At 43.7% G+C, this 66,139-nt stretch overlaps 2 protein-coding genes and 1 long non-coding RNA gene across 3 annotated transcripts; 1 reads left to right on the top strand and 2 right to left on the bottom strand.

The window, feature by feature from the left end:
* Positions 1 to 8,079: 8,079 nt before the first annotated feature.
* PROSER2 (proline and serine rich 2) lies at positions 8,080 to 32,368 on the bottom strand. The gene is made up of 4 exons (XM_069034809.1): positions 32,260 to 32,368; positions 22,851 to 23,066; positions 12,746 to 12,998; positions 8,080 to 11,856 (listed from the first exon to the last, which is right to left on the bottom strand). The coding sequence occupies exons 2-4, from the start codon at positions 22,983 to 22,985 to the stop codon at positions 10,871 to 10,873; spliced, it is 1,374 nt and encodes a 457-aa protein (XP_068890910.1). The 5' UTR covers positions 22,986 to 23,066; positions 32,260 to 32,368; the 3' UTR covers positions 8,080 to 10,870.
* Positions 32,369 to 32,476: 108 nt separating this feature from the next.
* On the top strand, positions 32,477 to 41,030 carry LOC138104532 (uncharacterized). The gene is made up of 3 exons (XR_011148105.1): positions 32,477 to 32,671; positions 33,661 to 33,804; positions 39,372 to 41,030. It is a non-coding gene; the product is annotated as an uncharacterized lncRNA (long non-coding RNA).
* Positions 41,031 to 51,453: 10,423 nt separating this feature from the next.
* Positions 51,454 to 57,177, bottom strand: ECHDC3 (enoyl-CoA hydratase domain containing 3). Its single transcript, XM_069034795.1, has 5 exons — positions 57,013 to 57,177; positions 56,805 to 56,926; positions 54,513 to 54,610; positions 53,458 to 53,658; positions 51,454 to 51,942 (listed from the first exon to the last, which is right to left on the bottom strand). Exons 1-5 carry the CDS (start codon positions 57,138 to 57,140, stop codon positions 51,616 to 51,618), a joined length of 876 nt encoding a protein of 291 aa, XP_068890896.1. The 5' UTR covers positions 57,141 to 57,177; the 3' UTR covers positions 51,454 to 51,615.
* Positions 57,178 to 66,139: the final 8,962 nt, after the last annotated feature.

The raw sequence follows: 66,139 nt of genomic DNA, 5'->3' as shown, positions 1-66,139 counted from the left end.
CATGTCTTTAGAATCCTTTGCCTTCCCTTAGAGGGTGTTTAATTAAACTTGTTGGGTGGGGAGCCTGGGATTGATACCGGAATGGAGGAATAGCCTCTGTTTTGGTCAGTGTCTGTTACCTATGAATATTGCTGCTTTATCCAGATTACAGAATGTTTATTTTAATTAATGAAATTATGTTTAATGTCATTGCTTCTCTTTCCCTGCAGTGCAGTGACCCACAGGTGTGTCAGGTCACTGGGGAAGTCATCCCAAATTCAACCTGTGGCACTGCTGGATGGGGCAGAGGATGTTCCCTGGGGAGCCTTTCTCATGGGATGCTGTTGAAGGTGCCCTTGCAAAGAGCATTTCTGCAGGAGGAACACTGCCTACAAGAAGGAGTTAAGTCTAGGAAAACATATGTAGATGAAGGAGAAACTGTTTCATATCCTTGATTACGTAAAAGATTTCTGTTATCAATGTTTTGTGGAAAGAATTTGGGCTAAAGTCAGGCCCTGGCATTCAGAGTTGTCATCACTGATGTGAGGCTCCTGGAGCTGACAGACAAAATGTGCTGTAGGTTTGTACTCAACAATTCTGCCTCAGTTTTTGCTGGTAACTTCTCTTCCTACATCTCTCAAGCCTCTAAAGCTTAAGGCAGGGACTTGGGGGAATGAAGTCCTTCCTATCACAGGACACAGGTTTGTGACCACCTGAGGAACCTAAATGTGCCTGAATCCCTGTAACCCAACAAGATGGGTCTGAGGCCATCCCAGGCTCCTGTGAGGGGGCTCTGAGCAACCTGGTCTGGTGGAAGAGGTCCCTGCCCAGGGCAGGGGGTAGAACTGGATGAGCTTTAAGGTCCCTTCCAACCCAAACCATTCAATGATTTATGGTGCATCGCTTGAAAGCCTGTTGGAGCTAAGGTGCTGTGTTGGCCCTTGCTCTGGGATGGAGCCAGGGTGGCTGGGAACCTCCGAAATTGGAATTTGACCCAGGAATATCAGTACTCACAGGCAACACCTTGAACTCCAGCTGGTGCTATCGGGCATCTTTCTCTACCCGCAATGATGAAATGTGATAAAAGAAAATAAGGCATAAATCTTCTTCATGAATTGCTGAGTTTGCAGACTTGCTGTAATCTCAGCTTCCCAGGCCTTCAGCATAAGAAATCTGTTGGGCTGTTTCTGTTATGCAGATACAAATATAAAGCACATCGATGCACATGTGCCACAGCACACACAATCTTACGTTTATTCAGGCTGAGAAAACCACCTCTATCATGGAGTCTGCCTGCTTTCCTCAAGCTCTCAGCATTTTCCCTTTGGCTGTTCCAGCAGAGCAGTCACTGTGTGCTTGGCAGGGCAGCAGGATGAGCTGTGAGGAGCTGCTGTGTCCAGCTGGGGCGCTTTGCTGACACGGTTGTCTCTTTGCTTCACATGGAGCACGTTTGACTCCAGTAAATGCAGAGCGGAGCACAAGTGGGGAACAGCCCTGGGTGGGCATTCCCAGCCCAGCAGATCCATGTGGGATCTGCATTGCTTGGTGGGAGCACGGTGGGTCAGGAGGTGTAAATGAAGGTGGATAAATGAAAAAGTGAGTTAGAAAATTAGTTACTGTTGTCCCCCAAAATGGTGCTGTAGTATTAGGACTGCATTTCCTTGCCAGGTGAGTGAATATTTTCAAAATCAATCCATCAGTTAGGATGCCAGGAGCCTGCTGTTGACCTCTTGAAAAATACATCTGTTTTTTTCTCATTTTTTCCCTTCTTTGAGCTTCTTCACTAGTTTGCTCCACACTGAGGTTTTCCTCAGCCATGCACTGTTCTGCCCTGCTGAAGGTGCTTCTCTGAGGTGACACTTGGCTGTCTGTTCTCAGAACTCCACTATAAATAGGGTTTTTTCCAGCTACTCCTAAGGAAATCCCAGTGTACTGGGAGTAGGAAACTATTTGAGTAGGAATCAAATGAGCAAATGTCAAAATATTTACTTGCATTGTTTGAACTATAAACTTTGCTTTTAAGTTATTATTGTCGGGGTGTAATTTATGATACTTGGTGTTTATGATCCTTGGTAAAAGAGCAAACAGTGTTCTGTAAAAAAGCCTCTTTCTCTCCCTCCTCCCTCCTTCCTTCCTTCCCTTCACTACCTGGATCCAAGCCGTCAGGCACATAAAAAAATGGTTGAGACACTCAAAAAGGAAGAAGACATTTAGCTATTGCTAATGTTATTTGTTCTTTGACATTTACCTGCAGGAAAGTAGTTTCTGTTGTGCAGGGGATAAAGGGGAGTGATGTTTGCTGCTGGGAGCAAGTCATAGTTGACATCCCAAGAGCTTGAAAACTTTGCTGTGTTTACCCCTTGTTTTGGGGGTGTTTTTTCAAATTCTTAATTATTTATATAGATTAGGTACATACTGACACATATCTATCTGTTCAAGGTGAGCTACAAATCAGAAGTTCCTTCCTGGGAAGCAAGATTTGAATGTGTCAGTGAGGCTTTCAGAACCCACTTGGAGAGAGGTTTGGGCTTGCTGCTCTATTAATCCCATAATTAAATTGCTACAAGTTGCTGGAAGTTGCCTCCCTGGAGTGATGGAAGTGAAGATATCCAAGTAGTAGGAGGGAGCTCAGAGGCAGCTTTGGCTGTTCTTACAGCTGTGCTCTGAGCAGCTTTTCAAGTGGTGATGGGAGCTCTGGCTGCCTCCTCGGGCTCAGGGCAGGAAGAGCCTTTTCCTGGGAGGAAGACACAGCTTCAATCCACTTCTCTCCAGGAACTCAGCTGAGCTGTTCCAGGCAGATGCCGGTTCCTCATCCCTCCTGTGGCAGACTTTCTTTTCCAGTAGAAAGATGGACACAGCAGCAGGACTTACACAGTCTAACTCCCCCTTTCCTACTGAAATGCCCAAGAGGGGTAAATAAACCAAGCTTGTTATTCAGGTTGGTCCCAAATCCCACACCCATGAAAACCAGGGGTTTATTACTGGCTGTGAGTCTTAGCTAATGTAAAATCAGAGCAGCTTTTGGGTTCAGAGAAGGCCTCACTGTTGCTGCAGGGTGGCAAACTGCAGAGGCCAGCACAGAGCTGAGGAGTTTGTTACAGGATGCACCAGGAATTGCCCTGCTGGGCACACAGTGCCCATTTCCTGGGCTCAAGCTTGCTGGAAAACTCATGCCATAAATAAAAATTAAACCTGATCAGGCAAACCAAAATCCATTTAGGAGGCAGGAAATGTTCCACGGTAATGAAGTTTGTGTCGTGAAGCCTGAAGACCCTGTGGATCCTCTGCTGTTGTGCAGGGCTGGATAGTGGAAGTAGAAATGTGCTGACAGCTGTTTCCTAATAGATGTTTAAGTATGAAGAAATAATCTCCCCTCCTGCCACAACAGCTTGTAGGAATACTGTTTTCCTTCTGGTGTCATTCCACCCTCTGAGCATCAGTACAATGGGTGGCTTATTTTCATTAATCAGAGTATGAACAACTCCTGGCGCACGTGAGTCTGAGCTTCCAGGCTGCTGGATTTTCTCCTAGGTTGGCAAGGAAATGCTACCAAAGGGGCAGGTGTGGTGGTGGGAGAGGAAGGGTGATTCAGGATTACTCCATAAGCCTGGAAACCAGAAGGTCAAGCTCATCTCTGCTCTTTTTCCTTGGCTTAATGTCATTGCCCTTGTTTCCCAGCTGGGAAATGCAGCCCTTGCCCTTCCTTGTGGGAATGGATAAGCTAGCAGAGAGCAGATAAAAAAATTATACAATTTTCTGATGCTGACAGTAAGCTCAGGGCATTAAGAGCTTGCTTTGAAATTATGGGAAAAAATACATCATGAACATCTGAGGGTGAAGTTGACCTCCCCAGCCCTGTGAGGAAATGAGCAATCCTGTCCTAACAGAGAGCTCCAAGGCTGAATCAGAGAGGGAAGGGACTTGCATGGGAAGCCCCAGCCAGCAGTGAGAGGGGAGTGCTGTGACAGCTGCCCTGGGCACAAGCTGGGCTGTGCCCAGCAAGGAATGGGAGCTCCAGGGCTCTGTGTAGCTCCGTGCTGGCTCTCCAGGCTCAGGGAGGACGCTCACAGGATGCTGACACAGCTGCACTGAGCTGCTGAGCCCTCCTGGGCTGAACTTAAGGACATGGGACCTCTCAAGGGTCTGTGTGGGGCTTTGGCAGGGAACGTGGAGACACTGGGAGGGAGGTGTGCACTTACTGGGAGAGCAGGGATGTGGTTTTGTGCATCACCTCACAAAGAGAAGTGTGATGTTCAGCAGGAACCCCTGAACCAGCCATGCCCCAGCTCTGGCTGGTGTCTGGGTGAAAGATCCCTCGGCAGCCCCAGCCCTGGGCTCTTGGTCTGTCAGTCAGAGGCTTTTCCAGTAACTCCTGTGATCTTCCATTTGCAAAACAGGAAAGGGAGAGGAGGGATGTCCTGGCTCCTCTGCTACAGCAGCGCCCTGGGAAGGCAGACTCACTGTTCAGTGGGATGAAAGGCACTGCTGAGCTGCACTTCCCACCCCCACCTGCTCCAGGTGCCTCTGAACTCCACACGGGGCTGATAGCAAACAAATCAGGAGAACTCTGCAATAGATAAGGTGAGACAACCCTTTCCTTCTGCCCAGTGCAGTGTTCAGTGCTCAGGTGGCTGCTGGGGCACGTGGCAGGGGCTGAGCTGGTGGGAAGGGCGAGTTTAGAGGGTGGACAGGGTGCCGCTGCTGTGGGATCGGTGTGGACGCTGAACTGGGTGCAGCAATCACCAGGGGAGGACTAAAGCCAAAATCTCTGAGGGACCTTGAGCAGCAGCTCAGCAGAGTCCCTGGCTGGCTGGAGCACAGGCTTTGGGAATTGGAGCTGCTCCCTGACTCAGTGGTCAAGCCAAGGATTTTATGTATTTATTTTCTTGTAAATTCAAACCTTTAACATACCTTTTTTAAAAAAAATGATGGGGAAACCCCCCCCAAACCCATAAAACTTTGCCCTTCAGGTGAGGAGACTGTAGCAGCTGCATTTGTTTGTGATATAGAGACGCCCCTCTGAGAAGAAAATAATGTCCTGGGTAAGAGTGCCTCAGCAGCTTTGGAAAACACTCAAAATTAGTTTGTGATTCCTGGGGCTCTGTGAAACATTCATTAAAGCTCAGGGGCAGGTGCAAAGACCCATGAACAAAAGAGAAATTGAAGCTGCACCTTCCAGCCTGCCAGCTGGTTTATCTACCACTCCTCATGCCTGCTCAGTTTAATCCCAAAGTTACTGAAGCCTCTCCTGGTGTTCTTTTTTTCGGTCAGTTGGAAGTAGCAGCAGGTAGTTATGGCCCAATGGAAAATAATCTTTCCTAGCAGCTCCCTCGAGGTAAGAACACAGCTGATCATTTGGTGATGTAGTCAGGGATGCACTGAGGACTTTTCAGGGAAGGCATTTCCTCATCAGGGAGGAGTAACCTCACATGGGAGGAGAAGCCCTGTTCTGGGGGAAGAAAAAATACCAAACAAAAACAAAACACACAAGACAAGGGTGTGTTCCTTTGGAAGGGTTTGGCTCCATCCAGTCTAAGGACCCTCCTTACCTCAGAGGAAAAGATATTTATAGTTTGGGAGTCAACACCAGGATGAAGACTTGTCTCCCTTTGCCTCTCTGGGATGCAGGAATTATCTGAAAGCAAGAGCAGGTGGAGCACTGATGTATTAAAGACCTCCTCTCATTGAAAAAGTTGTCAGAGTCCCTTGGGCAGCAAAACTGAAAGGCAAAGGAGTTCGGGAAGGCTGGATGTGCTTTTAAGAAGGAAATTTTAAAGGCACAGGAGCAGATGATCCCACATGCCAAAAAAAAGTGCCAGCGGGGCAGGAGACGATCCTGGCTGAACAGGGAGCTTTGGCTGGAACTCAGGGGAAAAAGGACCATATGACCTCTGGAAGAAGGGGCAGGTAACTCAGAAGGAATACGAGGGTATCAGGGTTATGGAGGGCTGAAGCTTAACTGGAACTTAATCTGGCTACTGCTGTAAAAGCCAAAAAAATGGCTGGGCCCAGGGAGTGGCAGAGAATGCTGCTGGAGCCAGGTGCCATCCGGTCACTGTGGTGTCCCCCAGGGTTCAGTGCTGGGCCCAGCCCTGGTTAACATCATTATGGATGACTTGGACAGGGGCATCAAGGGAGTTTGCTGGTGCCAGGGAGGGTAGGGAGGCTCTGCAGAGGGATTGGGACAGGCTCAATCAATGGGCCAAGGGAATGAGATTCAACACCACCAAGTGCCAGGTCCTGCCCTTGAACAACCACCCCATGGATCCCTCCAGGCTGGGGGATGAGTGGCTGGAAAAGTGGCCACTGGAAAGGGAGATGGGGGTGCCCAGGATGGGCTACTCTGCTCTCCCTGGGGTGAGCTGTCCCACTGCTGCTGATGCCTGAAGAGGCCACCTAAAAACAAAGACTAGACAAGAATAAGGGAATAAAGGTAGGTATTTATTTGAAAGGCCTTCAAAGGTACACCCTGGGAAGCCAGAGGCTGCTGCCAAGATGGACCCCAAGATGGATGACAGGTCACGAGTTCTTCACACTTTTATAGGTTTGGTTCATTTGCATATCAGGGTTAATTCTCCAATTAAAGGTTCATTAAGGATGTAGTTTCTCCAACCTTGCCCACCCCCCCCTTTTAGAGGCTTTGGTTTACATTTTGGGCCTAGGACGGTCTGAGTGTCCTTGGAGAGCAGGCCTGGAGAGGCTTTGTTACGTCTACCTAGCACAAGAGAGCAGAAGTGAACAGGCTACAAAAACTTCAGAGTTACACACCAGGCAGTACAGGATTTGAATATAAAGGTTAAAACCTAAGGCATCACTGCCTCGCTGCTCCAAGGCCATTTGGTTGTAGCTGCCTCTAGAGCAATCCCACTGGATCCCTGAGCTGTGCTTCCCTGGCTCCCACTCTGCCAGCTAAGGAAGGGCTGCGATTTTTTGGGTTGACCTACACAACACTTTGAGCTTGTGCAGCAGAGCTGTAAGTTACTCTCTGCTCAGGCCCAAACAGGACTGAAAACCTGCCCAAGTTGCTGGGTTAAAACTACCACCTCCCTTCAGCCTCCAGCCTTCCCTGATCGCTCTATGGATAACACTCTCTGAAGTTGTCTGTTCTAAAGGGAGAAACCAAATTCCTTGTCTGTGTGTATAAAACAGGAGTAAAAACATCAAAAGCTTCATCCCCAAGCTGCAGCCACTTGAAAGGCTGCAGATGCTGGGCAGCTGTGAAGTTTCACCTCCAGCACAGGTGAGGCACTGGAACCTCCTTTAAGTTTCATTACAGATTGAGCCAGGTTAAATTCTCTCCCTCTGGCTCCAGGCTGGAGCTGGACACAATTACAAAAGGGCACCTGCCCTGCCCTGGCTGAGACTCGTAGCTGAGCCCTGAGGCAGCCCCGGAAAGCTTGGAGACAAGGCTGCTGCATCTGCTAATGCTTTTTGGCTACCAGCACATCCAGCCTCAGGGATAAAAAAGTAGCTCAAGCAAATGGGAAATATTTCTTTTTGCTAGAGTGATTTCTGTTCTTTCACGACACATGATGTTTGGACAAATGCTCAACAACACCTGAATACTTATCACGAAACCCTTCTTCAAAAGACAGAAAGGCAGCAAACACACATGCATGTGCTCAGAAGGGATGGGTAGGAATGTTCTCTGACAGGGAACTTTGCCCTGTGCCACAAGGAAGACTTCCACACTCAGCAGGACCACCCTCACTCATGGTAACAGCCTTGGAAACAAAGATGTTATTTTTCTTTCACATGTAAAATGTTCCTCTTGGAAAGGTCATTTTAATAATGCAGAACATTGTGAGAGAGGGGCTTTTGTCTAATTCGCTGTTCAGGATGAATTTCATTCCTGCAAGGATCCTGATCACAGCTGCTGAAGCCCAGCAGTGAGAATACACATCTCTTGTCAGACATAACCTTTTATTTTTGTCCCTCCTCCACCACTTGACATGACAGGGTTGGGCTCTGGCTCACACACATCCAGAGTTGCAAAATGAAAGGTTATTAAATCAATATTAGCCATTAAGAAGAAGTCACCTCCCTCATCCAAGAAAGAGTCATACTACTGGGTGGCAAAGAACACAATGGCACCTCCCATCAGGCATCATTTCATTGGGTTTATTCTAGTTTAATAAATGATTATCAGGTTTGTGCAAGACAGTTACCTCTAGCACAAAGGGGAAGAAAGTAAAATCACAGCAACATATACACACAAAACAAGATACACAAAATAGAGCTAAATTTATATACAGGTTATTAGCAGCTAGACTTAACTTCATTTAGTACATGGCTTTACTGACTACAGTTTTAGGCACAGAGAAGAATTTATCTGCTATGATGAAGGGCCACAATGAATACCTCGTTCCAAGTCCTCCCTGGGCAGAAACTGCTTTACCTAAAGAAGATCTAACTCTCACTTCCCACCAGTTGAGGACACAGCCCAGCACAAAGGATGAGAGAACATGATCCAGCTAATTCAGCATACAGCAACTTTAGATATTAAACATCTGGGGTATTTTTAAGTAGGGTGACTTTACAGAGTTATTGAACTGGACTGAATTTCAATGAAGCAGTGTCAGGGGTTTTCCCCCCCGTTTGCTTTGCATGGACTCTCAGCTGTAAACAACTCAAAGAAGAGCTGGCAAGAAATGAGTAGATGTGGAGATTGCTTTGTACGCACTTCACATTCATAATGAAGAATTTGCTTTACCAGGATTTAAAAGCACAAAGGCCATGAAACATTTAAATTTACTTATCAGGTTATGCTAATAAATGATGATGCATCATCCACATGTTGGCCTCTATTCCAGCCTGCACTGCAGCACGTGCTTGGGTGTATTGTATGTGACCCCTTGTCTTTCTGATTTAGGACTACAGACTCAGAGCCCAGCAGAACAAGCCTGTGCTTTACTTGCAGCACACAAGCAGCCTTTTTTGTTTCAGCAGCACCTCTCACGTTTGATTATGCATGCCCAAGTGCTCTGCCAGCCCAGGAATGGCCACATATTTTAATTACTGATTGCTTATGTATAGAAAGCCTGTCACAATGAGGAACACGATCACTTACCCAGTGAAAAGGCTGAAAAGAATAACTACATAACAGAACCAGCCAGATACCATAACAACACAATTAAAAATTTAAGCAGCAAGCAGATAATTAAAAAAAAAAAAAACCAACAAAACCAAAAACCCCCTTAACTTATGAGGCAGGTTGAGAATGACACAAAGGTTTTTCCCTTCGTGACAGCTTCATTTACCAGTACAGCTCAGCAAGTTTGAAATACTTTATCACAAGCACTAAAAACTTGTTTATCACAGTTATGTCAGAGCTCCTTGTCAAAGGGTGTGTCAGTTTCTGCTGTAGCCACTCCTCCTCTTCTCCAAGGTTTATCGCTCAGCTGCTTGGGAGAAGGAGTGGGTTGGTCGAGGCTTTAGAAAGTGCAGAGAATAAGTCAGTTTTTCCCTTTAGAAAAAAAATCCAAAACACCGAGAAATCAAACGTGAAGGAATAACAACAAAAAAATTGTGAGTTTGGCATTTGATTTTAAAGTGGCTATTCTTGATGTTTTCAGGTAATACAAAAAGGGAAGGAGTTTCAATGTGGAAGGGCAGCTTTGCCATATAAAAAAAAAAAAAAAAATCATACCAACACACAAATATAGTTTGGGACCATCTTTACCAGCTTGTCTATTGAAAAAAGGCAAAATACCACCAACTTGGACCATTCAGGAATGATGTGTTCTTACATGCAGCTCTCCTGAAACTCCACTTAGCCTGCACGAATTTTGGCTGTAACTTCTGTTATGCATTGGCAGGGCAGAATCAAATAAGGCTGTGAACAGAGGATTATTAGGGCTGTCAAACTACAGGAAGACCAATGACAGTTTTAGAAGTAACAGAACTTATAATCTGTGTAGTACAGTTACTGTTCAAAAAGTAACAGCTCCTTCCCAGGAACCCCACTGTAAAAGACAAGACTTTTGACATACAGGTCTTGCTTTTGGTACAAAGTTAAATTATTCCTATGGCTTTTCTGCTGTGAGATCCTCCCTGGAACAGAGCAGTTGGGGTCACAGATTGTCGGGAGACTCTTTGGCTGTCAGTGCGAAATCTGGTGCTCGGTGCATATCCTTGAGGCTTTCCTGGTGCCTTTCCCTGGACATGTGGGCTGCTCAGGCATGACCAAGAAGCAGGTGGCTGGGAAGGGAGGGGAGACTCCAGGTGCAGCAGCAGAGTGAGGCAGTCACCCATTCAAAGCCTGGGCTGCTCTGTCCAGGAGAAGGTCGAAGCAGAAGCCACCCTGTGCACAGTTCTGAGTCAAGTGCAGAGTGAGGGAGCAGAAGACCTCACCACTGGCAGGGAAAGAAGCCAAGCCAGATAACACAGACAACAAAAAGTCACAGAAGGGTGTCACCCTGTCAGAAATTTCAGTTGTGACATTATTTCGAGCTCCCACAGACAGACAGACACATTGGGCAGGACAGACAGAGCTCTTGGTTTTGGCTTCAGAAAGAGCAAAAGCAAGATTTGCCATTCAGTTTGCTATGTACAACAATACTGCACTGTACACTTCATTAATGAGATGCTGCCTGCTACAGTCCAGCATTAATTAAATAAAATTCCTCTTAGTCACAAAGAGCAACAGATGAGTATCTCTGTAGGAAGGAGAGCCAAAACCCACTGCTGTACAGGACCCTACATGGTGCCAGTCCTTCTGGGATAAACACAAGTGGCCATTCCACAGTGTCTAGTACCACCCTGGCTTGCCCTGAAGCAGAGAACTTTCCCTTTTTTCTTCCAAACCACTTGATCCCAATCCTGTTGGGACTGTTCTAGCACAAAGCCATGCTATGACTTTCCCCTCACTGCCACATCATTTCCATCCAAGTTAAGCAGTCTCTTTCAGCAGTCCCAGTTTCCGGAGTGCCTCTCTCCTGGCTTCTTCAGTTGAGCCACGGCCAGAAAACTTCACCGTTATCCCTTGGGATCGAAATCCTGAAGGTCTGGGCAGCGAACCCGACCTCCTCCTCATGTCCAGGCTTACACCAGGTTGTTTATAATCATTACAACTCTCTTCTGTGTTCTGCTGTGTGCTGCTGACTTTGTTAGTGGCAAGAGCCACCTCTGGTTTGATTGTTACAGTTTTGCCCATAGGAAGGAAAGGGCTGGGCTCGCTTTTTAAAATCTCATGGATGTTTTGATATCCATTGGTAACAGCCTCTGCCTGCTTGGGCTGCACATCACACTGCTGAGTGCTTGGGGCATGGTCCACTTGGTCCTGAGCTGGCTTTCCCTTAACTAGGCCAAGTTTTGTCAGGGCTTCATAGCGTGTTTGCTCCGAGGAGAGATCCCGTAAAGAAGAACTTCTGTTACGTGACAAGAAGTCATTTTTGTGCAGCTTTTCCTCCAGTTCAGCTGCCAGAAGAGCTCCCCCATTGATGTTGGCCAGCACCTGAGCCCGCCGCTCCTGGACGTTAACCGCTGCTTTGGAAATCGTCTCGCTGAACTCCTTGCCACTGACATTTGTTATGTTGATGTTGCTTGGGAACCGGTGCAGTTTGGGGGCGGGGGCAGGAGGGTGCTTGGGTGCTGTGAAATAATCACCGTTGGCTACTGGGACTTTCTTCCTTTCGGAATTCCCTTCCTTGAGGGCACCAGGGAAGCGCGCCCGGCTCTCCGCCTGCTGCTCACAGATCTTCTGGGCCATGATGAGAGGAGTGGGGATGGAACGGAGCAGCTTTGGGTGCTGCACTGGAGGAGGGGGTGGAGGAGGAAGTGTCTCTGACACCGTTGGTGGTGGTGCAGGGGGCTGTGGGGGAAGGTCAGCAGGTACAGCAGGCTGAGGGCTCTCGGCTCTCCGGGTAGTATCCAACACTGAAAGGCAAAGCAGCAGAGATGTCATTAAGTCTTCACACAGAGCAGAATGCAAAACCGTCTTTTAGCATCATTTCTCCCCTCTCCCTACCTTTCCAACTCAACCTCAGCCCACATAGCCAGAAGAAACTAGAACTGAACTCCCAGCAATGGCATCTCATAGGCAGTGCCATAGCTCAAATCACCACATTTACAATGTGCCACTACCTCAGCCCTCTCTCTGCCTCTCATTCAAAGTCTGTGTGTTGCTCCACTGTGCTTCAATGGCTGCTCTTTCATAAGAGTTTTGCAGTTCTTATTTTTTATTAAAACAGCCAGGAGAGGACACATTACATCCCACTGTGTGTACTAGCTGATAGATTCATTCTCCAAACACAGAGAGAACACACTCTACAGGGTGACAAAAACAACATGCCATATGCTATCTTGTCACAAACCCACTGATAGGAAAGTGTGCCTTTCAGTCCCACACAAAGTAACACTGAAAACAATCTGCTATCTTAAAACTCTTGGAGAAAATCTTAAGAAGTCTTAGAGAAAAGCCGAGTGTGAACAGGCTGGTGAATACTGTCTGCCTTGTAATGACTGTGCACAACAGTGACAAGTCAGTCTCCAGGCAGAAGACTGAGAGAGCAGACCAAAAGCTTCATCAGATGCACGACCCCCATGAGGGACATGGAAAAATTAGAAAATAACTTACAGTAGCAGCAAGAATTTAAAAAACCCCAAGGCAAATTAAAATCACAGTCCTTAGAGCTCCTGATGTGTAACAAATTTATCTTGAGGTAGTAAGGAAGGTACAGAATTTTTTTAGCTGTTTCTAAGGAGAACTGGAATAGGTCAGGGCTTGATCAAAGGGAAAACCCACTCTTGCAAGAAACACAACTACCTGGTTCTGTATCTCTGCTGGAAGGGTCTTCATGGTCACTGCTCTCAGGTGTTGACTGTACTAAATCAATGATATCTTCAGTCTCTGAATGACTGGACACATTTTCTTCTGTCGACCTTGGGGACTGACAGTGGATGCCACTGTCACGTAGAGCCATCTCCTCCAAGTCATCTTCTAAGGCATCTATGGTTTCCTCAAAGAACATGAGAACATCCTGTTCTTCATGAGTTAAGTATTTCAAACTTTCATCATCCTGTGAGGAAAAAAAAAAAAACCAGAAAGATGAACACCTTCCCAAAGAGACATTTAGATATTACAATGCTAGAAGACAAAAAAATTTTTTTAAAAATCCAAAGAGCAGTAACTGGTATAGTACATCCTTTAGTTTGGCAAAGAAGTCTTCATTTGAGTTGTACAGAACAAATTGCTAAAAGATCATAAAAGCCATAAAAGCTACTAAAAAAAAAAAGGCAAAAAAAAAAAGCCCTGCACCCACTGGTGCCTTTGCAAGGGTTAGGATGGCTTCTTCTGGTTCCAAACTGGGCTAAACTGTGTTCTGTGTCACATTCAGGGACAAGGCTTGGGGAACAACATGGGAGGGAAAGGGTGCACTCAGGACAGTCCCAGAAACAGGCTGATTTCCTTTTTGGTCTAGTCCAAAGTGGGACTTGGCTTCTGAAAGCAAAGCTGGAGCTAAGAAGTGTCTCTACCCCCACAGAGTATAAATTATCCAGTTACATGACAGATTACAAAGAAGTAATAGTTAGGAGGGAGCAGGTTTCTAAAGATTTTACCTTTGAGTTACAGAAAGGAAAACCCAAGAATAAATATGAAGATATGCTCCACAGCAGTATACTGCCTTAGGCTATTTTCTTCAGCAGGAAACAATCCTGTAGACCATAGAAGTGATAAATAATCACTTGGTTTATCCAGTCTTCATTTTCTCTGAGTCACTGCTCTTGATTAACTTGATTAACACATTATCACTATGAGAATGCTGGGCAGGAATGCATTAGCTCTTTTCCCAACACCCTGGGAAACACTCACTTTTCCAGAAGCTTGGAGAGGACAAAGAATGATTAAGAAAGGTACTGCATTAAGACAATGGACACAGGAAAGACATTTCCCAAGAGAACTGTGTAAGGTCTGGAATGTAAGTATATATTGTTGAAAAGCAAGAGAGGTTTTCCCTTTTCTGGATTGAATTTCTCCCCTGCCAAGCATATACTGGAAACTTTGCTGTCAGTAACTTAACAAAGAAGCACCAAGGACACCTCATTGCATGTGCAGACATGGTAAAAAAGCTACTTCTCAGTGGAGGGCTGGGAGAATTTAGGTAAATACATAAAGGTATGCAGTCCAAATATTCAAGAGGTAGCCACGTTCTTGCTAGGGCAGCACAACTTGCCTCAAACTCATTGTGCCTGTTCAGATCATCTTACATTAGATTAGACTAAAAAAACCTGTGCACAGCTTTACCTGTTTACTCCTTGCACAAACAAAGCTTTTATTCCCATTCTCAGCATTAAAAATAAGAACAACACAGCTCTGTAGGAAAGTAATGCCTATAGATTAAGAAATATAATGTGCTGCATTGTACACAGTGGTAGCTGGTCTCCAAGCACCTAGAACACTACAGATCAGAAAAGAAAAGCTTTGGGGCTCTTAACTGCCTTCTCTTGTGTGGCCAATAGAACATTTGGTGGATGGGAAAGATGTACAGAGGTGTGGTTATTTCTAACTTACTATCCACAGTGTACTGTCAGAATAAGTAACTTATTCCAGCTTGTAGAAAAACTGCTACAGAGGCTGAAATTTGGATGCCATTTGCCACTGCCTCTTTAAAAGATGAACTTCAAAGGCTGACGTATTCCACAGCTCGCACCCACCACATGTCAGTTTTCAAAGGCCAAGGAAAGTTTTACAGCTGCACTTGAAAAGCAAGAGACAGACAAGCCTTCCTTTTTTGTTTCTTGGTTGTTTTTTTTTTTTTTTCCTTAATGGATGTTGCAATCTCCTTCCTTCCCCACCCAAATACTCATAGGGCTGCTATGTGCAGTAGGCGAGAGAATGACAGGAAAGGAGCCCTTGTTAGGTAGCCCTGAGCTGGAACTGAACAAGACTCCAAGAACCTTTTGTAGAGGGTGAGCTCACTGCAAGAGCCAGACTTACACAGGCAAAGGAAAAGAAGAGGGGGTGGTGTTTAAAAAGTGCATAGTGGCAACAAATCCAGAGTGTGGTACAGGAATTACTGCACCACACTGTGCACCTAAAAAAACTGCTCCCACCTGAGCTTAACTTGTTTAATCAAGAGCAGAGCAAAGAATAAAGCAAGGAAGCAAAGACTTCCAGAAGCACTTCCTTCCATCCTTTTCTGTGCTGTAAGACTGAGCATTTTTCCATGGCAGGTAAGATTTGCAGGAGAGCTTTACCTGATTTAACCATCCCTCATGGATCTTGCTGAAACGAGCAGTGTCCCTTTAGGTGAAGGATCTAAATTGAGTAATCATCCCTTTGTAAACACATTTGTTATAAATGGCATACCAAGATGTGAAAGGCCAACCTCATCTCTGTTAGTACTTCGATCTGTTTCCTTGTGCAGTTTCCCTTCACGATGATCAATGTCACATTTCATCAGGAAAAAAAAAAAAAACAAAACAAACAAACAAACCCCAAAACCAACATCTCTGGAGAACAGGCAGTGTTAGGTCAGGGCACTGTACTGAGATGCAAGGCATCCAGTCTGGATAGAAACTCCCTCAGGCAAGGCATGTTTCAGTTTGCCAGCCAAGGAAACAATCCCATTTTAGACACACAATCACAGTGGAAAAAAACCTACTCAGGCTGGTCAAACCAAAGGAGCTCAAAGATGTGAAGCAAGCAGTGACTTGCTTTATTCCCACCTGTATTACTTGTATTATAGTAAAGCCTTCAGAAAGATGGGAGGAACTTTTGTAACTTAACAGGTACCAGTTTTAACTAAGTTACCAAGTCTATTTGCAATTAATTCATTTTCCATATATTCCAAGTACTGGAACAGTTCATATTCTTTCCAGGCTGGTTTTCCAGGCTTCCTTTCTTCTTGATGAATCTGTGTTTTTTAATAGTCAAAGAAAAGTCTTTTCAGCTACTTGAGTTACTCACCTCAAAGTTTCCATCTATTCCCTACTCTTGATACACAAACACACCTCCCTAAACTAAATCTCACATACACCTAACACTGCAAACTTTAAAGCTACTGTTTTACTTACTAAAAAGACAGCCTGAATTTGAAACTCGGTAACTGTGCCTCAGCTTAAAATTACATTAAATTAGGAGGATTAAAAAGACTGTTTGGACAGAAGAAATTTGGGATGCATACAGCTGAAATAGCTGAGTATGCTCAGCTGGCATTAATATTTTAGATCTCTGTGCAGCCACACATTTCCTGCTTACGCCAAACAGGAAAGAGTCTGTTATAACAGTGTGTGGTATAAAAGAGGAAAAAAAAAAAGAAGAGAAAGAAAAGAAGAATACAATCTGTTTCATAGAAAAGATTCCTTGATTCCTTTCCTACCTGTTTAAAACAATGACTTAATATCCAGAGGCCCACAATTTTTCATATACATCTTAAGAAATTCTGAACATCACATCCAGGTCTAAAATCCTAAGACCAGCACAGCTTTGACAGAAACAGACCAGCACAGGAAATCCCAAGACATCTGCAGTGCTTAAAAAAAACCAAAACAACCTTCTAAAAACTGCTAAGGAACCAAACCTCAATTAGCAAAACACCAGGAGAATGCCAGATTCAACTGATTTATCAATCACTTGACAGTGGCAAAGAATTAATAGGCACAATTCTGTGGGAGAGAAGTGACTGGATGCTTCTCAAATGAAGCAAACTATTCTAATATGAAGTACAAAGGCCAGTGTAGCACCACTTGGGCCACAGTCTGTTAATAACAAGGCAGTTTTACTTGTTAGAAGGGGTGAAAAGGAAAGCCCTACATGCAGGAACTGTATCAGAACAGGCATAAAAGCTTTAGCACAGAAGAAGTCAAGTACCTCTGACAAGATTTACAGAAAAGGGAGACGGAATGGATTGTACTGCTGTGTTACTGAAGCTGAAAGCAAGTGAATTACAGCTGAGAACAGGAACTACTACACAGGAGCAGACCAAAAAGCCCATTTAGCTCAGTAGCCCTCAGCAGCTATGAACACACAGGACAAGGGAGAGAGGTTGGTGGGGGTGTTGCTGTATATTGGATGGATATATCTTTTTCTCCCCTAAATCCTTCCAGTTCCCAGCAATACATGTCTTAAGGACTTCCCAGATGCATCTGCATATTTAACAGCCCTTAATGAGCTTTTCTAGCATGAATTCATCTTATTGTTTGAGCCATGGAAATGACTGGCATTCACAGCATTCTGTGGCAGGGAGTTCCGGAGTGTAATTGCGTGCTGTGTCAAAAAGTGCTTCCTCTACAACCCACTATCTGATGGTTTTGATAATACCATTTCATTTGGTGAAGAAGACTATAATATTGAGTGTTGTTTTCTTCAGTTTACGAGCATAATTGTACCCGTGTGCTTCATAATAGGTAGCAAAGCATATAATCAATAGGTCCTAAGTGATGAAACAAATTATCTACAAGTACTTAAAAGAAACTAGATGAGCTAAAGTCATAAACTGACTAAATTACTCCTAACCTACTTTTAAAGAAAGCAAGCTGAATATCTACTTGAACCCTGAAGACATCTCTTTGATAAACAAAATAAGGCTGATCAGCTCATAGAAATTAAATGGAAAAAGAAATTGTGTTAGAACAACATTGAGAAAATTGAGGATACATTTCAGGCGAAAGACACTAAATAGTTTTCATAAAAAAATCAAGTAATTTCACACCAAGCTAATTTCTCATGAGAGGGTCGTTGACTTGACCAATAGGTGCAAACACAAAATGTCACATACCTTGATTTGAAGCCTTTATGATGTGGCCCCCAAAAATGCACTCACAGATGAACTAAAAAATGATGCTGAGATGAAGTTACTGCAAGGTACCTCCACGATCTGTGACTCTGTCAGTTTAAGTGCCATAAAGAGGGAAAAATATCTGCTATTCAGGGATGCAGATCTCGTTCTGGGATATATTAACCAGGGTGATGACATGACAGCACATCCTCATTTGGAACACAGAGTTCAGATTCAGTTGCTGAACTTTGGAAAGGATGCAGCCAAGCTGGACAGGGTCCAGAACAACGCATGGAGCGCTGTGAGTTTAGCTGCACAGGAAGGCTCAAATAATGGAGCGTGTTATATTTAAAACAGGAGAGAATGAAAGGGTGGTGGGCAGATGCAGCCCTGTGTGTATTTTAATTTATAAGAAGTTGACCACCCATATAATCACAACAAATCTTCTCTACATGCACTGAAGGTGAGACAGAACTTGGCTTTCACATTACAGAAACTCTAATACAAGTATTCTGTGAAAAGTAATGGAGTACACAAAGAAAAATGCTCTGGAAGTCAGGAATGCTTATCAGTGTGATTTAAAGAGCAGACTTGCCCACCTGCTGGAATAATCTATCCACCAGATCCTGCTTTGATGCAGAATGATGCAGTTTGTGCATAGAGCCCAAACTGCCTTCAGGATCCATATTCTCACTAGCACATTTTAAAACAAGATCATTCCTTGCTAAAAGTCAGGCTCTTATTTTTCCAAGGCATACGCTTCCAGGTCATACCAACATCAGTTTGAAGCAGATGAAGCATAGCAGAGCTCTCTCCACACCCTGTATGGAATGGCTTCCACCTGCCCCAAGGCAGCTGTATCCATACAAAGCAAACAGTTAAAAATTCTTCTCATTTTTTTGTGTATTGTTATTTGGCAAAGTCCTTGGACAGAGTGAAAGGTCTTGTAGTACAGTAAAGCCTGTGGAGTATCAGTGTCAAGGGGGAAAAACACATTAATTTTATGAAAGGAGTCTTTCTCAGGACTTTCCCTTGAATGTACCTGAAATGCAACTCAGCATCACAAGACTCATTCAAACTGTGAGGAAAAAAGGTGGCAGTGGGCTAACAGACACGTGATCTGTCGTTTTCCAGAACCCCTAAATCTACACTGGATTCCCAGTGGATTCTCGTCAGAGACGTTGGGGTAAAGAGACACGAGCATGGTGCACTTAGAATGCCAGATCTATTGCATCTGAATTATCTGTACTGATGCAAAAGGGATAAGGATCATAATAATGAATTGTTAGGCTATGAGAAACACCATAACTACAAAACAACCAGGTCACTCCTGAGTTAAACGGCTGAGTGTGTGAAACAAAACACTAAGCCACCTCAGACTACTCACAGCATACTTGCTCCTCATGTCTCTGTAACCAACATTCAGAATGTCACCTGTACTATACAAGGGATCCAGGAGTGACAAATCATCTTCAGTGACTGGCTATCAAGTCTTGTTAGAGCCAGAGAGAAAGCCTGTTTGAAAAAATAATCAGAACTAGCAAAATCTCTTTTTTAGAGTCATGGCCTCTCCCAGTTTAAGCCATCTGATTAGTGATCAAATGAAATAGTCACTTGAACAAAATCTGGAGGTCACCACTGCCCCAGAAAGAGTGGTGGCGAACTGTGGTATTAACCAAGGATCTGTCTGATCCAAAGGCAAAAAATGAAATAAAAACCACAGTGTGATCCACCAAGAATAACAAGAACTCACTATCCCTCAAAGCTATCACTCAGTGAGACATGTTCAGATACAGATGGTAAAGTACTGAAGTTACAGCAACAGATCCAAGGCACTGACATAGCTTACTATCAGTGCAGTTCCAATTAGCACAGCTCCCTTCAGGTACAACCAGCACCTCTGCCATGGTTTTCATAGGTAGCACGATTGTCCTAGCACATTATTCACACATAGAAACTAAAGCAGTTCACTCATGGCTGAGAATAGATACCCAGTCCAATTACCAGAGAGAAGCACTGAAAGAAGGATTGGCTTTAAGAAGCTGGTCTGTGCCTATTCAGTCAGTGGAACAAGACAAATTGCTTCAAAAAACCCCCAGACCTAGTTTTATCTTGGAATTAAGTGTCCTTAAATTGCTTCAACTGTATTTCATGGCAAGTTAATTCTTATACCACATGTCAGGGAGTGTCATTCCAGACTGGGTTTTGGAAGCTAGAATTGCCAAGAACAGAGTGTTTTTGTTTGCCCTCACCCTTGGGTAAGTGCAACTGATTCCATGCATCAAGAAAATACACTTTTCTCAAGTAGATGTATGGATACCTCTCTTTAACAAAGAAACCAAAATATATGTGCAAATTCACGTCCTCATATGTAAAAGTTTTTAAGGTTACAAACATTCGTGTGACATGAAGATACCAAGGCATACATTCCTCCCATCTCAACTCAACCTGCTGTGATAGATTTGGCAGCATAAATCCAGACCTGAATATCTGTCACTTCTATGGAAATTCTCCTAAAAATCAAGGCAGCACCTTGCTTTCCATTAAAAAAAATAAAACTGACTTGAAGGCCTATAGTAGTAAAAGATTAACTGAAAGCACCATCGTGTAGGTAAGGGAAGCTGAGGAATCTGGCAAAATTAAACTGAAGTGACAACAGCTGACTGGAAAGGATCCCACATGCAGAATTTTAAAGACTTTTTTAGCACATGGCAATTGATGTCCATCTCCTAGTCATTCCTAAACTGACAACCAGTTCCCCAGCAAGTGATGCCAGCACAGACACACAGGATGCAGGACCAGCTAGAAGTCAGCCAAACCAGCTGTGAGCAGTCAGCGAAAGCTGAAGCCAATCCAAGTATTTGTCCCTATTACCACAACCCTGGTTTTGTTCGAATTCCACAGATGCAATACAAAGGTTATATTTAGTGACTAATGCAGTTTGACACTGAGAAACTTTAAGAGCCTGTTTTTTTTACAATCAGATAGGAAGAAACCTGCAGCAGTACAGGCCTGTCATAAGAAGCACTGTTACACTTCTTTAGTTTGCAAGGCCATTACAAAAACCCAAAATAATCAAAGCCAACCTTGACCTTCCTTGCCATGTCTCTAGGTGAACAGACCCAGGAAAGGGCTAAATGAAGAGGCAGTTGAGTCTTTAGTTGCTTCTGTTTTGGGGCTGTGAAGGTGCAGTGTGCCTGAAAATAGATCCCCTCCTTTCTCAGAATTGGTATAATAAGAAATTCTTCGTCTAAACAAAGTTGCCTATTCCTTTCTTCTCATTAGGCCATCAAAGCTTCTGCATCTTCTGAACTTTTATAATAAAACTACTGAAGCAAGAAGATGAAGTCTCTAGGAGCATATTCTAGCAATTAGGCAGAATTTCCTTCATGTTCAGTTTAACACAGACCCCTTCTCAAATTCAGAAACTGAAATTATGCCTGTATTGAGAAGGGTTTATATTGTCCAACCCTTTACTCCACACACGTGAGCTGTCAGCCTTATTGGACATGCCACCTACTACACCACTGGAAGAAAAATCATGGAAGGGGATCTGTGGCACCACAGTTAAAACTTCTTGGTACACACTTCACTGTCTTCATGCACAAACTCTATGAAAGGCTCTGTGAACTGCTAATTCACAGGTCTGGTGGGAATTGCCTAAGCCTGCAGCCAAATCTATAAATTACTGCATTACACAGTAGGAAGGGATTCCAATTCAGCTGATGCATCATCATACGGATTATCACATGGCAGGATCTAGTTTTTATTTTCTGACACAGCAGACCCAGGATAAGACTGTACAAACAGACTGATTTATACATGCTTTGTTATTCAATACTGTTTTTTTCAAATGTCTAGTCTCATGCCTGCTACTGCAGATAAGAATAAAACCCAAGGGAACATGATTGACTACTACTGTGATAACCTGGGAAACTAGTGGTAATGAGCAAAATTAACTTGCAATTCTGTTTAAAATTAAGTTGTAATTCTCTAGAAGTACTACTTCCACTGTAATTCTCTAAAATTCAAGCAGCTTTCATAAAATAAACAATATACACTAACTTCCTGAGCCCAAATGGTGTACTTAACCTCCTCCTGATCCTTCACAACTTTTTTCTAGAACAGATCGGAAACAGTTAAGGAACTGAATTCCATAATACTTGTTTTGTGTTTTAACTAGCAACACAAGCTGAAGGATACAGCGTCATATTAACAGTAAGTATTTTCAGTGGAAACAACAAAAAAAGGGAACAGCTTTAGAATTGCCTCCAGGTGTCAGAAAGCAGCACAAAAGCATGAGTGTGTCTGAGGTACACAGATAAATACAGGTTTTGCCACTTACTCTTTCACAGAAAACTACCACATTAAAAAAGGAAACTATCAGGGAGGGCAGAAGGAAAGAGACAGAAAGCCTAATTCTATGTTTAAGGCAAGACAGAGATTTAGATTTCCACTTAGGGCAAGCACATTTACCAAAGTGTTCTTTCGTCAATTAAAAATGGATGCTTTTCAAATGGTCGTGATGATAAAAAAAATATGGAAGGAACCATACCTGCTTTCTAGGCTTAGTCTGTCACAGTACAAAGTGTACTGTTGAGTTGACTGCCTGATTCACCCTGCTAATTGGGAAAAACACAGAAGTGCATCCTACTCCCTCAGTTACTCACTCATGATTTAAATGGCCACACACTCATGCTCACTAATGCGAGGATGGCTTTGTTTATGGTGACATATTTGTTACTCATCTAATTAAGGTGGAATAAGCTGAGACCTTTATTCAGGAGTGTCAACAAAGAGATTAAGCAAAAAGCAGCATGTAGAACAACCACTATCCTTAAATTCCTTCATGAGCTATTTAAAAAAGCAAGGGCAGAGCAGCCCTTGCTGCCATTCCCGGTTCTCTGGGAGGAAGGGCTGGAGAGTAGCACTCTCCAAGCTCTCAGAGACAATCAGACCAGAATAACAAGCTGTTGTACCAAAGCTCAGAAGTTATTTCTGGCCTTTGAGTTTAACAACTGAGACAACACCAGCAACCACTTAGGATTAGAAATGGCAAAAATCAATCTTAATAAAACAAAAATTGCGTGATGTGGACAGAGCTATTAATGTAATCTGTATCACTAAGCACAAGGCTCATTAAACACTTACCAAGGCAAGATTTCTGCACCGAGCTTGGCTGCCACGATTCTCCACGCTGCCAGCCCTCTCCATGCTCCCATGCATGTGCTCTGGAGAGATTTCAGATGCCATTTCAGGAGAATCTGCCAGGAGATTCCTAGGCATCACACTTTCTCGACTGATTGATCCCGATGCAGCACAGAATGCCCTCAGTGTGTTACGTGGGGCTGCTTGCTTTCTTCATGACTGGAAACAGAGAACAACGTGGTCTGGTTAGATCTGCTTGTTAAAACACTTGAAAAGGAATTGAAAATAAGTGGCAAAAAAAGATCCCACACAAGTTAATAAACGGCATATCTTTATGCCCTGGAACACATCTACCACTTTATGGGCACCTTTTAAAAAAACTGCTTTTATTCAAAAAGATGACTAAAAATCCAACACAGAAAGGTTCTGTACCCCATCTCTCATGCTTCTAAACCAGATGTCTATGGTCAGTTAGAAGCAAGGACCCCGCATAAATCCTTGTCCTACAAATTCAGTTTGTGTTTTCCATTATGACACATCATTAACAGTAATGAAATCCCACTGGCTGAGATACCAACTGGCCCAGCTCAAGTACCTTTATTTGGTTTTAAACAAGAATTCTATTTATGGGATCATATGAGGGAAACAGAACCCTGTTCATTTCCTAACACTGCTGCAGTTAACTTGTGTTACTGAAGCAGCTCTATGCCACCTGCTTCTGGTGAAAGATCTGTGAGCAGAACTCGGTGCCACTTTTGCACTAGCGCATAACAAATTACATTTTAAAGCTTCAAGAGCTTTTATTTCACTCAGCCATGAAGAAACAGTACTTGTACATTTGGAAGACACTTACTGAAACAGACGCATGCACCAGCACTCACTGGAGCAAAAGCCCCCAGTTTTTTAAGCTTTCCCAATGTCCAGTTCTGTAAAACCTCTCTGAATTATTGTCATCTCCCCAAGCACTCTGGCAGAACTTTTATTTTCAAGGACACAAACACAAAAGTCATCTCAGTGCACTAACAGCATGAACGGGGGTAAGCGAAAAGTAGAATCTAGCTCATTTCTCACTCCAATACATTAAACCACCTTTGCAATGAGAAATTGCCTTGCTTGCTGAGAGTCCGTCTTTTCACCCACCCTGCCTGTGACCCGTGAACAGCAGTGACACATTCCTCAAAACAGCTGGTTCTGAGGTACCATGTTATATGCAACCAGCTGGGAACTGGACACCATTCCCCTGACACTGCACAAATTAAATGAGATGGTCCTGCTTCCCAAGTGCTTCTCCCTTTATTATGGTTCAAGAGGCGACACGAGAAGCAAAGTCAAGCCTGCATTTCCAATTCAATCGGATTACTTCTCCTTGCTCCCCATGGCTGTGGGCTGAGAAACCAGAGCCTTCTGGTAAGCTGATTAGTGTTTCATAGCAGTGAGATAACATCTGCCAATACTGAGCAACAATTCCATCCCGCTGAGCCCTCCTCCCAGGAGAGGGCTATGACATTACCAGAGGTGCGTTGCCTGCGCCGCAGCACCAACGTGTCCTGTGGGAAAGCTCCCACACAATGTAGCTAGGCTGCAGTCCAGCAAGTCTTGGAAGCACACCCATAATCCAGAGCACTGGCATGCCACAACAAAAACATCTCATAGCCCTTCTTATGAACATTAGGTCTAATGATCAAATTTAGCCTTGCTTTTTACACAAAAAGAACATTCTTCCTTTTTTCGATTAATAACTTGAGCTATCAATGATACAATGCATCCTCAGGATAATGGGCTAAGTGATGCCCAGAGGTAGAAACATGCTTGTGGTCCTGGTTTTCAGACTTGCAGGACAGGCAGATGCAAGAGCACTGAGGCACCTGCTGTACTGCTGGGTGCTGCAGAAATTGCTAAACAGGAAAAGAGCAGCCTGAGCATGGAACATATCCTGCAACAGCAGCTTCATCTACAACAAACCCTGTGGTGCTGAAAAGCCACACACAAACACACCCACACAAGAAAATCTATGCAATTTTTGGAAACCAATATTATCAGTGAAAATCTTGACACCTCTGAAATTCACAGAAAACTCCCACTGACTTCAGATTTCATCCTATGACTGTCAAGGTGACGTTCAGATGGAAGAGAGAGACCAGCAAGAGGTGAGTACTACTACTAATCCAACAAAAGGCAAACATTTCTCATCAGCACTTTTTAAGTTGCAGCATCAAATTTTTATCCAGGTGTCCCAAATATAAACTGAACATCCCATGTTTGTTCAGTCCTTCAGTGATGCTACAGACAACTATATATAAGAGATTTCTAGAATTACACTCTATACTATGAACATTTTATGGACTATATTTTGAGAGGTCACAGCTACAGATTACAACAGATAGCACAAATGAGACCCACATTTAAAAACTAACCAGAAGAAGATATTAATCCAAGTTACCAAGAAACCAATCAAGAGGCCCAAATTTTGAGAGAGAAGTATTTAAGAGTACTGTTCTGCTTTGTCCAACAGCAATACCTTAGTTTAACCAGGACTAAGTTTCATGGTGGGCTATCTGCATTCAGGAGAGCGGGAACACCCAGATTCAGCAGCAATAAACATTAAAGCCATGAATTCTAAATAACAAGTAACTCTGGTCCCAGCAAGCTCCCATTACTCATTCTGGAGCTCCAGTTCAGATGTTTCACAAAGCTCCTGAACAATGACTAAAGGCAGAGAGTGCGACTGGTTCAGAGAGCCACCCACACAAGAGCCAGTATCAAACATTACAGCACTGGTCCTGCTTTTGTGTTGGAAGCTGTGGCTTTGGGAGTTTTACTCATTTCAGAAAAGCTTGAGAGCTGTGCAATAGCCTGTGAGCCTGCAGAAAAGGTGTGGGGGAAGATTTTTTTTCCCCCCCTTCTATCTTTTACATCATCTTCAACACATCAAAGTTATATGTCAATAAAATCCTAATCCATTCATATACATTATTTCTCCTCCCCTTCACTCTGTTTTTTATGCTTTGAGAAACTCCTACACCTTTGTACAGTGCCCAGAGCAGCTAGAGCTGATGTGAGGCTGCCTGGCACTGCTGCAATACATAGAGCATGTTTTACAAATTCCCCTTCTCACCATGGCTAACACTGAAGTCCCTTCACCCTTTTTATGCCATCACTATTAAGTGAAAGACTTTATGGATTTAAAATAGAAATAGTCAAGAATCTAATGAATTTCCAGGCCCCACTATCTGTTTCAGTAGGATTGCCAAGGTAACAAGCAGGGTTCAAAAATAAGGTAACCTAGCTCAGAGAAAGCAGGAGCAGCAGGACAACAGGCGGCTGTTCCTCCTGACCTTCAGAGATGCATTAAATATGAAAGTTGCTTGCAATGGGATTTGTTGTTCAGTCATTGTAGCTGGGTATTTTTCAGCTTGGCTTAAGAGATGTGTGCCTGTACCATTAGGGATTAATAATAAAAAAATATCAGACCATGACACAGGAGCGCAGAAGTGTGACAGGAACAGTACTATTTGGAGAGAGGATCCCAGATATTAAACCAGAAAGGCATCCTAGAGCAGCTAGGATTCTATCATCTGAGGCAATCACTTGGTTACACTAGAGATAGCCTTCATGAGATATTTAAAACAATACAAGTCACATATCATGCATGTTTTTCAGATGGCAGAAGGAGGAAATTGAAAGATTCTAAAGTTAGCACTGAATTTCACCTCGAAAGATTTAATTTTGCTTTGACAGAGGCAAATAATTCAGAGAGATTGTATTAAGTTCCCATCAAAGATAAGGTGCGGTCTGTCCTTTCAAAAAGGATATTTTTATAGTTTTGCTGACTAAGGTTGCTTCTTCACTGAAGCTCAGTGTTAGCATTTACAAGGGACTGTTTCTATAGTAGCAGGAGATTGGAAGAATTTTTTATTAACAATCCTGTTTGAAGACTAGCTTAATAGGCAAAAGGATCAATCCCACAAAAGTGCAAGATATTTAAATGCTAAAAATCAACTGCTACGTAAGCCAGAAGCCAAAAGACAGCAGACAGCACCAGGCCATTAACTGCACAACATACTTAAGGTGAGTTGACAATTTTTAGAAAATTATCATACATTTTTAAAAGGGCACAAGATCAGTCTGTCCCTTTCACTATACATACAATTTCTAGAACACTAATTGCACGAAACATTTCTCAAGATAGATTTCTAAGCCTTAAGTGTACTGAGCATCACACACACTTTGCCTTTGTTCTTAACCAGCTCTTTTCTCAGTGATTCAACTGAAACAGAAGTGGTCAGTGAACTTCAAGGTTGGTTTAATCTGTCAGCTGTGTAAAGACACAGCAATGCACACACTCAGCTCTGCACACACTGTCAGTACACTCCATGGCAATGGTTGAGTTTGGAGAGTTAAGCATCTGGAAAAAACATCTGGAAATACTCTGTGGTCATTAGAAGTGTTCCTATGGGATGGGTTCTATAAAAATGATGGTACAGGGGCAGACTGGAGACCTGTATCTCTATCAGCCTCTGTCAGTTGGCAGCAAAGCAGTAAAACAAGGCAAGGGAGAGTAGGAATTCGTTCAGATTCCTGCGTGCTGTGGTCAGGAGACCACAGGGCTTCCCAAAACAAGTCAGGTATTCGTGTCTAGTAACCTCATGAATTTTTCCTTGTATTAAGTGCTCCTGCAACATACCTTTGAACCAGCTGTACAAGACCAGAGCTGAACAAAACCAGCTGGCCCATGACATGTCTTTACTGAGCCACTGCTGTTCCAAACTCCTACAAAACCGATGGCTAGTTATGGTGGACACATTTCCTCCTTCTGAACAGGGCTAGCAGCAACTGAATTCTTCTACCTCCTTCAGTATGTTAAATACTGAGTAAATCCTTGAGCTTTAGGGGTAACCCTACTCTTGTGATACACAGTAAGATTGAAGGTTTCTGGTAGAAGAATAGACTAAGTAACAGTACTGCCTACAGAGGCCAAACCTCACAGGCAACTTGACTAATTCTAGGAGTACACAGGATAAGCTGATGAGGTTTTGCTGAACACATAAGATCCCCACACAATCAGACAGTAAATTCGTAAGTTGTTTTTACAGAAAGAAACAAAACAAAACTGAAGTAACAACAGACAACAGCTGATGTTTAAGAACCAAGGCAAACCAAAACTGGCCAACATGGTTAAATTCTGATTTTTCTTCTCCACAACATAAGTATAGAAGCTTATGATAACATTTAGTATCATTCACAGTCTTTATCTGCTCGTGAAAAATCCTATGTGTTCAATACAGTCATGGCTATTTAACATCCAGCAACCTGGAAATGTTGTTTAGAGAGGGACTGTCACCACAGTATGGCCAGACAAATAGAAATGCTGACCATTAACAGAAAAAGAACAAAAAAATACACAGACACAGAATCCATGACAGTAAGGTCAGCTAAATGAGAGCCAGGCCAACAGCATTTTTATAGACACTTCCTTGGACATCAATATTGATTTGCAGAACAGGTGACAAGTACGACTGGATAATGTTTAGCCAAATGTGAACTCAGGGGGCTCTCATGGCAGCCCATCACAGAGATGCAACTACATCAAAGTAATTATAGAGTGATAACAATCATGCAGGAGTCCCAGAATTCAATGTATGTAACCCCGATATTTTGTTTTAAATTTTCCGGTTTCTGTGGCACACTTGTGACAATTCAAACTTTCCTCTAGAGGCTGGGGAGCTACAAAATCCGTTAGTTTTAAAGTTAAAAACAAAGATTCTCTCAGTCCTCTAAATCTGGAGCCTCAAGAAACACACTGAATGTCATTCATACAACTCGCACTAGAATTTGTGAGAGCTGCCAACAGTGAAATAACTAATCCTGTGTACATACATTTCTGAAAGAACTAGATGGGAAAAGCACCCATTCAGTAGAACTTAAATCTGTCTGAGTTCACCAGGACATTCCATCACATGCTTAAATGGTTTGGTGAATTGGATCTCAAATTAAATGTAGCAACCACTTAAAAAGAAAGGAAACAATCACAAACCAACATTTTCATCACCTAAGTAATAATTCAATTACTACACTGAATTCTCCAAATCATGCTTTGCCCAGAAACAATGCCTAAGGTCACACCATGTTAATCCAAGCCTGAAGACACCAGAAAATGAGGATTCCATACTGTGTGCTTCATTCTTAACTAGTCTTTCTAGATTTTCAACAACAGCCTTTTTACTGTTTTGAGACCCTATACATTAGACACTTTGTTACCTACAACCAAGCCAACACAAGGGCATAGCTCATCAGTACTCATACATACACTCTCTGCAGTGTTTGGGAAATGATCCTTCTTTTAAGGCAGTGGAATACCAATGCAAGTTTTGATGATGCTAAGCACATTGATCCACCCTCAAGACAGAATTTATTGGGGTAAGAAAAGGCATGTGCCCACAAATCTTTGCCTTTTCCCTTGCAAGTAAACTCTGTTCCCAGTGCACTACATCAGCAACAGCATCAGCTGAATCTCGATGCCCAAAATGAAGGCCAGTGGCAAAGGCTCCTAGGCAATATCGTGGATTAAACCACCAAAGATCCCTGAAGTGCTCACATTCCCCACACGTTTACAGTGACAGAATCCCTTCCTGCCCCAACTAAAAATAAAACTACAGCCAGTGACAAGTAGTTACTTTTCTTTAGATTAGGGTCATACCTAGGATAACGATAAGGCTCTCAGTGGGACTCTCCAGTTGAGATTTGATGACCAGTAGCTGCTCAGTGGGAGAATTACAAGTGATACCCAGGGCTGCTTAGTCCAGTCCTATATGGGGCTTTAAACACATCCAGGTGACAGCTGAGCTCTTCTCCAACTTCAAACGTCCTTATGCAAATTTCAACAAGGAAAATGTCCCATTCTTTTCAAGTTACTCTTTTTAAATCTCCCCTCTTAACATCAGGGTGGTGCTATCTGTGACAGCCAACACTTTAGAACCATGAAGTGTACATAAACAATTTCAGGCACAGACGCCTCTGTAATTAGTCAACTTCTGTCTTGTTACAGGTGCAGCATTGCTGGGGTTTAGGGTTTCATTATGTAACTACTGCTACAGTCATAGCAATGGTGAGCCAAATCCTGTTTTACAGAGTATTTAGGATAGAAAGACAATTTTCAGCCCCAGTACAGCTGTGTCACAGTCTCAAAACTGGATTTTAGGCTGCTTTCCTATGTTTCTTTTTGTGACTGCTGTGCTGCTGTAGGGAAGAAAGCAGAGGACATCTGAAGCACAGTGCAGGGGTGTTTACTTTAAAAATTAACTTATTTATGGACATTTCATTCCTATGTAAGTACATAAAGGTCTGCCTGCCCAAGTAAGCAAAGCTGAAAACAGCACTGGCAAAACAGAGCAGTAGAGTCTTGGCCTTGGACTTTACTTGGTACAGGGATAATCCATACACATCCAATTGAAAAGAATATATTTAAGCAGTTAGTTATACTGGAAATTAAAATTACTTGGTTTTATTTTTTTAATTAAAAAAAAGGAGGAGGGAGGACTTGGTAACAGTAACAGCCTGTCTGGCTGGCTTTGAAAGCCACATTCATATGCTCATTTATTTTCATGCTCCAGTATTTCAGAAGGTCAGTCAGCCTGAGACTTGTCAACTGCTCAGGAGTTAAGTTGTTCCAGTTACTATATCCAACCAGCAATCTGTCTGCCAACATTCTTGGTTAATATTTCTCTCAGAGGCATGTAGAGAAAAAGCAGCTATGTCTAACAGAAGAGTTTTACTACTGACAAAACAGAGATGCAACATAGAATCTCCCTGCTCCTTTCTAATGCCTGGCGTTACTTGCACTTCCAGTCACAAAACTTCATTTTACTCATTCACTCTCTGTAGTAAAACCCCCAAACAAATCCTTGATAAGAAAGACACTGCTGGGAAAATCTACTCAACTTCTGAGAAATAAGTAACATCTTCATTTCTTAGAGAAGCAACTTCCCCCCCCCCCCTTTTATTGTTTAAACATCAGCTCCTCCCTTATACAACAGTAATTCCTGCAAAGGCATGAAAAAAGCCACAATCATAATTCTTTAAAGTAGTACCTGTACAAGAAAGGCCATCTGCAATACTGCATTAGTCAAGGATCTGTGGTAAAGTCTTAAAATAATACCTTTTTATTAGCATAAGCCAGAAATTGTAAAAGCTTTTAAAGCTAAGACTTAATGCTTTAGGGTTTGCAAAGAAGTCTTTCCTTGTGTGCCCGTCATAAAAGGGAGGGGAAAGGAAATAACTGTTACATTTCTGATACTTGTTATAGTTTAAAATCCTTGCAAAATGTTTAGAAAGATTCGGACGAGGCTGCCTTATCTCTTTCCTATTTCATCTGCATGCCTATTACCACAGGAATCATCTCTTGCTACATCCATGCACAGGACCAAGCACTACACCACTTCCAGCAACCGCCTCTCGCTGCCACACTAAAACAAAAACTATTCAGGAAACATGCCCTTGAGATCCCGGATTACTGAAAATCCCGAGAGTGTTTTTAAGGCTGTGCTTTCTCTTTACACGCACTAAACCTTCCCAGAACCACCTAAGATTAAGATCTTAAGAAGTACCAGCCATCGCACGCTCACCCTCTCCAGATGGAAAAGGCACCTGATGGGGGAAGGGGAAAAAAGTATCCTGAACTAGAATCTTCTACTGTTTACACCAACAGTTTTTCCACTGGAACCTTAAATTGCAGACAGTCGGAAAGCAAAGAGGAGGCACAAGGCAGCTGCTCCCCATCACCCTTAGTCAGGCAGGAACAGCATACATCGAAGTTTTACGGGTATCAAACCTTTACTTAAATATATTTTCTTAAAGTTGCGGATTAGCAGAAGCAAATTTTAGGTTATGATAGGGAAGAAGAAGAAATCCACAGGGGGAAAAAAAAATCTTAACAGCTCAATAGTGGGAAGCCAAGCATCACACACGGCAGAGCAGCAGTTTGCTGATAGTTTTTCTGCTCCCCCGCCTGTGTATCCAAACTAACCCAAGCCCAAAGGTGCTCTGCGGGGCTGTGCCGGTCCCTATCCCCGGTCCCGCCTGGCGCCCAGAGCCCGCGCAGCGCACGGAGCACCCGCCGTCCTGGCCGCCGCTGCTCTCGGAACAGGAGGGAACAATAATTAAAAATCCATTAGTGAGTAATAAGAGCAACGCCGAACCATTCCCGTGGCGGGCTGACAGGGGCGCGCAGCTCCGCGGCCTCTCCCCGCAGCGAGACCGAGCCGGGGGCAGGCGGAGCGGAGCGAGCTCAGCCCCTCACGGCAGCGGACCCGACCCCCGGCGGAGACGAGTCCGGGAGCCGGCTGGGAGCGAAGACCCCCTCGGCCGGGGGCCCGCGCAGAGCGAGGGGAGCCCCCGAGGAGGTGGCGGCACTCACCATCTTTGGGGTCCGCGCCTCTCCCGGCCGAGGGCGGAACGAGCCCGAGCGAAGGGCGGGCAGGTGGCCGGAGCAGCGCCGCTGGCTCCGCCGAGCAGCCGCCCCGAACTCATGCGCACTGCGCCGGCCGCCACCCACGGCGGGCGGATAAAGCGGCCGGGCGGCGGCCCGGCTCCGCCTCGCCCGGGCGGGACCGCCGCCTTTGTCCCGGCGCTCGGGGTAAGGCGTGAGGGAGGGAGTCGTCCCCCCTGAAGGGCGGCTGTGGTGCCGTCGGGGCTGAGGGGCTTCTCTGCCGCTCTGCCCCGCCCCAGGAGTGGAGCCCAGTGTGTTGGAGCTACGAAGTTCGTCAAGGGTCTGGGAAATCTCACTCGTGAGGAAAGAGGGAAATGGGCCTGATCAGCTTTGGGAAGAGGTGACTGAGAGGGGACCTCATCAGTGTCTATCAGTATCTAAAGGGAGGGTATCAGAGGATGGACCAGGCTCTGCTCGGTGGTGCCATCCAGTAGGACAAGAGGCAGAAACTGATGCTCAGGAACTTCCACCTGAACAAGAGGAAAAACTTCTGTCTTGTGCGGTGACCAAAAGCATTGAAACAGGTTGCCTAGAGAGGGTGCAGTCTCCTTCACCGGAGATATTCCAGAACTGTCTGGACAAAATCCTGTGCTGTGTGCTCTGGGATGGCCCTGCTTGACCACTGTGGTCCCTTCCAACCTGACTGATTCTGTAATTCTGTGTCGGGGATATGGGTCTCCACAGCCACCCCGTGAGGGCAAAGGGCGGGGTGCCATGGTGGGCACAGTGGGAGAGGGGACAGTGACGCCTTTGACTGCCGCAGAATCTGGAGGTAAAACCTGCCCTGATAATGCCCAGGGAAGTTGTGAATGCCCCATCCCTGGAAGTGTTCAAGGCCAGGCTGGATGGGGCTCTGAGCAACCTGGGCTAGTTGAAGGTGCCCTTGCCTGTCACAGGGGCTTGGAATCGGATGGTCTTCAAGGCCTTCTTCCAACCCAAACTGTTCTATGGGGCATAAATTATGTTGGATCTGGTATCTGAGGGGCTTGTCCCTCCACTAAACTACCGGGAAATGGTGAAGGTGAAAGAAGAGAAAAAACTACTATCACAACTGCTTGAGTCTGCTTCCTCAGTGGGGAAAAGGTTTGCACGCCTTGTTAATCTGTGCCACCCATATATTTAACAGCTCAATAACAAATATTGCCTATTTGTACTCTTATTTATTACCAATATATCGTCATACTCACAAGTATTTATCAGGTGATCGTGTCCTCTCCCTCCTTCATTGTGCAAGGCCACAGCAGCCAGCAAATTAACAGTTTGACTTATATTATGCTGTAAAAATTTCAAGCTGCTCTCAGAAATCATTATTTTTCACCCATGCTGTAGTGGCTGAAATATTCCTAAAGCAAGAAGTTCCTCAAAGTATGGAAGATGGAAATGTTTCAAAAAGATGTGACCCTACCCAAATAAATGGTGTAACAGAACAGGGAAGGGGGAGCTGTGCAAGGTGGATCAGTGAGGGTCAACAAGGTAAGACCAATCCTAGTCTATAGCTTTTTTTTTAAAGTATTCTCCAAAGCTACAGTAGCAGTGTCCAGGAGGAAAGAAATGAATGAGACTCCAAGAAGATATTTACCTTATGTAATTTTTGGTTATGTTAAAGCTGGTGCCTAATCTAAGAGGTTTGGTCATTCTACAGCCAAGAGAGAAAGGGAATTTCCACCATCTTAGGTCAGGTTGGACAAATCACATTGTGAGGAAACATGTTGTTGTAGCAGTGAAGCCTGACCAGAGTCCTATGTGTCTCTCTTGACTGGGGGACAAGCTTTGAGTTTGCTGATGTTAGGCTAAATGAATCCCACCTTTCTCTTTTATTCTTGGCTCTGGCAACAACTTGGTATAGGATCACATGCCTGTCCTGTGTAACAACTGTTACACAACAGCACAGGAGAGGAAATTTCCTTATTTCATCAAAGAGCAAAGTGGGAGTGGTGTCTACAGCATATAGCATGGACACCCCAGCTAAGGAGTGCATCTCTGTTCTGGGAACATTTAATTCAAGAATTAAAGGCAAGCGTGTACTTTACCAATTTCCAGTGTGGGAACATCAATACACAGATGGAGAGTGCTTTGAGATTCATCAAGGTGGAATGTTAGATAACTTCAGTGCTAACTTCAATATGCTAATTCAACCTGCCTGAGCTAAAATTCTCCTTAATAAGTAGGACATCACACTGAGGAAGATTTTACAGTTCCAGGGCTTTATCAGCTCCACAGTGTTATTTTCTTTATTTCTCGGTATACTCTCATCACCTTGTAATATCAGACATAGTCTCACATTAAAAATGTGCCCTGTCAACGTTTTTCTACCCCAGGTGTGTCCAAAAGAATTTTTTTCCTTTTGATCATCATTTGTATGTTTTTTCCCTCTTTCCTCGTTCTTCAACATTACTGATAGCTAATCCTGGCACCGAGTTTATTCAAGGACTGTGTTGACACTGTGTGTTGACACATTCTGTCCTGAAGGTGGGGAAATTCATGGAGCACAGTTCCAAGTACACAGCCCATTACTGTGTATTATAGAGAACTTCCCTCCTCTGCTCGGTGAAAACTTGTTATACCAGTTTAAAAATATGTGAGGTATGCATCTCCTTCCTCCAGCATTAATCATTAATTAACATGTGATACTGACATTTCTGGTTGCTACTTAATGTAGCAAAACAGTATTTTATGTGTGTTTCTAATTTCTTCTATCATACTCCAGCATCAGTGGAGGGTGACACATCCAGCTGTCAGTGTCAGTACGCTGGTAATGCTGCCCAAAACAGAGCTGCGAGAACAAGCCCATGTTTATAAAACTCCTCTTGCCAATCTGACTCCTCTGCCTTGTGTTACAGGCCAAAATTCATGTTTCTTCTCACAGAATGTGCTCACTGTATTTGCTACTGCAAATAGCAGAGAGTAGACAAACTGAACTAAACAACTGGGATCAAAGAGGATTTTATTCACCTGTTTTGGACTTTTTCACAAATAGTTTTCATTTTGGGTCTGTCTTTCCTTTTTCTCTATATGTGGCCTGGATTTGATAAGAATTGGTAGAACTGAGCAGTCAGAAAGGAAACATAGACTGATGGGAAGCTATCTGTAATTTACTTGAATTTGAGTAGGCTTAGAAAGCTCTACAGTTAAAGTTCAGAGCCCCTTGTGCAAGGCAGTGTATGTAAAGTAAAAGAACAGGCAACAGATAGACAAAGTAGGGAAATAAATATGCACTGAGATATGAGATAACCATGAAAGAAATAGGGTTTAGCCAAAGTGAAGGTCAGGTTACATTTACAGTCATTATGGTTGACTTAGTGTTGTGATAAACATGGTATTATCATGACTTGTTATTTGCATAAGAGTGGCTATAGGAAACCTCCAGACAAGAGCATGGCTTGTTGTCCAAAGTACTGTACCAACAGCAGGTCACTATTATTGTTTACAATCAGTAATCCCACACGAAATGTGTTCCAGGACTGATTCATACAACTCTTCCCCGTGATTGACCACTTCCTTTTTTTGGCAGGGCACTTCCAGCCAGAGCCAAAGGAAGGCTTCAGTGTCACAGCACTCCTTGCTTTTCAGTGCCTAGCTGGCAGAATGCATTTCCAAGCAATGAGATAAACTTACAGTAACCAAAACTTGGGGCTTTGCCTGTGCCTCAGTAGCAGTCAGATATCCCGGCCCAGATGTCACTTGCTGTCTCCCTCCTGCCAACTCTGTGGCTTTTGTTTTGTGGTCAGGCAGGTTGGCCTAGTGAAACAGCTGAAAACAAACAGGGCAAGATTGAATGCTCACTCCCCAGGTTTGCTAATGACACTAAACTGGGTGGTGAGGTGGACATGTGAGAAGTGACAGTGATCTTGCAGAGACACCTGGATGGGCTGGAAGAGTGCACTAGTAAGAACTGTATGAGGTTTATTTAACTGATGCCATAAAGATTTTTGCCTTTTCCTTTATACCCCTGTTATACCTTTTTACAACTTCTGTATTCCTAGTGCTTCTTGCCTACATTCTTGGACTTGTTTGTTAAGCTAAGAGACTAAACATTTTAGAAGCTTTGTAGCTAAAGATCAGTGTGCCCCAGACCCCAAGGTCCTCTCCAGAACACATTCTGTAAACCAAGATAGAACCATCCAGGGGAAGGTTCCTTGGGGAGGGGGGCTCACTTGAGCCTCTCATTGGGGAATCTTGGATAGATATGCTAATTAGTACAACCTGTAATGTTATACCCAGTGTTGGGGAGGGGGGTGAGGAACAGAGAAAAAGACAGAGGCATAGATAGACTTGGCAGGGTGCATCTCGATGCATATGACCTGGACGTGTACACCTAAGGATCCTTAAAATAAATACCAAGGTAAAATCCCTTTTCCCCTTCTAACCGTGTGTGACTCTTGATTTTAAGACCAGGAAAAGGCATCAAACTAGAGAAGAGGCAAGGTCCTGCACCTGGGACAACATAACCCAAAACCCCATTAGAGGCCAGGCCACACCTGGAGTACTCTGTTTGGTCCTGGTCTGTGCAATTCAAGGCACAGTCAGACTGGAGAGGGTCCAAAGAAGGGTCACCAAGATGATCAGAAGGCTGGAGAGCCTGCCCTGTGAAAAAAGACAGAACGAGTTAGGTCTTCTCTCCTTGGAGAAGACTTTGGGGGACCTTATCACAGTATTCCAGCACTTAAAGGGTTACTACAAGGGGAGTGGAGGCTCTCTCTTCTCAAGGAGCCACATGGAGAAGACAAGTGGCAATGAGTACAAATTGCTCAAGGAGAGGTTTCATCTTCATATAACAAACATCTTCTATGGTGAGAACAGTCACTCACTGGAACAAACTCCCCAAGGAACCAGGTAGAACTGGAGGTTTTCAGTACGTGACTGGACAGGGTGCTACATAATCTCATTAAGGCTCCCTTCTCCATGAAAGACTGGACTTGATGATGTTTTGAGGTCACTTCCAGCCTGGGCTGTTCTATGATTCAGTGATCATTTTGGGAGGTGCTTGTATCTCTTATTTTTACCCAGATGTTTTTGCATTTGGTTTGGACTGCTGGGGGACGAAAACTTTGAGGGAGACAGATCTGAAAGCAGATCCACTGCTGTAGGGACAGGAATATTTATGAGCTGCAGAGAGCAACTTCCATCTCTCCCCTGGTGGTCAGGGTACGTGTGTGTTGAGTTTGAACAGTCTGGCAGTTCAGAGACAATGGAGTCTTCTAGGTGGGCACTTCCTAGACAAGCACTTGAGATACCGTCACTTGCTGTGAAAAATAGTCGAGATAGGATCTGTGGAGAGCAGACACAGTCTTTATTGTGTACTCTTTAGGAACGCCTGTAGCGTTTAGCCCTGTTTGTGATTAAGCCAGAAGAATATCTAATTTCCAGGTTGTGTTATAAATTAATTGAGAAATGGCCCTGAGGCTGCTGTGGGCAGTGTGGTTCTTTCCCTGTACAAAAGCAGAGCTGGAGGCATCACGAGCTGTGGTTATTAACATCTCTCCGACCAACCTTCAGTCTTCCTTCTGCCTTCTGGATACCCAGATTCCCAGCTGCCCCCTCCCTCTTTGGTACCTTAACTCCTCCCTGCACTGCAGAGGCCAGGTCACTGTCCCCAATCCCTTCTGCCTCCCCCACCATCACCCCTACCCCACCCATGCCTCGGGACCTACCCTTGTTCCGCGGAACTCTCTCTACTGCCTTTGTGGTTTCCTACTGCCTTCTCTCCATGAAGCCATGTTCCTCTTCCTTGCTTGATCTCACAGGCATACTAGAGAGTTGTCTAGGAAGTCGGACCTGATGTCTCTCCTCTCCTTACTTCTGGTGTTAGTGCACCTCACTGGTGAGACAAGATTTGCAGGTACTAGGAGAAGGCTGCAGAGGAAGAAGTTGTTCCGTAATGAGTTGTGCTGCCTTCAGGTTTTGTCTGCAGTTCACCTGGGGGGAGAGAAAGGGAAGCTGGGGTGTATTTTTGGCACTTAGTACCTCACTTGCATTTAAATTCTAGTTTCGGCTCCTAAATCCTCCATCAGATCTAATCTTTCATCTTTTCCTTCAGCAGATCCTACTCTGAGAGCAAATACTTCCCTTTTCCTGTGTTTTGTTTAGAGGGGGGTGGGACAGCTTTCTAATGGTGTTGCAGTATCTGGTTAAAAGTGGCTTGATTTTAATAGCTGTTCCTTGCTTCTGCTATTTAAAACATGTTTTCTGACATTTAATGATAAGTTTGTTCTCCCATACATCCCAATGAGTATAAACAACTGGTTATTTTCCAGTGTCAGTGAGTTTAAAATTAATGTAACTTATTTTCCTGTGGGGAATGGAGACATATGTCACTGAATTGAATTAAATATTAATCCTATTATTTCCAAAGGGGAGAAGTGCAACTAGAATCAAAGAAATATAGAAAATTATTTATTCCAAGACAACATAAAATACATATACTTGGAAATAAACCTGTTTTTAATTAATAACTTTTTAAAATTGCTGTGGGGTTTTGTGGTTTGTGTTTTTTTCTTTTTCTTTTATTTACAATTTCTTTTTCTTTTTTTTCTTTTTTTTTTTTAATTTCTGGTTTGATTTCTCTTAGAACTGAAAGTTAATTCTTCTAATGGTATTCTATTGGCCCATGATATGTGCCTGGATGATCTTAATTCCAGTTCCCAAGGACAGGGTGTCCTGTCATCCAGCGAGCTGTATTTTGCATTTGAGCTCTATTTTCTGTTTCAGCAGGACTGAATGGTTTATGGAGGAGGAGAGCAGGATGGAGGGGTGGGTTCCCTGTAGATCATGTTTGAGGGAAGGACTTGCCACTGTCATCCAGGATATTCTGGAAAGGGATTCTAGTGGGGCTGTGGGCTCTGCCCAGGGTCAACTTCAAGTCAGTAGAACAAATCCCAGTAATTTAATTATGAGCTGAATCAGGCCTTTACTAGACCAGGAAAGGGGTTTAGACTTCTGTAGCAGAATGTAGATGGACTTTAGACATTTAAATTCCATCTGCAATCCAAACAGTCTCTGTTTATCAGCCATCGAAACCCGCTTCTGCCTTATCTCTTCAGGAGCCTCTCAGTTTTCCATGGAAGTCCAGTGGCTGCATATGAGGTGAACAGAAAACTTCAGCACAAACTTAACCTTGTCCAACAGACTGGCTCACACATTTTCCATCCTCAGCGTCCCTCAAGCTCAGAATGTCCACAGTGTGTTTGGGATATTTACTTGTGAACTTGGGTTCTGAGACTGTATCTCCATAAAAACTGGACTGGGGAATACCCTTCATGGTTCAGAAAGTGAAAGCAGAGATAAAAGCTTCTACTCAAGGCATTACAAGAAGATGAAAGGAGGAAAGAGGGATGGGAATCCTCACCTCCAGATCTTCAGGGACAAATCATGCATTTTACATTGCCATTGATGGATAAAATAATTCCCCATTGTGGCAATCCCCTAATCCCACAGGACAAGGCTATTAGAGGATAATCCTAACCTAAATTGCACCCCTGTGTTTGAGCACTGGTTCTCCTAATGCTCTAGGATACAATTACAGAACAAGGCCTGGAAACCACAGCCTTTGTTCTGCCTTATTGCTTAATTGTTTAATGAAGTATTCACTTCATCTAAGTGAGTGCTTTGTAATTTTGTACTTGCATGCAGCTGGCAGAGGCAAAGAACTGGCTTTTTTACAGAATAATTTGCTCTTTGGTGGAAGAAGGTGCTATTAAAAATATCAGGCTCCAATAGTAAATAATTTGAGAGACCTCTCCATAAAAAGGAAATCTCACCCTTGAAAGTGAGGAATGAAAGCACATCTGTTACTGCTGGTTTTTTTCCCTTTTCCTCCTTGATGCTGTGCAAAGACAGATGGAAGAGGCAGTGGGACAACCAGTACCACATCTTGCACTAACAGGTCTGTTCTGAGGTCAGGACACTGCCACCATGTGTACCTCAAACTGGAATGGGAGAGGCCTCCCCAGCCTAGGAAAGAAAGAAGTAACCAAATAAGCCTTATATCAAGATAAGAGCAATATTCAAGCCCTTAAATAAATGCAAAGTCACACATATAAGTGCAAATAACATGAAAAAATATTCTAAAATCTTCTATGGATTTCATCAGTCTGTTTCTACTCTTGAAAATATTCCTATGCTCGGGACAACATGTCAGGCTCCAGCTCCTGAGTAGTTCCCTGATGAGGGTCAAGGGCTCTGAGACATCCATTCCCTACCAGCTGTGGGCAGGCAGCTCTGTACCCCTCATCATTTCAGGTGTTTTCATCTTTTGAAGCTTTTCTTCCTCTTTATAACTATAGAAGGAGCTTAAACAATTAGCTCTGGGCTTTGATATAATTTTTGGCTGGCGACCTGAGCTTCAGAGACAGGATATCAGGAGATTTGCAAGAGGGTGTGGTGAGAGAGAATGACCCTGGGAACAGGAGAAAATAATTTGAATGTTGGAAGCTTTTTTGAGTTCCAGCCATGCAGGGTCCCTTGCAAATGCTAAATACCAAAGAAATATTGCCAGTCTATAATACCAAGTTTTTCTTTAATAGCTATGAAGGTGTTTTATGAATAACATCAGTACACACAGAAGAGGTGAGGTCACCTGTGCATGAATGCCTTCCTCTCTCGCCAGCCCTGCCTCTTGGGAGGCACTGCCTATGGATACTTTCCTGGTTCTCACAAGGAAAGGTGCTGCTTCACTGAGAGCACATTGCTAGAGAGACACAGCCATGAGAGAGGTTGTTCACAGTGGGTTCACTTGGTGCTTACCATGCAGACTCCACTGTAGGTGCTGTTCTTGTGAAGTCTGTGGAATGCAGATCATGGGAAGGAAACCATCACACAGTTGCATTTGAGGTACCAACAAACAGAACAGTATAGGGCACCTGGATGTGTATGGTAGATGCAAATGTATATAGTTAATACATTGTTCTTGGCCCCCCCAAAGGTGAAAAATGGATGACTTTTAACTGCTATGCTCCATTTGAAAGCAAGTACAGTGCAAACATTTTGTTTGTCAGGACATTTTATGACTTGTTTGCATGCAACTACCATTTTCAACATCATTTAACAAGTCATTATAGACCTTTTAATAAATTATAGTCATTAACTTTGCCTAGGGTAACCGAGGGCAAGATTTTAATTCAGGCAGTGAAGAGTCTGTCCTCTAGGCCTGTGTTCAAGATCACAAGAGTGTCAGAGCCAACATCAATGCAAGGACCAACAGGAACACACCTGGCTCACAGCCATCTGTTGTACCTTTACAATGCTGCTGGTTCCTGTTCATGCCAGTGCACAGAGATTTCTCAGGCTGCTGTTATCCATGCTCACTCCAAGCTGCCTCTGTGACCTGTTCTTGCAGTTGGGAGAGCTCAAACCTGGGAAGACCCTGGTTCCTTTGCCTTTAAGGACATACCTGGCAGCTTCTCTGTAGGGAGTTTCCTGCAGAGGCAGGGATCTGACTCATGGCTGCTGGAGACACCTCCTGGAAGAGCTGTCATGGAATAGCCACAGGCAGTCGTGATTCAGTCCCAAGCAGTCTCATTAGCACTTGATTTCTTAATGGCATCCCATATACACTTACATTACCAGCTATTTTTGCATCCTCCATGCAACCAACCACCGCCTTAACAGGAACTCTCTGTCCACATGAAAGAGTGTTTTTTTCTTTTTTAAAATTTTTTTTTTATTTATATGGAAATGCTTGCATAAACTTTCATTTAAACCTTTTAAAATTTGTTTGTAATTAAGAAGAAAAAAACCCCTTTGCTTAAAACGGATGTTTTGTACCTTTTTTCCTAAAACAATCACTTTAACTTCTTTGAAGAAAAGATTCAAAACAGGCTGCAAAAGTATTTATTTAGCACATTTTTGGCTTAAAATACTGTCTTGCCAGGTCTGTTGTTATTGCTACTTATCACTCTGAGGTAACATTTGCTTTTTGTTCCAAAGTTTCAGTTGTTTGCTTTTAGGGATGTTACTGGTGGTGGTTCAATATCTGTGGCTACAGATGGCCATAGTCTGAAATGGCTCCTGCCTGAACCAGCTTCTCCCAGTCAGGGGAAGCTCAAAAGCAGCAGAGAGGAAAACAAAGCCAAGAGCACAGATCACCTCTGTCCTGGCTCTGTGGGAGCACACCTGCACAGCAGGGCTGAGGCTGTCTGGTGGAAAAGGTGTTGAATCACGACTGACTAGTCTGAGTGGAGCCTTTGTAGTGAAAACTGGCAAAGCAATTAAATTACATCCACTCAGTCCACTGGTGAGAGTTGTCCAGAAGCTTTCTAGCTGGCATAACCTGTACCCCATTGCCAAGGGCTCCTGCAGGTTTGGCCTGGGCTGGACCCCACTTGCCACCTTATCGGTGTTCTTGTTGACCTGGCTGGGTTCACTGCATTCCACAGCTGGTCGTTCAATGTTGTTTATTTGAATTCCTCTGCTGCTCCAGCACAGCCCACTGTACCAGCTCTTTTGGTGTCTGAAGTTGTAGATTTCCCTCACTGTGGTGGCTTTGAACAGTGCATGTGCTCCCTATCCTTCTTCCACTGTATGGGAATTTGGGGAGAATCAGCTGATAACCAGTGTTCTCTGAAATTCCGGTTACTGGGAGTATCATGATAGGCAGTCATGCTCTCTTACTTTTCATGAAGCCAGGAGTAAAACTGAGGCTCAGATAGAGACACCTGGCATTTGTACTTCTTCATATTTACAACAGCATAATGATTACCTCCACAGACTCTTGCAGGGTGCTCACCTGGCCTAAGGGATGGAATGACTCAGTAGGGTATCTGCATTACAATTGGAATATTGTTCCTGCTGGGAGAAGACTTGAGAGAATATTTTTATCTTTCAACAGCTCCTGCTGTGCCTTGGCATTTACAGTCCATCTGGACTAACACCTTCAGCAGTTTTTTCTCTGGCCAGCAGACTCTGGGCCAGCAGTAACAAGCACATTAGTTCATCACTAATGATGAACTAGCTAGTGAGTAGCACAGTTGATTAATTCTTATCATTCACTGCTTTTAGTGTGTCACACAGAACTTTAAAACTTCCTTTACATCTGGGGAAACTGAATCATGATGAGAAGAGATGGTGCCACTTAGCTCACCTGTTAAGGTGGGTGAAGGAGACAGCACTGACATTCTGGCTGGCTGAGCTCTGGATGGGAGGCCCATCCTCTGGATCCTATTCCTGAAAACCTGAGGCATGAAGGATTGTCACAGTTCACTCACCTCTTCTACCTTGCTTGCTGACACAGCCTCCTTGGAAGACCTTTCTGAATCACATGTTCCCTCCAGAACCTCTTACCAATCTACACAGACCCATTTGGATCTAAAATTAAGACTCTCCAGGAAAGCCAGAACAGCCAGGCTTTCCCAAACTGTGCTCAGCTGAATGGTCCAGCTCCCGAGACACAGCTGCATTTCTCACAGGTGTATTCATTAAAGCAGAACAGGGTCTCCTCTGGCTTCCAAGGATCTCCCTGGAATTCGGTACCGAGTTGTCTATCTTGAATCAGATTGCAACTGGTCCTCCACTGTAATCAGTGAGGATGCAAGGGCAGGGAAAGTAGAAGAAGAAAGCTTAGACCCCTGACTTGCGGGGCTCCGGGGGTCCTTTTTCACACGTGCTGTTCGGTATAAAGCAGGGGCTCATTCCCTGGGAGCAGTGCAGGAGAAAAACAAGGCTGGCAGCACCGTCCCGGCGCAGGTCCCGGGAGCCGCTTGGCGCTGTGAGCTGTCACTGCCCTCTGCCGACAGCGGGGGGTACCGCGGCCCTCGCCGCAAAGGGAGCGTTCTCCGCCCGACGGCGAACAAGGAGTTCCGGGGACCTGCAGAAAACTGAAGGATCCTCCCTCACACAGAGGTTTTTAGCATTTATTGGTTGATTTTTCTCTTGTCTTTTCTCACTGTTGTAATTTAGATGCTACACATCAGTCAATCAATCAATCAATCAATCACATATCAATCACTCTGCATCAAAGCCAAGTCCAGTATAAGCTGTTGTGCAAGGCATGGTATGTACAGGGAGTGAGAGCCAGATTTCCCCTGTAGAGTTTGTGGTGTACAGGGACAACTCAAATAAAACATAGTGAAAAAAATCCGATGATCAGCCCCATTTTACCTGTAAGTCACTGAGATACTGAAAGGTCTACCTGAGCCCACAAAATGCAGCTCTGGTACTCTGCCTGGAAGTCAGATTAATTCAAAGCAGAAATAAACCACATGTCCTGACTGCAAGGAGAATGGATCACACTGTTAGCATCTTCTTTTTTTTTTCCTTTTGAACTTTTTTTCATCACAAGGTTAGGTAACACCTTAGCTCAACCAAAGCTGCAATTCTTACGTTGTTTGGGGGTAAAGCAGGCAGAAGCAATGACCTGTGATAAACAGAAGGTTGGACTGAACAGCCACATTTCTGCCTCTGTCAGTTTGCCCAAGGTCATAGTGGAGTTTTGTGAGAAAGCCAGGAAGTGAATCAGGGTTTTTTATTTGTTTTGGTTTTGTCTTGTCTGTTTTATTGCTGTTGGGTTTTTTTTTTTTTAGTCCAGGGATTTAAAATCTTTTATTCTTTTTATTTATGTTTCAGAATTATCTAAAAAATTACTTACAGAAATATATTTAAATATTATAGTGAATGGGACAGAAAGGTCTAGGACATTTTAACAGGTTTTTTTTAGCCTATGAACTGCTACTGAGCTCTTTACCAACTTTTCCTGTGGTAAATTCACTGTTTGGGTTTGTTATGAGTGCTGAATAAATTGGTGCTGTATTTCAACCATCCAGTACCTCATAAAGATTTCAGGCTGTCAATGGAAATATTCTTGGGCTGCTTGCTCTGAATAAATGCTCATGTGGAAAAAGACTAAAAGCTTACAGGAACATCCACAGACAGCAAAGAAAGAGGACTTTTATCTTTGACAACTTCCATTTTACTGTGATGAGTACATGGTAGGGACTAAGTGTTTTTTCATAGGCTCTGTAAAAGGATAAAGTTTTCTCTTGCTGCCAGACAAATGGTATTCCCCATTTCAAGCATCAAAGGCTTCTGATTTCAGTGATCCGAACCAGTTTCCAAGCCCATTTGTGGGGAGGAGATATCAAAATCTAAATTCCTGAACTTTAGTGCTGTCATTTTATTAAACAGATTATAGCATGAATTATAGCAACTATAAAAATAAGTAATAATATTGATAATTAATAATAATCTCAGGCTAATGAATAAGAGGCTGATCATCCTTGCACGTTCCCAATGAAAAAGGGGTAAATTAGGTCAGTTTTCCAGTCCTCTGTGTGGGTGCTCTGGAGAGCACCTCAGTGTTTCTCCTGCAGGGCCTTCTTTCAGAGGGCTAAATTCTTTCATTACCCTGCTCTTTCATCTGTTATGTCTCAGATTTGTGGACCCATGTAAGAATGAGTACTTTAGTCATGTAAGAATCTCAGCATTCATTAAAAGAAAATTAACCCCCAATGAGGGAGAGAGAAAGCCAGAGTAAGAGTTCTGACTTCACACTGAGGTCTCAAAACCAAATCAACAAACAAAAAAAGAAAAAGCACACTAGTGAGGTCTTGAAAGAGAAGGGAGATTAACTCAGAATTATTCACCCTGTCTATATTTATACAATATCCTAACCCTCAGAATAGGGATTTTTGTTATAGGATTACCTCCCTTAAACAACAGATGATAAAGTTCTATTGGCATGAAGGGTGTATTTCATTAAACAGGCACAAGAAACAAAATATTCTTATCTAGACTGAAGACCACATTCAGAGAATTACTTCATGTGTTCATTTTCTTTTTCCTTTCCCCTGTGTTCTATATATGATTTACTAATTCTTTATTGTTTCTTTCCAGAAGCATCACTCCCTGTCTACACTGAGAATGATTTTGGGCCAGGAAGTGGAGAAGACCAAAGCAGGTATATATATCACATTATCCTTGATGCTGGCAGGGCAGAGTTGACAGGGAAAACATCACCCCTCTTTCCAAACATGATTTCATCCACTGTAATTGTTTATAGGATGACAGGTCTGGAATAAAACCTGAGTGCCACTTTGGAAAACCTCACACCTTCTCTGTCATCAGCAGCTGAGGCAGTCTGAATGTCAACATTCCCTTATTGCAGGGAATGTGTCCTTAAAAACTCCTTCAGGAAGCAGAGCTGCTTCTGCTCCCTCAGACATGGCCTATTACATCAGAGCTCCTGACAGGGCTCTAACGGGCCAAGTGACAGACTCAGACACTGCCATCCATACCTGTGCTGCCTTCCTGGGAGGGGATGTTCCCACAGCAGAAATGGTGGATGAGATCGATACCTAAATCCATGTTCAATCCAACAGGTTAATCTGCACTGCCATGGAAGTGAGATTAAAGAGTTGGTGGGAAAGTTTATTTTCAGTTAACTCCAGAGCATTACAAGTCTTGGTTTTGGCAGGCTGAAAATATCATCCTACCTCTAGGAGGGAAAGTTAGTATCTCATATTAAGTAGCTGTAAACATTAGTCATGAATCAAACCCATTTTAGTAGTACAAATTCCATTAGTTATTTTAATATCTGGTTCTGTTTTAATTTCTTTGTCTATAACAACCATAATCAATAAAATATACAATAGCCCTGTGATGTTCCCACTATCATGACTCCAGGATACCAATATTTAAAATAAGTTTTAAAACTCATTGTATGAAAATTACTACACTTGGGCACATCAAAGCTGAATGAACTCTTTTCCCCTTTCCAAATACACAGTGGTATTAGCAGTTTATTTCTACTATTTTCTTTTCAGAAAATCTATGGGTTTGACAAAAATAATTCCTAATATTGACCATAAGCAGCAAGGAGATGGTACATCATACTGTGGAGAGTGTAAGGTGCAGCTCTGAAGGCTTCCTCCCTCCTTTGCAAGTGTAAAGCAGGATGGGAATGCATTACTGAGCAGTGAAATTCAGAATTAGTATAATTGAGGTGCAATGCCAGTGGAATCAAGACAAATGAATCCTACTTGTTGCAGTATGAGATTTGTCCTATAGCTTTAGGTCTTCATGGAAATTTAACCATTTGTCTAGTCTCCTTATTGCTCAGATAAGGCAGCCAGTATTTCCATGACATTATTTAAATGTAGAATTATTAGAAAAGTTTGCAGCTACAGAGATAGATGGGTTTTACATAATATCCCTGCTCTTTGTAGCAACCCAGTGTGATATTGAGAAAGATAATGGTCAGAAAGTACATTGCCAGGCTCCTAATGAGAAACTGTTGACAGTAGAATTACCCCAACATTCATCAAAAAGCCAATAAATGTCAAGCAAGAGGCCTTTGATGCAGTAGCTCGTAATTCCTGTTCAGAAGCCTTTGCAGTCACTTCAGGGCATGCTGTCATCCTGCATTTCTGCTGATTTTACTGAAAACTTTGTTGCTGAAGAAATACAAGGAGCAGGTGTCAGCATTCCGAGTGCCACTGCTACAGGGCCACAGGCTCACTGTGAGACCTCAGGCACAGCACATTTGGCCTCAATTTCCCCATCTGCAATACAGGAATGGCAATACAGGAATTACCCAGAGGCAATTCTGTGAAGGACACGGTGCTGCCATCCAAATGCTCAGAAATCATGAGCTAGATGGTAAAAACTCTGGTGCTGACTCCTGCCAATGAGGTAGTCATGTATTTTTAATGTTAACTATGTCCAGCTTTTTGGGCCTTTGTAGGACGTATTTTCAAGCTCTCTCCTCCACAGCTACAGGAGATTACTTCAAACCAACCCAAAACTAATTCTTATGCAGGCTGCTGAATTCTGGGTTGGGTGGCCTCAAGGAAACTGCATGAAGTTTATATAAAAGCTTATATAAACTGTTCTTGGGCTCTGTGGAGCACAGAGGGTATAAATACCTTGCTCATTACCCAAATCCTCTGTTTAACTCTACCTTCAGTACATATTCCCCAAGTGATGTGGTGAGGCAGGTCACTGCCTGGTCCATGAATTAGGAATAACCTTGTGCCATGTGTTATTTGTCACTGCTCACTGGCTTTTCATTTGCCCTGTTCATGAAGGGAGCCTGAAGCTATATCACAAGTGATATGATCATATCCTCTAGATTTTGCTTATGTATCTTTTCTAAAATTTCCAGGTAGAGGCTCAAAGCCATTCCTCTAAGGCCTCCATGGACTCTGAGGCAGTCCCCTTCATTCCATTCAAACTGGCAATTCCTTGCTTGCATATCATGACTGGTTTCCTTTCCAGCTGTTCCTGTATATATGGATGGAAAATGTTGGTCATTTCCAAGGATAAGCTGTATCCTAGAGGCTGTATGCAGCTGGAGTTGTACTTAGTTTCCAGAGCCACATGCTGTTAGGATGACTTGAAACTAGGCTAATTACCTGGCAGACTTTGCTGCAGAGAGATTCTTTAATAAAAATGGAGGGGGTGACAAGGGATAGGCTCCTTGCTATTTTGGGATAAACTCTTCCCTCAGGCAGCAGATAACCATGGTGGTAAGGCTCCCAATCTATCATTTGGTTTGCTGTTTCTTGACTGTAGTACTTAATTAACAACTCTGGAACTGCTCTGTTTCCCAGGAATAGCCTGTAAATCCATTAAATGAAACAATAAGGGCAGATGTGGGCAAAAATAAAAAGCCCATGCAAGACAGAAATGAAAAATTAAGTTGTTTTTTCAGTCTTCAGAGGCCAGTGTGAGAATGCTATAAAACCTTCTGAACCTTTTGTGTCTAGTGGTTCAAGCAAGAGGGAAATGTTCCTGGGGATGCCAGCATTTTTAGAACTGATGATTGCTAATTACAAAAGCACTAGTGACAGGACAAGGCAGAGTGGTTTGAAACTGAAAGAGGGTAGGTTTAGATTGGATATTAGGAAGAAATTCTTTAATTCGAGGGTGGTGAGGCACTGGCACAGGTTGCCCAGAGAAGCTGTGCCTGTCCTATCACTGGAAGTGTTCAAGGCCAGGCTGGATGGGGCTCAGAGCAACCTGGTCTAGTGGAAGGTGTCTCTGCCATGGGGTTGGAATTAGATGGTCTTTAAGGTCCCTTTCAACCCAAACCATTCTAGGATAATCCTACGATTTTGTGATTGCATAATTACTTTATTGCATGAAACAGTACAAACACTGTGAAAACTGAGTTAAAACAAAAATATTTTTTCTCTTTAAGATCTGAATGGAGTTAATAATAATGCCAAACCCTATCTTGTGTAGATGGCAATCAACTGCAGAATTTCTAAATATCTGAAAGAATGTGCTCATCTAAACTGTCATTCATGGTTTTAGATGGCCAGTGAAACCATTTTATTAGTGCAGTTAGCTGAAAAGGGCACTGTTCTGCAACAATCAGATAATGTACTAATTTCTAAAAGCCTGGAACAAAAGAGCCAGTTGAGATTTGCTGAGTAGTTTCAAGACAGCCATTAAATATAAATATTTTTTAAAACAATTTACTCTTTCCTAATGCTTTTAGAGCAGCGTGTGGGAACAGAGTCTAAGTGCAGCATCTTACTGCATTGGAAAGGACATGATGAAGGTTACTGGGCTCCAGATGTAACTCTTCCATCTCTTAATTGTGCAGAACAGTTTCTAACCTATATAAACTACGTGAGTTTGTAAAAAAACTTACCCACCTTTCCTGGTGGTGACAATAAAAGTTTGTGTTTTTAAAGCAACTAGTGCCAAGTATGCACATTTTTCACATTTCTATGGAAACAGTTTAATGGTGAATTTAAGTTTCCATTCTTAAAACTTGCAGCAGAAATGAAAATTTTGCTCTTTTGAACCCGTAGATGGAAAAGGGACTTGCTTTGTGGGGCTGTGTTTGTATAAATGATACTTCTACATTTGGAGTTTTAGTTGCCATAGGTAGGATTAATTTGATCTAACTTAAGACATTTGAGTCTGCATCAAGCACTTTAGGCTGCTTCTACTGTCAACAAAGAAAAAAGGCCCATCCATACTGTGATTCACGTGGTCTGGCTTAGGCGTCTATTTAAGGATGAGATGGATGAGCCCTCATGATTTGGCTATGTGGAACTTCAGAAAAAATGTGTTTGCTGGGAGGTCATCCCATGTTGATCACCATGGATTGATAACTAAGGCTCCTTTCATCCAGTATTGTCATCAATAACACATCCTCAGCAAATCTGCAGGTTCTGCAAAACTGGGGCAATGGCTGACACCCCAAATGGCCTGGCTTCAATCCAAACCAACCATGATCTAAGGAGAAATGCAAGTTTCTTCACCTGGGAAGAATAACCAGTACAGGATACCAGTACAGGGAGGAGTGGACTGGCAGGGCACATTCCTGCTGGAAATGGGCTCACAGGGGGTGCCTGGCTGAATCCAAACCAGCAGTGCACTCCTGACACAGAGCAGACCAAACACACACTGAGCACTACTCACAGACCAGCACCTGGAAGGCTATTTTGCTCTTCTCTGCTCAGCTCTGGTGAGGCCATATTTAGGATACAGGCCAGTTTTGGCACAACCCGTACAAAAGGGATGTGGAGAAACTGGAAGTGGTCTACTGGAGGGGTGCCAAACTGGTTACCCAGAGAACATGACCTACAGGGAGGGTGGAGGAAGCAGGGCCTGTGCAGTCTGGCACAGAGAAGTCTAAGTATGGTCGAACTGTAGCCTGTGACTGCTTGAATAGAGTTAAAGAGATAATGGAGCTAAACTTTCTCAATAATGCCAAATAATGTAACAAGGGGTAATGGCCAGAAAGTGCTGCTTCAAGGCTCAGACTGGACATTAATAAAAAATTAACCTGGAGGGTTGTAACTGATTACCCAGGGGAGCAGCTGAATCCCTTTTGTTGGAGGTTGTCAAGTCTGTAAATCCATGGCTGAATTGCTCCAATGCTGGTAAAAGCCCAGCTATGAGCACAAGGATGGACTTCCCAACTAACACATCCATTATGATATGTACTACCATCATCTCTGGAATGTGTTCAAGCCCTTCAATTCTCTATTAATAACAATACATAGTAATTCCCATCCAGAACAATGGGGGGGAGGTTCTGAACAGGGTGATCTGAGCTCTCTCTCAGTCCCTGTGACTCCCTATGCAACCTGAGACACCTTAAACTGATTTTTGCAGCACAGTTACTTCTAAAACCACAGATTAAATTCACTGCTCAGAAAAACCACTGTCTTTGATTTTTCTTAACATTTATTACATACTTAGAATAAATTTATTGTGTCTGGCATATGTAAGAAGAGAAATTTAACTTTCAGTAAGAACAAAAATATGGTTCCCAAAGGCACCTGCGTGAAGAATCATAAAGCACAGCTAAGGTTTGTTTAGAGACAGGGCTCATTTCTTCTCCTGAGAGTGTGACCAGACAGGCTTACGCTTCTGAACAAAGGCTTCGATACCTTCCTGCCCATCTCTCAAAGTCAAATTATCTACCATGACCTTAGTAGTCATTTTGTAGGCAGTGTCGAGGTCCTGGGTTATCTGTCTGTAAAAGGTGGCTTTCCCCAAGGCCAGGACGGATTTGCTGCTTTCACATATCTTCTGAGAGATTTTCATGGTCTCCTCTTCCAGCTTGTCTTCTGGTACCACCTTGCTGACGAGCCCGTGCATTAATGCTTCTTGGGCAGAGAGAGGTTCACCCGTGAAAAGCATCTCCAGTGCCACCTGAACAAGAAAGAATACTGTACTAAGTCAACCTAACTGCCTTAGTGCTTTGCTTTGTTTGGGGAATTTCAGCCTCCTCCTTCAAGTTCAAGTTACTCTTTTCACAAATGATTTAAATCTTTTGGTCTTTTAAACTGCCAAGGACCTGTTAAGAGGTCTCAGCAAAGAGAAGGACTGGTCTAAAGCTGATCTCTTCAAGCCTGCCTGCTGATTCCAGCTGTCCTAGGCTGACACCTCTGGGTTTCTCTTCAAAAGCCCACAATCTCTGGTGATTGCTGTACAAATTAAGAGAGAGGTGGATCATCTACAATGTCAAATGACTGAACTTGGTATTTTAAGCTGGGCATATGTGCGGTTTTTTAAAACACCTGTCCTAGTTTTAAGTTTAGTATGAGTGGTTTTAAATATGGACTTTTTATAGCCACATTATTTCAGTCTCCTGCTGCTTTCAGCATCTGGTGCTTGAGGTTTGAAACTAAAAAATCCCCCAAATACTCAGTGACTATTCAATGTTATGTATCAATAAAGATGGTTTTCTAAGACTCATGATGCAATTGACCAATGCCTGAATCCTAAGAGCTGATTATCCTCATTAGCATCTTTGCTCTGGTAGCTACAATGGCAACACTTCTTTTGTTAAAAGGTAAAAATCATCAATCCTGGGAACTGTAGGGAATGTTCTTACTGCTTTGAAAAGTGGCACAGAGAAAAGTATATCCCACACATTTTAGAAAGGTGATCCTACAGCCCAGAAATACTAATTCAGAAGCAGCTACAACTGCACACAAGAGCACACTTGGAGAAATCCCCCATGGGCTCTATTTGAACAGGATGTCCCTGCAGATGGGAAATTTCAAGCTGAAGCTCTTATCCAGCAATGGGATGTGGGCAGTTCAGTCACTGCATCTCAGCAAAGCCCTGCTGGGCTTGGGCTATCTGTCTGCATGAATCCAATTGGATCAGAACTTAAAATTTCTTTTCTCAGTTATGGAAGCTTTACAGATTGTACTGTTTTTTATGTACAGAGAGATGTGCAGCCACAATCAGTAGGACATAAAACAGGAAGACAGTATAGGAGGGTTTTAGGTGCTATTTAAAGCATCTTGATCTACAGCCAGGCAGATCCTGCTGGCAGTGAAATGTCACTGCCTGGCAAGAATTGATGCCTCGGTGGGATTGTTATCCTGAACTTGCAGGGGTTTCCTCCTCAGGGGAGAACATCATTGGCTAAAGCCCTGAGCTGTCTGTGGGAAAGGAAAGGGACTGCTGAGCTGGTGGGCAGCTGGGACGAGCTCGTGCTGCTTGGAATCACATCAGTAGGAAGCTGCCTTTCCTAAACAGAGTTCACCCTTTATTATTTTTCCCAGTCCAAAGAGTTATGGAGATGCCTTTTGAAATAAAGTATTTTGAATGTTGTAGCACAGGAAAATAAAGTTCAGGCAATGGAACTAAAACTTCCAATAAGGGAATCTACTTCTTGCAAAATTACAAAGAGTATCTGGGAAGGAAGCCTACCTTCCTTGGAAGAGATCTGCCCAAGGCCACAGCTGGTGTGGAGCAGAACAGCCCAATGTTTACTCCAGGAGTAGCAAACTGAGATTTCTCACTTGCCACCGCGATGTCACAGCTTGCCACGAGCTGGCAGCCAGCTGCTGTAGCCAAGCCGTTTACTTTGGCAATCACTGGCACTGGAAGTTTCTGGATTAAAGTCATAACCTGCATGCACAAAAGACAGTGGTCAGTATGAAAACTGAGGAAGACACGATCCTGTTTGGGAAGCCATCAGAAGTACCTTCCTCTCTATTTATCAAAACCCCCCAAACTGTTGGATCTTGGCTCCTTTCTGATGAACGGATGATGAAGAGCCCTTCAGCTGTAGCCTTCACACATGGCATTTACAGCATTCCTAAAATATGGGCTTGGCAATGTCTTAGAGATCATTAGTACTGGAGGAACTAGAACTAAAGGTTTCAAAGGACTTTCTGTTGTCACACTGAGCAGGATCAGGGGTCAAATTCTAGCACCACCACAATCAAAGGGGATTTCCCCATTCTCTCCAAATGCTCCAGGGTTCACTTTAACTTCCCCACCTCCCTGACCTGGGTCTTTAACAAGAACTTGGACAACCAGTGAATCAGATCTTACTTTCACATTGTCTGCTTGATGTATAGGCTGATCCTGAGCTTTTAACTAAATGCTGGGAAGGAACATTTGATCACAAGTGATTTGAAGGTGGTTATCCCTAGACTTCTAGGAAAGACGTTGCCCAAATACTCAGCTGCAAGGAACACTGACTCAACTAAGGAACATACCCTGACTCTGCACATTGTTGGAGATATGCACATTTGTGTTCTAGCCCTTCTATTTACATGTAAAGAAATCCAGGGAAAACATTAATTTCACCAGAATAAGGCACTAAAATAGCAGGGCAGCAAAAATCAAGGAATCTGAAGGAATCTGTAGGAACAGTCTGTGCTTTAGCAAGCAGAGGACCAATGCTGTCCCTCCTTAAACCAATGCTTGCTCTTAACACCAGGCAAAGGCAGAGACACTCAAGAAGAACTGCTTACCTCTGCACATAATTCAAATACTTGGGAATGATGCTTCACATCATCTTCACTTGACAGTTCCTTTAAATCATGGCCCGAACAAAATACAGGTCCTTCAGCTGCAAAGAATTTCAGGAAAAGTCAGTTTGAATTAATGAAGAAACCAGGGGTAGCAGTGTATCAATGTCCCAGCTAAAGGGATGTCAATGACATGTCAATGTTCAAAAAGGAGTTTGAGGAGGGAGTTGTAAACAAAATTCCAAAAGATTACCTTCTGGGTTTTGTGGTAACTTTAAATTTCTGCAGTGCAACATTTAAGCACAATAACACCCATTATCACTTTTCAAGATCTCATTTTACTTCCATTCCACTTAACTCAAGTTAGAAATAATGCACTTCACACCTTTGAGCCCAGTTTTGTGTAAGGACATTCAAAACAGCTCCTCGCTACAACGATAACTTGTCAGCTGGAGTAAGGTTGGAGGGCTCTGCTCACAGACTGATAAATACACTTAGTCCCTATTTATTGTACCCGGAATTAATTATTAACTTTTGCTAAATAAGCATCAATATTTTTTCTGCCATGGCGTTGTAGGTCACAATGGAAAAAAAGAAAAAAGGCTATTCTGCTACAGGAGAACCGGAAGGGTTGTTGGGTGTTTTCTCCACTGCTAAACTGACATCCAGAGAACCCACAAAAGCATGTCCAGGGTTTGGGCAGCAAAAGAGGAGGTTTCTGTGGAACTACGCTTTGGATTTGCTAAGATCAGAACACTCTATACAGGTACACAATCTTTAAAACAGTTTTCCTTTGTCCTGAGAATAGCTGCCATTAGAATGAACCAATGTGATGCTTTTCAACCCCTCAGAACTTCTCAGATATTTGTATAGATGTGGCATTTCCAGCTACACCTATGCAGACCAAACCTCACCTATGGATTTATTTCTTATGGATCAGATTATTGAGACACAACCTATCCAGAAATAACCACACAATTAACATCAGTCAGCTCATGGGGTTGGCAATATATATCTGGAGATTAACTACATCTGCATTTGAACCTCATTGAAGAATCCAGGGCAAAGTCTGTGTTAAAGGCCCAAAGCGTTCACTGAGGAATCTTTTATTTTCTTGAAATTTCTTCTTTTGCACTTTATTCACCAGGGGAATTAGAAATAAACAAGAACATGCAATTTCTAAAAAAAACAAACACAATTGTGCTCACAAACTCCCAGAGCATTGTCTTCCCAAAGGAGAGCCTTCAGTGTTTCGCAAAATTTGTCACTGCTGTTTGAAATGAGGAATATGTATATTTAAACTCACCCCTATGAAATCAGCTCACTTCCACTCTTGTGTGTGTGCCCTTACACACACAGTTGTCCCCTATGTATAGGAAACAGCATCATCCTAAATTAACAAACCAATTTCTCTGAGATGTTTGGGGGGAGGCAGGGTAAGGTTATCTTAAAATAGCAGAGGAAAAAAAGATGGTTTAAGTACAGCTCAAGTTTCATTATCTTTAAGGACTCTACAGGTTAATACATAAATGGAAGAAAACTAACAGGCTCTGAGAGAGGCTGTTTACATCCGTGGGTTATGGGTGTCTGTGGTATTGATACTACAGTCTCTCCTTCACTGGAGTGTTTCAAAAATAGTTCTGACAAACCATTGGCAACGACAACAAAGCTGATCCTGGCTCAGCGTAGGGAAACAGAGCACCCGACTGGCAGAAACCCTGGTTTTTACTACAGCCTATACCTGTGCACGAAGGCAACAAATGTCATCCTAGCTCTGCCCGTTCCTGCACAAAACCCCTTTCTGGGAATGTTAAATGCTTTACTTTGCTAACTTTTAGAACTTTTGTTTGACTTTTGTTCTGTTTAAAGTATTCTTTACGTACAGTTTTAAACCAATCAACCCTAACCCTAAACTGCCGATTGTTTTTACAAAGGGAAGCAACTCACCGAGTGTAAACACCCTCGTAGCCCAACTGAAATGCTGACCTTTTGAAACGTGTTAATACTTAGACATGTCGGCCAAAATCAAAAGCATAACAAGCCCCAAGTCAGTCACTAATGCTGTGTTAGGAATGAGGAACTAAGTACAGGAGCGGGGAAGCTGGGGTGAGTATACAGGAACAGCGTGACAGGGAGGTCTGCCGGGGGCCGGCAGCCCCAGGAGACCACGGGAGCATTAGGGAAACACGCAGCTCCCTTTCCGCCCCGTTTCCTGTAATTCCAGCCGAGGCTGGGGTTTCAGCTCCGCGTTCCCCGCTGTGTGCCCCGTGCCCGCCCGGCCGGGCGCCGCGGTACCCGCGATGACGATGACGCGGAGCTCCCGGCTCTTGACGTCGTGCAGCAGGTCCCGCCGCAGGCTCTGCAGCATGGGCAGCGACAGCGCGTTCCGCCGCCGCGGGTTGTTCAGGACGATGGTGCTGCAAAACCCGTGAAACACAGCGGGGTTACGGTCACCGAGCTCCGAACGCGGCCGCGTCCCGGAGCCCCCGGCGCCCCCGCTCACCGCACGCCCCCCGCCTGCCGCAGCTCCGTCAGCGGCTCCGCCGGAGGGGCCTGCCCGGCTCCCGCGGTCGCGGCGCTGCTGAAGGCGGCCGTGAGGTGCCTCCGCAGCCGGCACAGCCCCGCCGCCATCGCTGCGGGGTCGGGACGCGCCGGGCGGGGGCGGAGCGGGCCGGGCGGGCGGAGCTCCGCGGCACCGGGCCTGGCCCTGAGCCGCCGGTGCTGCCGGCGCACAGAATCGATTTGGTTGGAAAACACCGCTGAGATCGTCGAGTCTAATTTATGACCGAACACCAGTTTGTCAACCAGACCATGGCACTGAGTGCCACGTCCAGACTTTCCTTAAATACCTCCAGGGACAGTGACTCCACCGCCTCCCCGGGCAGCGCATTCCAATGTCTAATCACGCTTTCTGTGAAGAATTTCTTCCCAATGTGCAACCCAAACCTCTTCTGTCACAGCTTAAGACCGTATTCTCTCTGTCGCTGGTTGCCGGGGAGATGAGCCTGACCCGCACCTGGCTGCACCCTCCTGTCAGGGAGTTTAGAGAGTGATAAGGTCCCTCCGAGCCTCCTTTTCTCCAGGCTGAGCCGCCCCAGCTCCCTCAGCTGCTCCTCATCAGACTTGTGCTCCAAACCCTTCCCCAGCTCCATTTCCCTTCTCTGGACACACTCCAGTACCTCAATGTCCTTCCTGAGTTGAGGGGCCAGAACTGGACACAGCACTCGAGGTGTGACCTCAGCAGTGCCCAGTAGAGAGGAAGAATCACATCCCTGGTGCTGCTGGACGCACTGTTCCTGGTACAGACCATCCACACAGAGCCTCCCTCCGTCCCGCTCTCAGACCTGACTCCTGTGCTGGAAGGCCTGGGTGGGCAGTGGTATCATTAATGAGTAGCTGGGGTGTTGGAGAGCACTCGAAAATGTTGACTTTTGTGATAATTTCTTCAGATTCCACCAAGGATTTTCATCTATGACCATAGGATGGAGATTAGGACTGTGCTGAGTGAACTTGTCAGTGGCACTGGGGTGGGATCTATCATGACAGGACAGCAGTGTCATGCAGAGAAAATGACATCACTTTGAGGCTGAGAGTAACTAGCATGAGATGAAATTCAGTTCTACAGGGCTTGGAGTCATATACTTGGGAACTAATAAATTGATAGTTTATTCACTGGGAGCTCATAATCTGGAAATTGTTATGGGAAAGGCCTTCTTTGTTCTAATTGGTTCTGCAGAGTCAGTCTGTAGTCCATATGATGCATTCAAAAAGAAAAAAAAAAGGCAAATGTGATTTTAGGAGGTGATTTGGTGATTTTAAACTTCAAATGTGATTTTAGAATTCAGAGTATTTTAGGGGCATACAGGTACATTCACAGCTCATCTTGATTATTGCTTATGCTTCTGGTCACCTGTGTTCCAAAAATCAAGCTAGAAGAGGGGCAGCCATGTGGATGAGGCAGCTGATGAACAATCTCATCTGCCAGGAGATGCTCACAAGCCCAAGGACCAAGCAGCCTTGTTCCACAAGATGCAGGTACCCTAAAGTGGAATAGATTTATATCCAGCATACACTATTGTAAATGTAAATCTGTGCTCTTGCTTCCTGATCCCCCTGTTCTTGTGAGTTGTTGCAAAGTACTTGTAGGTTCCCAGATGTGTCTCCAGTTTTCATCAGTGTCTGTTGAACCCCTACAGCTTTTTTGACTGTAGTTACAATTGAGGCTTTTCAGTTGTGATCATCAGCCTCATGAAAGAACCACTTGAGTTTTGTGATTAATAACATATTTACTTACACAGATAGTGCATTCCCACACCAAGCTGTTACTTTCTGTTTACTAACACAATGACCCCTCAGATTCCTGGGCTTTGTGGCTCTGCTGTAAGAGCAACTGTGGATTTATGTACATTTATGTACACTTTTCAGTGTTGAAGGTCACTGTTAGACCTGAGAGCTAATTCTGCTCTGGGCTTCCCTCACTTGACCATTTTATTTTTCTCGTGGTTGTTTGTACCTCATGGTCAATTCACTAAAAAAAATTTTTCAAAAATTTAGTAAGTGGTAAGAATCTGTGACAAGGAAAAAAAGAAACATTTAGAAGCAAATGAGATCATCTTATATGGATCTCAGCAGTTTTCAGAGTCCCTGATTGGTGTGGCAAAGGCCAGCACACCAAGAACACAACTTGTGTGCTTGCTCTGGGAGGAGTTCCCAATCCCCTGAAACTTTGACCACTGACCTCTTTCAAACTTTTGAATACAACCTGATTATTTTTCTTCCAGTTCCTTCTCCATCTGCTTGTCCTTTTTCTGTCCATCTCTGAGGAAAGAATTTTTTTGTGGTCTTCTCCAAAAAGCTTATTTTTTATATAGTGTTTCCAGCTCCCTGGAAATTCAGTTCTTTTTAACTTTGATTGACAACCTCATGTTTCCTTTCACACCCACCCCCATTACAGATTGTTTTTTGGCTGCAGCTTCCCCAATGCATTTAGCAGACCTGCTGCTGCCTTCTCTGAAAAAGTACTGAACAAACTTTCCGATTTCAGGCAGATTTCCTTTTTATAGCATTTGCCAGCAGCAGCATTGTGGTTATGGCTGAGCTCACACTTTCAACTGGAGCCAGCCAGAAGCCAGGATTGCAGGTACCAGACAGGGCTTTTCTAACCCTTAGCTGTATTGATCCTCATAAAATATAAAAAGGGAAGTGACAAAGAACATGACGCAACTTCATCCTTAGATCATTCCAGAAACTATCAGGGACTGTGCAGGAAAAGATGTTTTGAGATTCAAGTGTGCTTAGGTGCTGTAAAGCCCTCTGTGCTCTCCATTGTGATGTTGCTAGATATCATGCATGGACAATAAAGATACAGGATCCTTTCCTTTATGAAGCACAGGTATTTATTTGGGTCTTTATTTCCTTGGCTTTCAGCAAGCCCAGATGGGATATGCATCTTCCAGGAGCACCTGCTGCTATAAATAGCAGGTCAGCCCAGGGCAAAGGCAGACCTTGTTGGGATGCAGCTGAAAACACATCCACATCCACATATGTAAATTAGTAAATATATCCATAAAGACATTTCTCTTAATTGGAATGCTATGATGAAAACTTGGGACTATTTTATGGAACATGAGGTAGACATGTCCTTAGCAGAGTTTCATGCAAATTATCTCTTGTCAAACGTTGGCATTCCCAGAGGATCTTGTGACCTGATTTTCAACACCGCTGAAGGCATTCAAATCCCACAGGCAGCCAGGGGGCTTTGGCACCTTTAGAACTCAAAGACTGCTTAATTCTGGTCAGGTGTGTAGTAGTTCCAGGATAACAGGGAGAGCAGGGTCCTGTTCTTGCACCCAGGCCAAGGAAAAGAATTTATTTCCCTGCTTTGTAAATTCTGCTAGCAAAGAGATAGCCTAGCGCATCATGGTTTCTCTGATGTGGAACCCTCCAGGAGTGACTAAAGAAAAGATGAGAAAAGATTTTGCATTTTTGTTCCCATTTAGCCAGGATTCTGAGCTGAGTTCCAGCACCACAGGATGGCTGCTGTCTGTGTAACATTTTTTCTGTGTCCTTAGACAATTTATGTTTTCTATATTGCTATTAAGATAGAACTAGCAGAGAAACTTCAGGACAATGTGTAATTGTGCTGGGATTTTCTAAGGGCATGAAGCCTCTCTACTCTGTCCAAACTTGGAATTCCCATGACTTTGCAACCAAACCTCCTTTGAGTCCTAGCCCTGGGGTTTTTTTCTTTGAAAAGTCAGAGAAAAGTAAGTTATATATGCCTTCTCTTTATAGAGGCTCTAATTACTTGAAGTAGTAATTAAAAATCAGTTACAGAATTAATGTATAGGAGACTATCAGAATTTTTAGCGTGTACTTTAAGAGAAAGTTACATTTAAAAAAAAAATTTGATTATTCTGCTAAGAGAAAGGATTTGAATCCAGTTTTCACTCCATGACTACTACTGAGAATTTGCAGCGGCCTGTGAACCAGGCTAGTCCCCTGCCAGTCAGGCCCAGATCAGGTCCTTACCTGGCAGTACTGCTGCCTCCTGCCTTTACATTTAGCATTCCTTCAGCAAACAATCCAGTGTCCTGTTTGCTCTTGACATTAAACAGAAAGCTCCCGTGTCACTTCTGCTGCAATGTTTTGCAGTTACTGCTCAGAGCTGTTTCCCAGACACTGTGTGGCAGCACTGCTCCGTGTAATGGGTGCTGTTTATTTTCCCTTGCTTGTGAACCAGGTGATTGACCAAAGCCCTTTTGTCACTACACCCATTCCTGCTCCTCTTCATTTGCTTCTCTTACCCTCCCCACACTCATCTTTTGTCTTGCATTGTCCTCACTTTTAAAGTGATTTCTATTTCCCAGCGTTACCATTAGTTATTTTTTTTATGTGAGATTCTTAAGATGTGAACAATGACCAGAATTATAAAATATGTGAGACTGTAACAGGCTTGGAAACAAGGTGATATTCATTCCTTCCCTCAGAGGATCTAACCTTAGGTTCCCAGTTTAGATACTTAAGTCTGCAAGGCTCCCTACACAATCAATAGAGACACTGTATCCCCTGCAGGGCTGGTCAGTATCTAAATTAGCTGCCTGCTCCCAGTGCCTCTCCAGGCTCCTCCTGCCCTCCATTCATTGCACCAGTGTTGGGGTTTAACCCCAACTGGCGACTCAGCCCCGCTCATTCACTTCCCCCAAAGGGATCAGGGAGAGAGTCAGAAGAGTAAAAGTGAGGAAACTCATGGGTTGACATAAAGACACTTCGTCTGGTAAAGCAAAAATGGTGCACACAGGCAAAGCCAAACAAGGAATTCATTCCCTACTTCCCATGGACAGTTGGGTGTTCAGCCATCCCCAGGACTGTGGGGCTCTGTCAAATGTAACGGTGAGGTGGGAAGAGAAAAGCCATCACTCAAAATGTCCCCCCCTTCCTTCCCCCAGATTTATGTGCTGATCATGGCCCTGTATGGTCTGGGGTATCTCTGGGGTCACTTGGAGTCAGCTGTCCTGGCTGTGTCCCCTCCCAACTTCTTGTGCACCCCAGCCTCCTCCCTGGTGGGGCGAAGAGCATGAAAGGCCTTGACTGTGTGTAAGCCCTGCCCAGCAATAACAAAAACATCCCTGATCTATCAACACTGATTCCAATACAAATCCAAACCAGCCCCATGCAGGATACTGTGAAGAAAACCAACTCTGTCCCAGCCCAAATGATCTCAGTAGGGAACCAAAGCAAACTGGTCTGATGCCTCTTGCGGGGGATGTGAACTTTGCCCTCACTCACATGGAAAAGTACAATACTGACCTCAGCCCAAGGACCTCATTGGAAGAAGGGAGTACCAGAATGTTCTCACCCTGATGATTCTCTAACTGCATCTTAGGATGCACTTCCAGATGTCAGTGTCTCTCTGCTGTGGTTGCAGACAAAATCATTGCTGCGAATGGTGAGGTAACTTGTGTCTGCTGTTTGGGGCCAAGAGCAAAAGTTTGCCTAAAGTTGTCCATACTTGGGAACAGACACTATTGTGGCCTGGCTTTGCTCCAAGTCCCTTCTGCAAATGACCACACCACAAAATTGCACCCTCTACCCAGCTTGTCCCTGCCTCTGCCGGTTACTACTTTACTGTAGCAAAATACACTGAATTTTCTGGACTCTTCCAGTTCACCTGTTTCCTGCCCCTTGGCCAACTTTCAGCTTGTTTCATTTTCTTTCAATCCTTTTCATCTCATTACAACCATCATATTAGAACCAGGGAAAATGCTCATTTTCCAGTTAAACTGGATTTTTATCCAATAAGAAAACCAGAATCTTACAAATGAGCACAAGAATGACAGAATCCTCATAGTTGTTCCTTGGCACCACCAACATCAGAGGTGCACAGGGATGACACAGACAATAACATCCACCTTGGGAAGAAAAGTTTACAAAGTCCCAGAAAAAATTAGTTCAGTCAGAAGCTGAAGCCAGTCATGTCCACACCAGACTAGCGCAGGAGGAAGAGGAGGAGGAGGAGGAGGCTTTTATGTGTCCTTGCAACATTTCTTGCAAGGGGCTTGGCACAGAATGCTGCTCATTACCGGGTTGGTGGTGACTTACATGTCTTAATGGTGTATATTGTACCTTATCTTACATCTTGTCTCCCTTGTGCTGTGTCAGACATGGCAGCCAGGAGGCAGGACAAGGAGTCACCAGGAAAGCTGCCAAGTGCTCATGTGCATTTTCTTTTTGGAAGGAAATGCCAGGCAGCAGGTTGGGCTCAGACCATCCAGCTGGCCCCGATACTCTCACCACGCACTTTCATCTTAGCAAGGCCACACATGTTAAATTCACAGTGTGTTGGCACAAAGGAAAGGGCGATGGCCTGATCCAACACAGCTGTCTGATACAGTGGAGAAACATCCTGTAACTCTCTGTGTCAAAGTGCTCGTGGTTCCTGTTTCCAAGCAGAGGAAGCAGTAATACATAATGAGCACAGAAAATTATTCTGTGTTTAGGAAATACACACAAATTGAAAGGGGCATTTTTATAATAAAGAATTATTTTAGTTTTGAAGGAAAAAGAAAAAGCTTCAGGAAATTATGTCTGCCAGTCCCCTGGATCTGTCAAAGAGATTGGAAGAGATGTTAAAAGTTGCAGGAAAATTATTGCTGAGCAGAACAAAAAGACAGAAATAAGTGCTTGCCCTGAGGAGGGGCTGCAGCACAGGCTCAGTGATGCTCTCTCTGGTGTGACCTCCTGACCAATCCATGGGCACGTGTGTGCCAATCGATACACGGCGCTCAGAGCCAGCCCTGTTCTCACCCAGCCAAGGGCTATGGGCTGTGGAAGGGAGCTGAGACACGGGGTGTTTGTGTTTGTGCCACACAGAGACACTGAGAGAGAAGATTTACATACGTGGGGAACTTCAGGTTACTGTGACAGTACATGACAGAATTAAAATTAGCTGTCAACAGTGTTTACTAGTCCTGTAGTTGAAGAAAGAACCCGAGTTGACTGGATAAAAATCCCTAACACTCCATGTTGCCTGCCCTCCCACTTTGCCTCTGTTCCTTTAGTCCTCCTGACCGTTCCCTAAGCAGATGTGCTGTCGTGGGAAGAGTGCGGGCTTTTGGCAGTCTTGGCACAGACAAAGCAGTGCCAGTGAACTCTGTGGCTCTTCTCTAATTGGAGGTGGTAATTTGTGTCTCCAGTCGCTGTCCGGCCATCGGTGAGTTTAGGAGAGGTGGATACTTAAGATCACTGAGAACCCCAGCCTGCTGTTAAATGTAGCAGGAGACAGACAGTCTGATCACATTTCCACAGGAAACCAGGCTAAAATAACCTTCACGATCATGTTAAACTCCTACATTTAAAGTTACGCCGTTGTTTTCATGAACAGCCTCCTGCACAACAGCAACACTACAGTGAACTAGAGACTTTCATCATTATCCATCTGTTTTATTGAGAGCTGAACCAATTAGTACTGGAAAGGTTCTTAATATGGCAACGGACTTACCAATTATCAATGAATATTTCAATGAACTAATCCCATTAGTGAATTTTTAGAGTTTCATTTGTTTTAAACAGCTGACTGACTCGATTATCGTTGTTTTTATTTTCAGTTTTTCACTCCACTTGTATGAGAAATTTAGGCTTGGGCTTCACAAGACAGCAGGAGAGACGTGCATGCTGATTTTCCCCTCTCTTCTCATCAGAGGCAAGGAAATCAAATGCTTCCTCAATTTACATCCTGCTTAATCCCTCTGACATTAATTTACTTAAATCTGGGTACATGATTTGTTCAATTAGATCTGTACAGTATGCAAAATACGAGGGTTTGGTTAGGTCTCTTTGAAATAATGTAGTTTAATTTATCACTTATTTTTAAACATGGCCACCTGCATTTCTCCTTCATCAGTGTTTATATGTGTAGTTTTGGAGGAGCCAAAAGAACGCCATTCCTAAGTAGTAAATTCATTTAAATTTGGACTTCAGTGATCCTTGTGGGTCCCTTTGAACTCAGGATATTCTATGATTCTATGATTTTTTTTTTTTTTTTAATTTCTTCTTGTTTCAGGAGTACCTTTTGTGCTTGGCATGTTAAGCTCTAGGAACCTGGGTGCCTCAGCTGGCACTACTATTCCCAGCAGGAAACCTTCAGGGAGATGAACAGCATGTATTTGGACATCTGAGACAAATGAAATATGATTATATGAATTAATTGTGGCTGTGAAGTTTTTCAAGTTCTTCACGTTTTTCATGAACATACCGATTTGGTTGTTGACAGTGGCACAATGTTTCATTTGAATTGCTGAGGATGGAAGAGTTTCTGACTTTGCAAGGCACCCCAAGACACAGCTGAATCCCAGTTCTATTTGAAGCTGGTGGCTGGGTTCTTATGGATTTCACTGTCATCAGGATTCCATCTGCTGGTTTGCTGGACCTGGCACAGCAATTCTCCAGCACTGACGCTAGTGGCAGCTCATGACAGTTCATGAAGACCTACTTTCAGCTTTGGGATATGCAGTTCCATCCAAACTGGGTTGGAACTAGATGATCTTTAAAGTCCTTTCCAACCAACTCATTCTGTGATTTTGTGATAATATCATCTGTGTAATCTCAGAGCCGTGGAAGTACAAAAAGGAATTCAGACAGCATGTTGGATCCCCAATGCTCCCAAAATTACAGAGGTACATAATTGCACAGCTTTTTGATACTGGAAGACCAACTACTTTTCTTCAGTGCACATTAGCACTAATCAGTTGTCTAGATCTGGACCAATCTATAGAAGTGAAATTACAGAGACATTAGGAAGGTAAATCATGTTTATTACACCAGTGCCTAAGGCTGAGAAAGTACAAGGCTCTCTCTCCCTGCTCCAAAAAAAGCTCAGAGCTGGAGAAAAGCAGCTGAATGTGTTTGTAAAGTGCAGGTTGCAATTTGAGAGCAAGCACGTAGGCTATGCAGTACCTTGGTCATGTAAGAGTCAGTTTGAGAATAAAAACAGAAAGAAGAGAGAAAGGAGAAGATACACTCAAAGAGGATTGTTGGAGTAACAGTCCCAGGAGTGGAATGAAGCTGATGTAAGAGATTTTGAGCACAGGGGCTGGAACAACCAACCAGTGAACATGGGTGACTGTTGAGCC

This window comes from Aphelocoma coerulescens, chromosome 1A (assembly GCF_041296385.1).
Source record: "Aphelocoma coerulescens isolate FSJ_1873_10779 chromosome 1A, UR_Acoe_1.0, whole genome shotgun sequence".
Lineage (NCBI taxonomy): Eukaryota > Metazoa > Chordata > Aves > Passeriformes > Corvidae > Aphelocoma > Aphelocoma coerulescens.
Note: the sequence above shows the minus strand (reverse complement) of the source record. Positions and strands in the feature narration are given on the sequence as shown.

Coding starts and splice junctions, on each gene's coding strand:
- PROSER2 (XM_069034809.1), bottom strand. CDS start 22,985: ATGCCTAGGAATCTCCTGGCAGATTCTCCTGAAATGGCATCTGAAATC. Junction 12,999..22,850: donor GGTGCAGAAATCTTGCCTTG/GTAAGTGTTTAA, acceptor TTTTCCTCACAG/GATGATGAAAGTTTGAAATA. Junction 11,857..12,745: donor CAGCAGAGATACAGAACCAG/GTAGTTGTGTTT, acceptor TTTGCCTTTCAG/TGTTGGATACTACCCGGAGA.
- ECHDC3 (XM_069034795.1), bottom strand. CDS start 57,140: ATGGCGGCGGGGCTGTGCCGGCTGCGGAGGCACCTCACGGCCGCCTTC. Junction 56,927..57,012: donor CGGCAGGCGGGGGGCGTGCG/GTGAGCGGGGGC, acceptor CGGGTTTTGCAG/CACCATCGTCCTGAACAACC. Junction 51,943..53,457: donor GCAGATCTCTTCCAAGGAAG/GTAGGCTTCCTT, acceptor TTTCTTGTTCAG/GTGGCACTGGAGATGCTTTT.